Here is a 72,089-nt window from a genome sequence, read left to right as displayed (position 1 = left end):
GCAAACGAAACTGTAGGTGCATATGAGGCCAAATATACGTAATTAACCGGCACCGCCTGCGTTGATTTACATAGGAAAAGTCATTGGGTTTGTTTTTGCGAGAGTAACCGGAACAAAAGCCGCAGTGCAAAGCCGGCACGTGCAGGAGGATAAGCAAGCGCAAAAAGAGCACAACTCTAGCTGGCGCCGTTCTAAGCAGGGGGGCGCGAGCACTGCAAAGGCGGGAAATATGAACTACATTGGGTGGCAGCAGTTACCGATAGCGGAGCTACAACCCATTATGGCGAATCACTGCTCTTACAGCTTTCACATTGAGTGGAACGGCTTTAATTTTTATTTTTAGTCCCTCTCTCAGCACGTCATAACTGCTGCGGGTGAGGGAACAGATAATTAACAGTAAAAAAAGAGGCCGAAGACGCGATCGCTCGCTCTTTTGTTTTTTTGTGTGGGGAAATAGCAGAGCATAACGAACTCTGCCACGTATATAGCCCAAACCTTCTTTACGTGAATAAACACGAAGTGAAAAGACGTTTATTCAGTTTTGTGTCCCTTGAGCGCTATTTTAAAGGGGTTTAGGGTTGGTTTGGAGGTTTCTAGGCAAGATGAAAGTGAAAAGAGATACATGTGCCTCCATTGACAGGGTCAGGAGCCTGGAGGCAATATTTTGGTAGTTAGAATCCCTAGGGGTCCGCGTCTCTTTCGCTTTGCCCCAGGTACGGTCACCTGCCGCGTGTGCCGCGAGACTACAGGATAAGAGCAGGAGCGTACGCCGCAAAGTAATAGCGCAACCAGGAGTGGTTTCAGAGGCACGTTGCATCACAAACGGGGAAACGTCTGCTACACTTCCAAACGCACATAGGTGAGGGCACAGTACTTGGTCACGCTGTTGAGGGGCCGTACTATTGTAGACGTTGTGTGTAAAATGACAAGCGTTGCTGGTACTATGCCAACTGTTGGCGCGGCCCAGGAGTGACAAAAACGTTGTAGAAAGATGGCGTAAACAACGAACTTATCTCAGTTCGTCGGCTGATTGAAGGCTCTCCCTCATCGCCACGACTAGCCTTAACACGGCAACACATGACCGGGCAGGGTTTTTATCTTTTCAGTGACCACTGATAGCATTGGATTGTAAGGAATACCACGGGTCAGCAACATAAGTAAGGGCGATGCCTGCCTGTAGCATACCTGCCTGTAGCATAGTAGTACCTTTTGAAAGACATGGTGCAATTTATGTAAAAATGATGCTGTGATTTCAATCATCTTCAGAGGTCCCCACAGTGTTCGCCGCAAATTTTGTTTAGGGATTTGTTGGGGCACCAGCAACTAGCCACCACTAATTGGGGGCCTAATAGTAGTAGGCAGATTGGACTTCCAACAACTGTTCCATTCCGTACGTTTCCTAGTGTGTTGTGCAGATGCAGGGTAGCATTATAGAAGTCAACCTCTTTGGTTTCTTGCAAGACGAGTTTGTTCCGTCGGAAGTGGCCCGATTACTGACTGTGTAGGCGACGTCTCCTTGTTTTTTTAAAGTGGAAGTTCAGGCTGGTAACCTGGCAGTAAGACTGTCGCATTTTGTTCATTTTTAGGCCTTTTGAGCTTCGTAAGTAAGATGCCATAATAACTGCAAATGGTGCAGTTTTTTACCTAAAAGAGCTAATCATACCTAACATGAACATGAAAGAATAGAAAGGTTCAGATTAGTCATAGCTTACCGTTATCACTGAAGTGGTAATCTGAGATCTCTTAGGGTCCCTTTGGGAAGCGTTAACCCCGACGTAGGAATGGCCTCGAGTCCAGACTCCAAGCTTGCAAAGGGTTTCGAAATTCCGGCCGAATACCACAACGTCGTCGAGGTATAAGAGGCAGGTGGGCCAGTTCAGGCCAGCTAGCACAGTGTTCATGACTCTTTGCAACGTTGCTGGCGCCGTACACAGCCCAAACATCATCACCATGAACTCGTATAGGCCTTCCGGGGTTATATTTCGGTCACTGTCGTCCACTTCAATTTGCCAGTAGCCGGTCTTGACATCCATCTATGAGAAGTACTTCGCATGGAAGAGGAGGTCGAGGGCGTCGTAAATTCGTGGCAGGGGTACACTTTCTTTTTTTTTTATTTTCTTCATTCACCGGCAGTCAACGCAAAACCTTAACGTGCCGTATTTCTTCTTCACCTTTAGAACTGGCGCATCCCAGGGGCTTTTCGATGGCTGTATGATGTCGTCACTGAGAATGTCGACGACTTCAGTCAGGATGGCTTACCGCTCGTGTTAGAGACGCGGTACGGTGACTGTCTGGTAGGTCGGGCTCCATCTTCAATTAGTCTTCGGTGCTTCGCCAGAGGTGTCTGACGAAGTTTTGAGTTATACGAAAAACGCTCCCTGTAGCGACACAGGAAAGCCAATATTTGTTCCGTTCTCCTTTCGGTAACGCCGGATTTACGTCGAAGAGATATGGAAGCTTGTAGAAGGTATCTTCGGGTGCACGTAAAAATTCAGCGACAGCAATGGTGTCCCTTGCTTCTTGCGTTTCTTCGAGGAACGCAACTGCAGTGCCCTTGTTTAAATGGTGATCTCGTCGGTCAAATTAGTGACCAAAACTTGGGATTGGCTTTGCTTAAATAGCGCAATGTCTCCCTTGACAGAGACGGAGACACCGATTCTTCACAGTAGACGCCGATCATAAATCTTCCGCGCGGTGGCAGGGTGACATGATCGTCGGCGATCCTTACAGCAGCACATTGCTCTTGGTTTTCCGGCGTCATGCAAAGATCAGTAGAAAATGTTTTGAACTTGGCGTGTAGATTACTTATTGCACCATTGTCCGCCAAAAAGTCCGTTCCGAGAATGACGTCGCGGGAGCAGTTAGGCAAAATGACGAACGCCGCTGGGTACGTTGTGCCGTCTATAGGGACGCGCGATGTGCACGTTTCACTTGGCGTCACGAGGTGGCCACCTGCTGTGCGTATTTCAGGACCGTCCCATCAGGTCATAACGTTCTTCAGCTTAGACGCGAATGATCTGCCCATTACTGAGTAGTCGGAACCCGTGTCTATGAGGGCGACTACATCAAAGCCGCCGATGGACAGGTGAACTTCGGATGACCGCCTTCCCCAAATTCCGGGATCGTCGTGGCATCGAATCTCAGCTTGTACGTGTTGACGGTCGGCCACTATGCGTCGTCGTCTTCGTCGTATTTGCAGCAGCAGGTGCGGTCACGTCGGGTGCGCGTCGCTCCGTGTTGCTCTCGTCGTGTTCAGGGGTCTCGTCAGGGTTCGGTATGGTCGTCGAGCTGAGGGCATGTCGTGAATCATGGTCTTGAGGGAGTCGCAGCGTCATTCGAGGGTTTTTATTTTTTCCACGGTCATGCAACTTTACCTCCAGAAGTTGTTGCGTTTAGTTTCCAATGTGTGGGTTTGGGGACCTTCCACTTGAGAAGTAAACAGTTCTACGGCGGTTCGACGAATGGTACGGGTAGGGCGACGGTGAACGGTTGCAGCGGGCTGGTCCTCGGTTGGTGTTGGAGAGGTGTTCTTCGATCTCTGAAAGGCGCTGGCCGGGTCGGGGGCGTCGGGCGTCATTGGAGAACCCTGGCAAACCGATCCTCTTGTAGGGACAGTCACGGTAGATGTGGTCGGCCTCTCCGCAACGGTAGAACCGCGGATGATTATCGGGGGTTCGCCATCCGTGCGTCTTTCTCACCGTCTGGCTTTCTGATGCAGGTGGTCGGGCGGGTGACAGTGGGTCGCGGTACGGCGGGGATGCTAGACTACGGGTTGGAGCAGGGCGGGGTCGACGAACAGCCGTGGAGTAGGTCATGGCTTGTGGTTCGCGGGGTGCTTCTGACGGCTGTAGAAGTTCCCAGTACATTTTGGGCTCCTCCTCTGATTACGTCGGTGACGGAGGCGAAATGGGGTTGCTGCGTGGTTGGGAAACGTTCTGTGAGTTCTTCGCGAGCGATGGCGCGGATTGTTTCCCGTAAGTCTTCCGACGCGAATCTCGGGTCGTTGACAGGGTCCGCTGAAAAGGCGTAGAGTGGTCGATTGTACTGCCTCGAACGCATTTCCAGGGTTCTCTCGATCATCGAAGCCTTGGTCACGAACTCAGCGACGGTTTGTTTTTTCGGGGGGGAGGGGAGAGGAGGAGGCGGGAGGGTTTGAATGATTCCAGCGAAGAGCTCTTGTTTAACTCCCCGCATCAGAAAGCGCACCTTCTTCTCTTCTGCCATTTCGGGGTCAGCTTGTCGGAACAACATCTTCATCTCCTCAACAAAAACCACAACACCTTCGTTAGGGTGTTGGATTCACGTATGCAACAACCGCTCGGCTCGTTCTTTCCATACGACAGTTGTGAATGTTTTCCGATATTCCGCTTCGATCATGCTCCATGATGCTAGCGAGCTCTTGTGATTTTCAAAGAAGACTTGAACCGAGTCTGCGAGGTAGAAAAACACTTGCCTCAGTGTATCTTCATCATCACGTTTGACACGCTCCAGCTTTTCCAGCCACTCTTCGTGGTCTTCACCAGAAGATCCTCGGAATGAGGGGGGCTCCCGAGGTTGCTGCAGAATGATGGGAGGATTGGCTTGGTTGACCATGGTGCTGGTTGCGGCATCTTCCTTCTTGTCTTTCTCCGGCAGCACACCAAGCTTGGGTTGTAAACCTTGCGGCTGCGCCTGGCTCTTGTTGGACTGGATTGGAGGCTTCCAGAGGTTGTAAGGAGCATAAAAGACGCGTACACAGCACCTCCACTAGATGTCACTAAGTCAAAGACGAGGAAGTTATCTTGAAGGGAAAGAAGCTTATTGGAGCGAAATTGTGCTTCCCTAACAAATCAAAGAATACAGAGGTGGCGAAGCACCAGTCTACAAAGTGATGTGCTCAAGCGAGCGTCGGCAATTCCAATGCCATGGCGTCTGCTCTGCAGGCTTTTGTCTTCCGGCTCGAGTGTTTCTGGAACCTTTGATTTACATCCAGAACATTGTAGATCAAAGAAGATTATTCTGGGCTAGCGACGGTATGGTGAAACAGTCAGCTTATCTGAATGAGACAGCCAGTGCGGCATAAAAATAAAGAATGGAAGGTGCGCTTCGCTTGGGACATAGATAACAGATCCGGGTGGGGCCGTAAAGTAAAAACAAACCATAAATAAACAAACCCTTACATGGTTCGCGGCAATATTGTAGACATTTATTCATCCGTTCTTACAATAGCAGAAATTTTTTCGGTTTATAGATTACCGCTGAAACTGTACAGCGCTATGGGCCACCATTTAACCGCGTTGAAGTTAAAGAAGTTGCACATGGGCTCGGCATTACCCACGTATCGTCAAGCCCATACCATCGAAGCTCAAATAAGACAACGGAGAGGACCTCGCAAACAACCATAGGAATTGTTCTCTTAGTATGTCTGACCTCCCCAATAGTCTTCTGGAATGGCATGATACACCTCGAGACGCTGGTTTGAAGTCCCTGTGGAGATACGCACGGGAAGGCGGGCGAGAACCTTGCTCCCCACACCCTCAAGCCATCTTTGCACAGGAAATTGGGCTCAATCGGGCCATCCATATCCGCCTTTCATAGATTGGCCAACGCCAGAGGATCTACTAAAATTCAGGCTCCCAGAACCTACCACAAGTGACAGCTGGCCTGAGCGTGACGGCGTAGAGTATCAGCCAAAAAGCCTGGACACCTGTTTTTTTGGGGGGGGACCAGCTAGGACGCCGCGTTTCTTGATGGTGAACACAGTAGAGGGCCATGAAAAAAAACGCATTCACGAGGTGTTGTGAGACGCACCTCGACATACTTTAGAGAGTCTACCTGCGATTCCGAGGGACAGGACACTTGCTATTTTGTTCAAGGGATGCCAGCGGCAAAAGGTTAGGCTGGGAGCCTTTCCAGTACCCGAAACTAAAAAGACAATAATAAATATTTGCTTGTTTATAAAAGCGAGGGACAGCGCGGCTGAAGCACATTGACCTCACCAGCGATTGCGTTAAAATCACGTGGCCAGCAACCTGAATATTTGTTTGTCTATCTACTTCGTTTCAACGGCAATAAACGTTGCTCATCACCCAACTGCTGGCCCGCTTACGTAACTATTGCGCAGAAAGTGCAGGCCGCTGCCGCTGTCTTGTGCTACTCTGTTCAAGGAGAAGTTCTCCACTTTTGTATATTTTTTTCATTCGCTTATACTACTGCCTGCCACTCCGCCGCTAACCATGGAAATATCACTAGTGAATCTGACTCATTGGATCCACTTGAGCATTTCGTACCCAAATCAAGCACTGCTATTGTTTTTCTGAAATTTTGGCGTCACGTTCCTTGAAATGCACAAAAAGACGATTATGCAAGACAGTGGAATGAGTGAAGAAAAGAACAATGGCAGCGCTCAGCAGCTAAAAATTGCAGAAGACCACGCCTGCTTTGCTTTCAATAACTCTCAATGAGATCGCCATGTCAGCTAGTCACACGGCCATATTCAACCGAACACTTCATGCTCCCATTATACTGATAAACATTAGGCTCCACCCACAAAGCTGCTCTTGAAACAACAAATTAGGGGAATTAATGTTTTCGTTACCACCGTTATTTGAATGGTGTAATGTAAGGGGGTTTAACGGTCACTGAAAACTTTCATAACCACCCTGTTCTTTATATGCCATACATACGAGTCGACTTCTGCGTAGCATCCATCACATGCGGTGTTTTCGTCGGTATCATGACCTGCAACAGTACTTCGCCTTGCATGCCGTCCCACACATTGCTACTTTCTAAGCTCGCCCACAGTCCCGTGGCCATGATAGAACTTGCGATGTACGGATGCCATCGCCACATGTTGCTGCGGCAAAAGGGCGTCCAGAAATCTTCGGAACTAACGCACCCACCCATCCAGACGTCTGCTTGGATTTGTGCCCTTCTTTGCAGATTTTAATAAAGGTCTTGCGCCTACGCTAACTGTCATTGGCCTCAACAACGGCGTAGTGACGGGAGGTAGAAGTACCTCGCTAATTTTGGGTGCAACTGTCAACCTCAGCCGGGTAAAAAAAAATGCATCACAAATGTTTGCTTTGGCAAAGTCGCGTACAGAAAATTACAGCAAAAAGCACCTTCGGTGCGCACACCAACGATAGCAGCCGCTTCGCCAGTGGCTACTGTCCCCGCAGGCTCAGAGGAATTGCTGACAAGCCGGCGCGGCAGCCGCCTTGTGACTGCATTCAGAAGGGGCTGTGCGATTCTGGTATGTATGGCTCCAACAGAACCTTAGAGGAACACTGGAGGAACGAAACTTTGCCTAACTTGAGGAGGCGCCAAATTAGTGACTGAGCACTTTACTCTGTGGAATGTGGTCCCTCACACTGTAAGTACTGCCGGACTTTCTTTCTTTCCCAAAATAATGCTGCCCATTCTAAAATGAAGTATTCTACATAAAAACACAAGTACGACTCTGTGAGGCACATGCTGTTAGGTTTGCTATAAAACCATCGTAAGTAGAGCTTGAAACGGGGCACAGAAGAGAAGACACACCCGACGGTGCTAACTCGCAACTGACTGTATTAGGCGTAAACACAAATATATTAGGCGTATATATAGTAGACACAAAAAATACAAAAATAATACAGAAAGAATACACAAATAAGACACAAATAAGACGCAAAAATTACACAAATATACTAGACTTTATTAGGCGTAAACAGCAATAAAGAAGGTTGTTTTGTCATCGTTCCAGACAAAATGTTTTCCATGAAAACTTTAGACGCCGTTCGTAAGAATGTTCGGCCCGTAGATGTAAAAGCCTCAAATGTAAAGGAACGGGCAATTTCCCTACTAAATACGCACAACCTTGAGTGTCTTGCCGGCAACGTAAAGCAGGAAAAAGGTCAGACTCTAGATTTGTTCTTTTCCGCTAAAACGCATAAGCCCAATGTGCCTTTTCGAGCCATTGTTTCCGAGCGGAGCTCCTGGCAGAGGTTAGTGTCGGGGTATTTGTAAAGGCACCTAGACTGCTTACGGTTTGATGATCCGTTTATGATCCCGAATTCAGACAGCCTTGTAGACTTTTTGAGTACGAACAACCCCGGCGCGTGCCAAATGTTCAGCATAGATGTGGAATATCTGTGTTACTCTATTCCTCATGATGAATTGATGAACAGTGTGAAGAGGTGCATTACCGAGGAAAATGATAAAATCATGTTTGCAATTAATTGCGGTGTTCCTATAATTGGTTTTCTCCAAATCCTGTCCTTTACTTACAGTCCACCTTTGTAGAGTTGCAGAAAACTAGGGTATGTATTGGTTCTCGGATGGCTTCCGTACTTAGCAATATTTTCCTCGGTGCAAGTGACAGACAGCGAAACCCGTGCGGATTGGCTTTCAAAGTAGTGAGATACGTGGATGACTTTCTTGTGTTTGTGGAGAACTGCAATGTTTCGCACCAAGCCTTTGATGCGATTAATTTGTTTAAAGAGTACAGCCTTGGACTCACTTTCACGTGTGAGCTTCCGACTAAGGGATGCCTAAAATGTATTTATTTGCGCTTATATGTGAAACCAGGGCATGTCGGCTGCGAGTAGTGCCCTAGATCTGCGAAACCACTTCTAAATTTTAGTTCGGGGCACTTCAAATTGGTGAAAAGTGGTATAGCCTTTTCTGTGTTAAGGTCTGCGGTGTTTAAGTCCGGTTTGCATAAAACTGGAAATAGTTTCCAGGCGCACATTACCACGCTTGACGCCTCCGGTTTTCCGGAGCACATAATGCACAGGATTGCCCAAAAGTTAATTAAAGTAGTGGGTGCGGCAGCACAATCTAGGAAAGATAGGCTTGTGGCAGAAACAATGAAAACCGGCGTGATTCCGTTTATTCACCGTTTATCACGTGGTTTGAAGAATGTTGCCGGGTGTTACTGGGTTAGAGTCCTTTTTTCTGCTCTGAATAAACTTGGTAAGTTGTGTAAAATGATGGAAAGAAGGTTGTCCGGCCAGCATTGTGACAGGTATTGCAACGTTAAGCATGCTTCGCTATTCGTCCCGTGCAAGACATGAATTGTGTACTCATGGCCATTATCATGTGACAACCTATATATCGGGCAGTCAGGCAGGTGTATCAATGTTCGACTGATGGAATACCGGTGGTCGCTCAAGAACAACCCTCATGCTCGTATCACTCGACATTGCGCGACCCACAAAGATAAGGGCCAAGCGCAATGCTGTCCACTTTTTGAAAATACCAGCGTGTTGTGGCGACACAATCACCAATTGACACGTGAGATTATTGAACATTTTTATACACGAAAGCACAATGATAAGTGTGTCAGCCAAGCGTCGGTGGCAGTACATGAAAAAGAATTTCAGTTCTTGTCAAATGCATTAACTTAGGTGTTTTGCGGATGGGTTGTTGAATATGCACAATTTAATCTTGTGTTTTTTTATTCTTAATCCTGTGACCGCTGTGTTTATCAAGCGTCACTTTCGGGGTTGACCTGGGCACGGGTTTTTTTCTGAGTATATAGTTGTGTTTACGCCTAATAGACTCAGTTGCGAGTTAGCGCCGTCGTGTGTGTCTTCACTTCCTTGTCCCGCTTCAAGCGCTACTTACGATGAATCAAACCCAACTAGCCCAACTGTCATGTTTATTTCTATAAAACCATTCAAATATTCGGAAGACGTGAGAGAATTGAAAATGTGTTTGCCCTCGGATTGTCCTGCATGTCACGCTAGAACTCGCCGCGGTGACTCAGTGGCTAAGGCGTTGCGCTGCTAAGCACGAGGTCGCAGGTTCGATTCCCGGCTGCGGCGGCCGCTTTTCTTATTGAGGCGGAAAGCAAAAACGCCCGTGTGCACAAGATTTCGGCGCACGATAAAGATCCCCAGGTGGTCAAAATTATTCCGCAGCCCTCCACTACGGCGCGCCTCATCGCCTGCGTTGCGTCGGCGCGTCAAACCCTACAATGAATGAATGAATGAATGAATGAATGAATGAATGAATGATCAATCAATCAATCAATCGATCGATCGATCAATCGATCGATCAATCAATCAATCAATCAATCAATCAATCAATCAATCAATCAATCAATCAATCAATCAATCAATCAATCAATCAACCAATTGACCACGGCGGCGGTCAGACCTGTGACGCAGCAGATGGTGCTAAGAATCCCTGGATCCGGACAGGCCGCCAATGGAATCTGAACATGGCAACGTTTAACGCGCGAACCTTATCTAGCGAAGGAAGTCTCGAGGTGTTGTTCGAGGAATTAGAGGGCATTAAATGGGATGTAATAGGGCTTAGCGAGGTTAGGAGGGCAGGCGAAGCCTTTACGGTGCTGAAAAATGAAAACGTCCTATGTTACCGTGGTCTAGAGGACAGAAGAGAACTGGGAGTGGGATTTCTAGTCAATAAAAGCATAGCTGGCAACATAGACGAATAGTATAGCATTAACGAAAGGGCAGCAGGTCTTGTAATCAGGCTCAATAAGAGGTACAAGATCAAGCTGGTGCAGGGCTACGCGCCCACATCCAGCCACGACGACCAAGTAGTGGAACGCCTCTATGGAGACGTGGAATCGGCAATGGCTAAAGTAAAAACACAGTATACCGTAGTTATGGGGGACTTCAATTCTAAAATAGGCAAGAATCAGGCTGGAGACAAGGCAGTTGGGAACTATGGTCTGGGCTGTAGAAATAGCAGGGGGGACCTACTAGTTGAGTTTGCGGAACGGAATAACCTACCCATAATGAATACCTTCTTCTGTAAACGGGAAAGTAGGAAATGGACCTGGAGGAGCCCGAATGGGGAGCACAAAAATGAAATAGACTTCATATTGTGCGACAACCCTGGCGTCGTGCAGGGCGTGGAAGTGCTCGGAAGAGTAAGGTGTAGTGACCACCGTATGAAAAGATCTCGAATTAGGCTAGATCTGAGGAGGGACCGCAACAAGCTAGTACGAAATAGGCCGATAAATGAACTAACAGTAAGACGTAAAGTAGAAGAGCTCAGGATCGCGCTGCAGAACCAATATTCTGCCCCCAACGAGGAAACCGAGCTTACGACAGAGGAGCCAGCGACAACCTTACACCCATTATCACGGAGTGTGCAGTAGAAGTCCGGGGCACTATGGCTAGACAGGATACAGGTAAACTCTCACAGGAGACGAAAGATCTAATCAGGAAACGGCAAACCATGAGAATCTCTGCCGCAGCTGACAGAATAGAACTAGCGGAGCTTTCGAAGTTAATCAATAAGCGTAAGACAGCTGACATACGGAAGTATAATATGGAGAGGATCGAATACGCTGTAGAGAATGGAGGGAGCCTGAAAGCAGTGAAGAGACGTCTTGGCGTGGGGAAAAATCAGATGTATTATGCACTTAAGGATAAGCAAGGCAATGTCATCACAAATAGGGATAAAATAGTCACAGTGGCCGAGGAGTTCTATAGGGATCTGTACAGTAGCCGGGACATACAGGATAATGCCGAACGAGACAGTAGTTCAGAGCAGATAGACATCCCACCAGTAACGACCGAAGTAGTAAGGAAGGCTTTGAAAGAAATGAAAGGGGGCAAAGCACCTGGTGAGGAACAGATAACAGCAGACCCCTTGAAGGATGGCGGCGAAATTCTACTTGAAAGACTGGCAAACCTGTATACGCAATGACTAAGGACCGCAATGGTACGGGAATCTTGGAAGAATGCGAACATCATCCTAATCCATAAGAAAGGCGACATGAAGGACTTGAAAAATTACAGGCCGATAAGCTTACTGTCCGTCGTCTACAAGGTATTTACCAAGGTAATCGCTAACCGAATCTCTGCAACCTTAGATTTCAGTCAACCTAAAGAACAAGCAGGGTTCCGTAAAGGTTATTCAACAATGGACCATATTCACACGATCGATCAGGTCATAAAGAAGTGCGCTAAGTATACTGAACCCCTATATACAGTCGAACACGGATATATCGAACACGGGCATATCGAAGTATTGTCTATATCGAACTAATAAATTATCCTCTTGAAAATTCTGTGTAGAAGTATAGGAATTCGTACGTTTATATCGAACCGTATTTTTCCCGACATGGGGTATATCGAACGCCGCGCGAACTGGAAGGTGCTCTTCGGCGGTCGCTGCACCCCGATTGAGGTTGAGGAGGATGAGGAATGCGCGGGTAAGGTGCCGCGGGCATGGCGAAGACTGGCTCGCGGAACTAATCCCCCCTACCGGAAAGAATTTGCGCTAAATCTCTCTAGGCACACAAGCCCGAACGCTCGGAAAATGTGACAGTGCGAGGTAGGGATGCCCCGACTGCGCACGTCCTTTTTTTTTCGGCTGTTTACGTTCACCGGCTTGCCGAAAAAGAGTTTTTTTCTCTCTCTCTCTCTCTGGGTCTCCCCCGATGTCGTCTCGGGAAAGGGAAGAGGGAACGAAGGCGCTGGCGGCCTCCTCCTTCTTTTACATTTTGCTGCTGTTGCTGCTGTTTGGCGAGTTGTCCCGCACCTTTCGGAGATCACTGTTTCTCTCGGAGATGACCATCGCGAGCGCTTTGTTGGAGTCGTTTCAGAGAGCCTTGGAATTGTTACCTTCAAAGTCCTTGTGGTACGTGCGCGATGTTCTTCTTTTGCGTGCGTGTTGTGCGTGGTGTGCGAAGGCGCAGCGTACTGCTGCAATTTTCTAGTTGTGCAGCCTCGAAAAGATCGAGAGCAGCGTATTTAACTTCATTTCCAGGACAAAGAAGCAGGCCAAGATCAGCGATTTTTTTTTCCGGAAATAAAGCGCCCTGTTGCGTCGTGAGTGCGGAATTAGTTGTCATTCTTGAATGCGACGATCGGTAAGTAATCGTCCGCCATAGGTGAGGTCTCAGAGCCCATATTTTTTATATCGAATTTTTCATATATCGAACTATTTCGCGATCCCCTTGGAGTTCGATATATCCGTGTTCGACTGTATAGCCTTCATAGATTATGAGAAAGCATTTGACTCAGTCGAAACCCTAGCAGTCATTCAGGCATTACGGAACCAGGGGGTAGATGAGCATTATGTAAGAATACTAGAGGATATCTACAATGGGTCTACAGCTACCATCATCCTCCATAGGGAGAGCAGTAAAATACCTATAAAGAAGGGTGTCAGACAAGGAGACAAAATCTCTGCAATGTTATTCACAGCATGCTTACAAGAAGTATTCAGAACGTTGGATTGGGAACAGGTGGGAGTAAGGGTTAATGGAGAATACCTCAGTAACCTCAGATTTGCTGATGACGTTGCCTTGCTAAGTAACTCGGGGGACGAATTGCAAAGCATGCTTTCCGCACTGGGCCAACAGAGTAGAACCATGGGCCTGAAAATTAATATGCAGAAAACTAAAGTAATGATCAAACACCTCGGGACAGCACAGCAGTTTGAGATAGGTGGCGAGGCAGTGGAAGTGGTAAGCGAATATGTCTACTTAGGCCAAGTTGTTACCCCAGATCCCAACCATGAGGCAGAGATAATTAGAAGGATAAGAATGGGGTGGGGTGCATATGGCAGACATTCTCAGATAATGAATAGCAGCCTACCATTGTCCCTAAAGAAGAAAGTGTACGACAGCTGCATCTTACCGGTACTCACCTACGGGGCAGAAACTTGGAGGCTCACTAAGAGGGTTCAACTTAAATTGAGAACAACTCAGGGGGCAATGGGTCGGAAAATGATAGGTGTAATATTAAGGGAAAAGAAGAGAGCGGAGTTTGTCAGGGAGCAAACTGGTGTTAAAGACATATTAGTAGAAATTAAGAAGAAGAAATGGACGTGGGCAGGGCATGTAATGTGAAGGCAAGATAACCGCTGGTCATTAAGGGTAACAGAGTGGATCCCCAGAGAGTGCAAGCGTTGCAGGGGGCGGCAGAAAGTTAGATGGGCAGATGAGATCAAGAAGTTTGCGGGGATAAATTGGTCACAGTTGGCTCATAATCGAGGTAATTGTAGAATAATGGGAGAGGCCTTTGCCCTGCAGTGGGCGTAGATAGGCTGGTGGTGATGATGATGATGATGATGAAGATCACAAAACACGTATTCTGTTTGGTTTGTATTTGTGTTCTGTAGCAAGCACTTGTCGCTCGAAGCCGTATTCTCTGCTGCTCATCCTACCCTCTGTCAATCTGAAGAACGCTTCTGGTGTTTCATTCCAACGGACACTTTGACCTGTGACATCCAACTGCACCTAATTCCCCCCACTCTATACCATTGCGAAAAATGTCGCGCATGGCATTTGAACAACACCATCATTGAAATTATGTGATTGTAAGAATGATCCCTTGCCCATAGTTCGTACATTTCGTACGACCGAGCAATGGACGTCGAAACTGGGTAACTCACTTCAGCACACACCGAAAGATTGAACGAAACGGGCTGCCTTGGTCACCGGCAGCTCCAACTACCAGTCACCAGACCTCCTAAATAAAATTTTCAAGAATGTCCATTTCTTTGTTTATATGTAAGCAACGCCCGTGTTCACTGCTGTTTCGTTTGTATGCCACACAGGCTATCTCTCTTGGCAGGGAGAGTGCTTTGCCATCGTCTTGCTTGACTAGAATAATCGCAAATGCTCTTGATCTAGTTCGGCTCTTCAAGAAATGATTACTACGAAGCATAAGCGCTCGCCAGCCAAACACCGCTAAATACATTCATGACAACCGCCTGCGAACGTCACTTTGCTGACTATTCCTTTGCCGCATGTGTATTTTTGGAGTTCTCATAGGAGTAGAAGTTCACTAAAATGAGCTTTTGTTACTTGAAGGAACATGCGGAATATTTTCTACGTACTATTATCATAAAATTCGGGAGCACACAGAATCCCAACACTTGCCCCAAGCCGTAAGTCCACAAACGAGCCGCTTGTGACTTCGGTGGCCTGCTCCTACATCTCCGAATTGTGGTACCCGTTACAAAGAACAATATCTTCCATGGGGGATCAGGGTTTTGAATACCAACTGGACCCCCACTTCAATGGAGGCACGTCTAAAGTCAGCAACTAATGTTCGTCTGCAAGGAAAGTGATTTTATCGAAAAATAACACCCACGCACGTCATATTTGCGCCCTTATCCTAGCCCAGTATTGTTTTTTGCTTTTTCAAACCCGAACAAAGGAAATTAGAGCACTTGAACGAAATGCAATGAGCACATAATTTCCGGACGCTAGGGTGCGGTTTTTTTGCTCAGAGCCCGCAGTATTTGAAGACCAAAACAAAAGAAATGACCGTCAGAATAGCGTTGCATGTCCGTTGCTGTTGTCATCAAATGAACAATAGCGCCGTTTCAATGTTTCCCAAAGCCTGCATCAGCCTACACGAGCCTTCCTTGAATCTTGGCAGCTAGTAGATCTGTATATCTATAAACAAAAATAAAATAAACGCAGAAGAATAGTATTCTAAAACATGAACCTACTAGTGGCGTTTATCAGCAGTCTGCTGTTCCTGTATTCTGATCAAGGTAAGAACCTAAATACTTTCAACTATTTCTTCATTCACTAATATTTAACGTTGATTGGTGCCCCAACAGTGCGAGAGTACTAGGCTGATGTCAACAGTTTGTTTCTTATGTTTTCTTTACATAAATTGCTGCCTTTCAAGGATGCGTTCAGTGGTCGCGTTATCTGAAGTGAGGCGTTGGGAAATCACCATACCATATTTTGTGAGAAGTACCTGTTCAGTTTATTCTACCGGACAATTACCCAGAGTAACTAACGTTAGGAAGTTAAGAATGGAGTACTCGTAGTTTACCCGCAACGGATGTCGGCGATGGGTAGCTTTTTGCGCCAATTAAAGGTGACACACTTAAAATTTGTCGGTTTATTACCGCGATTTTCTTTGTTTTGCGGAATGCGAAAGTTTGTCTAGGGGCCGAATTCTCTAAAAAACGGGCGTCGCTTTGAAGTGACGGGTCAGCGCCATTGAAATGCATGTGTTGTGGGGTTGGGGCCGTCGCTTTGTGGTGCACCTCGTGAGGAGTGACGCTGAGAAAAGCAGGGTGGCAAGGGCGCGAAGCGACAAGCGAAATGACGGGGGGCAGTTGGTGTCGCTTCGCGCCCTTGCCACACTGCTTTTCTCAGCGTCACTCCTCACGAGGTGCACCACAAAGCGACGGCCCCAACCCCACAACACATGCATTTCAATGGCGCTGACCCGTCACTTCAAAGCGACGCGCCGCCGTTTTAGAGAATTCGGCCCTAGGTCAACATACCACCAAAAAACGCGATAAGTAGCCACAACAATTTTGAACCACGACGATATTAAATGTGCCCTTACATTTTATAATATTTAGGAACTTATTGTGCATTCCTTCTTGTTCTTTACTTGCACTCTAGAGGCATGCACTCAGAATAATTCCTAGGGAGTACCATCATCAACTATACCAGCGTAAATATGTAGTGTTATTGTTGACAGCAATCCTTGCTTGGAAGCGCCAAATGGTACTGTATGATGTCAAATGTCCAACTGAAAGCAAAGCCTCCGCCTATATTTTCTACATCAGTGCCTCGTACGTTAACATCGTTTGACCACGATAGTATTACACACTCGTGAAGCCCCTAAGTTAGCGTACGTAGTCCACAGTAAATATATATCTCAAAGTTACCTTCTACAGATCAGTGGACCTATTATAAACACGAAATCACAAACACTGTTACTTTCAGTTTAGAGAGAGACACCTTAAGCCATTATCATTTTTTACTGTTTTTCCAGAGTTGTTTAAACTGGTCTTTCATAGGTGGCATTCGGGTTAAATAATTCAGTCTCTACCCTCAATGTCGTCGGCTCTGTTGTGTTGCAGAGTTCAGTGGCCGTGTGTGGTTTCAAGACCATCGGATAGATAGAGTTGACTTCTTTTTACACGAATGATTAGGTTCAAGTGGAACTAGGACGAATGCAGTTGATGGCAGTGCTAGTGCTTCGATTGGTTGTCCATTCCCTCGGTCCAAATATGTGCTGGCTCTAAGAAACGAACGGCCAAAGAAAATAACCGAAGTCAAAAATACACCTTTCAATGCAAGAATATTTGGATGAACCTAAACTTTACCTCCGCTAAGAAAACATTTATTAGAAGTCAAAAAGTTATGCAGCATGTAAAGCCACGATTTAACTTACCTCTTTGGCTTTTGCTGAACTCAGAAGGGCATATATAGGTAACCCTTCTGTATCCCGAAAAACGGTAAGTCTTTCTGCAAGTACAGTTGCTCTTTACTATTAGCCCATTGAACGCTTAAATGCGAAAGCCCTTTGTAGGCTGCCCAGACGTCGAAGTTTGATTTATGTCTTGCTGTCTGCTTTCTGTCAATTCAGACACTGTGCAGAAATAAAAGGATACTTTCGCAGGACCTGGTAAAATAGTACGTCTGGCGGTAATATTACTGCTGCCATGAGTGCTAGAAATAAACGTTATTTAGCTCAAGGGATTACTCAAGCACACTTGATCCAAAATAAAATTTTAAAAAACAGTCATTGCCCGCGTTTCCTAAATTAGGAATGCACATTTGGTTAGTTGTTAGCAAATGAAAAGAAAAATGTATGTCTGGAAATGTATGCCTTAAGCTCGTACACAAGGGGGTTTTCGCTTGTCGCCTCCATCAGTTAAGCAGCCGCTGTGGACGGGATTAGAACCCGCGACCTCGAGCGCAGCAGTGCAACGCGGCGGGTAAATGCCCAGTGTGGTTTACCCACGATCATGGTAGGGGCCGCGCTAGACTCGACAGCCTCTATATTTCAAGCGACCTAGTGCCTCTGTATGCCAATTACAAGGTCGAGAATTTGTCTTACAGCAACCATTGCTTAGTGGCCTGCAGCTTTGGAATGAAGCAAAACGCACCGACATGGAACTTGACGTTGTGAAAATTGAGCAGTCTCTTTTTCACAGATGAAGTTTTCACAACCAAAGTCAACGAACGTTTTACAGATATGCATACTGATATAAAAATGAGCTGGTGGCCAGATAGAAACTTTTTAAAGAACAAGTCAAGATTAGCGCAATGGAAAGGAGCAGGATTCTAGATAAACAAAGAAGAAAGATTGAAAAAGCCTTACGCCAACAGTAAACACCCTTCCGCTAGAAGAAATCATAAATCCAGGGGAGTTGAAACAAGAGATAAGAGACATTAAAAACAGGCTAAAAGCAATCGATACTGAATGGTACAGGTAAGACATCGTCAGAGCACTGGGCAGAGAAAATGGGGATGAGGGAAATTCCCACAATGCGTGCACTAACTGACGAAAAACGCTATGCGCTGATGAACAGAATAAATGAAATAACGTACTGTAATGCCATTACAGCCGAGGACATGATTGAGCGCGCAATCGTAGTGTACTTCGCAGAACTGCTGTGACGTATGTCATGACGTATGTCAAATAATCGAAGCACCTATTAGAGAATGGAATTCAGAAGGTGTAATATTGAACTGAGCGTTGTCAAGTAACCTTCTCCTGATGGCTTAAGCGGAGAATTTTACAAGGTATTTAAAACGTAGGCGGCAGTGTCTTTTATTGGTGTGCTTGTGGAGGCGTACACAATACGTGTGCTTCCGCAAACGTTCAGAGACTTACATAGTTTTATACGAAAGTGGGAGGAAAGGATAACGGTACTGTTCGTAAAGCCTTACAGGACCGTTAGCCTCCCTAACGCAGGCTATAAAATTTACATGAAGGTTATAGCACGAAGGTTACAAACCGTAATTCAACGTATGGTAGGCACACATCAAACTTGTGGTATTAGGCACCGCAAAATAAGCACAAACGTGCATGTAGCCAGAAGTGTTTTGGAGTGCTTTAATGCCTTCTCCTGACGTGTGGCAAAGGTGAAACGCGGTCTGTGGAAACCTTTTAACAGGGTATCGGGCGACGTACTGTTTAGCACCTTAAAATGCGTGAATGTCAGATAAGTTATTTTACAGGGCACAAAAATGCTCTTTGGAGGATGTAAAGCGAGCATTATTGTTGACAAAAACGTAACTGAAGGAATAAACATAGGATGTCCCGTCAGGCAAGGCTGCCCATTATCCCCAGTACTATTTGCTATATATCTTTAGCCTTTGTGCTTAAAGATAATGAAGGAGGAGGGGATGCGAGGATTCGAACTGCAGAGTGCTGAAGTAAAACTTCTCGCTTCCGTAGATGATATACCTGTTTGTTTAGGGATGGGGAAACCGTATGTGCAGCAGTTAAGGTTTCTAAGTCCTTTCATTAAAAATCCGGCGCGGTAATTTTTGGGATTAATATCCGGGATTTCACCACAGAAACAGGAACTCAACGAATATACAGCGGACATCTTTGCCGATAAAACAGCTCGGAGTGCCGCTGGAACATTACCCTGATACTGGCCAGCACTAGAATGACGAGACAGAGAAGCTGAGGGAAAAGACAAGAAACTGGAAATGGCGAACTTTTCGATGTTTACCCGTGCCACGATCTGCTACCGTTCAGATGCAACGCATATCATGCTCACCCCTTTGTTCTTCCTGCGTCTTTTCGGCGTTTTCCGCACAGCTGCGCCTCTCCTCCTCTCCTCTCTCCGATAGAGAACACTCTCTCCCAAACAGCTGCGGGTTGGCGCAGTGCGCTCTCACTCCATTGCTAGGCGCCGCTGGGCGGCGCTGCGTGCGCTGCGCATGTGCAGTACTCTCTCTCTCGCGCTCTCCTCTCCTTCGGCCGCTGTGAATATAAAGTGGCATGCCGAGCTCCGACGGTCTCAGGAGACGGTCGTCCGCATTACGCTTGCACTCTCTCGTAGTACTCGACGATTGCTTGATGCAAACGTCGATCCCCTAACTGTGCATTTTACGGACCACAAGGCACTCATTTTTGTCTGCAATAAAACCGTACCTGAGCATACGTGTACTGCATGTGCATTGCATGGTGAAAATAGAAAATTACGCCCACCTCCCCTTCGTGTGAGAATCCCTGCTATAAGCGTAATCAATACAATGGAAGACAAGAATGGAACCCCCCCCCCCATGAGATTCGTTGCATCACACCAAGGTTTCCACTAGGGGAGGTGGGCTTAATTTTTGTGTGAACCAAAGTATGCTACATGCTACAAGTATTATGCATGTGTCGGGTAAATGTTCAAATAATACACACGGATTTTGCTGTTTTTCTCAGGTCTTCCAGCTGGGAACAAACCAGTCGTACTAACCTTTTCAGAGCAATAGAGAAAATGGGATCATGTCGCTGCCATTTATTGTTAGTAAGATTTGTCGCAAGGTTTTGTTTTAGCGAGACCAAAAAATTAATTCCTCTGCACGGCTATTCACGTCCGGTTGAAGTATTCTAGCTCGGTTTGTTGTGTCCTGAAGCAATCATATAGGTAATGGGGTAACGAGATATCTAGGAGAACTAGCACTGTCTTTTGAATTTCTGAAAAGGCGGTTGTCACTTACATACCTGTGTAGCCTTTCAAGAAAGCGCCTGTTCAAGGAACTGGTAGAGGTTTGTTTGCCAGTACCTCTGTACAGGTCATTGTACGGAAACGGCACCGTATTTGACGTTCTCAGGAGGGTTCGAAGAATAGCCCTAAATATAACTATCAAGTCATTTTTTATTAAAATACACCGCGAGACGCTACCTGTAAATGTGTGATTAGAAGCAAACGTTTTTTCGCCCCATGGACAACAGACTGTAATCTGTGTAAAAAGCCGGAAACAATTATTGATGCGTTTATTGAATGCTGGAACCCGGTGTTTCACAGGGACATCCTTCAGCCCACGTTAAAGGGGTTATCTAACCCCACACTGTATTCGGTTGCTCCTTCTGGAGACTGAGAGTAGTGTACCGTAAGACGTAATGAAGGTGCTTAGCTTTTACCGCTTATGGAGGACGAGAATGGTCGTGCGAAATATGAAAGACAAATATGAAATATGAAATATAAAAAAAAAGTAAAGACTTCATCGGAAGTGTGCAGTACATACCAGATATGCTCCGTGTAAAGGCTGAGCCTCCACAGTAGTTGCCTCCCGAATGATCTAGAGTGCCTTGGAACATTTTAAAACCTCGCTGTGAGCCAAGGCGGGCTGATAGGGTTTAGTTTTTTACTTTTCTCTTGTGGTTATGTACAAACGTCTAAGCACGCAATAAAAAAGAAGCCGCTAACGTAAGTATCATCGAACCAGACGCATTTTCTGGAGGTTTTGGGTTTGGATTCCACGCGGCGACCCTTCTTTCTCCGCTTTTTTTTTTCTTTCCAAATTCTTGATTTCTTTCAATGAATTACCGCCACTCTTGCCTTTGATTTCCCGGGCATCATTGACTTCCAGCCCTCATTTCCGACTTGATTCAACAAGGCCCTCATTTACCATTTTGATTTGCTAAATGCCAAGCGAAAGCCTCTGTTCTGGTTGTCTTGGTGGCATAGGTAGCTTAAGAGTGTTCAACGCTGGCCGATGATATCGCATGTCGTAGACACTCGAGTCACGTCACGGTGTTTAACAAGAAGGTCCCATTAAGCCCGCGTAGAGCGAGTGGCGCTGGCTACCACCACGACGTGCACAAAATAAAATATTTTAACATAAACACCCGAGAACGTTGATAGGGAAGCAACCCCGCCGGTTCTATAGTGTTCATCGCAATAGAGTTGTATTGTTGGGATGGTGGTTTGGGATCCCACAGGGCGGGAATTTTTTGTCCACTTTGTTTCTGTGTTTAAAACTCGGCTTGTGTTTCAATGACGTGCCATATCCTCCCCTCCCCTTCCCCGATTCATTTTTGATTGCGAACCCTTACCTCTGCCTTATTTCAACGAGCGCCTCATTTCCAATTCTGATTCTCCGTCTCTCTCATATATATATAAATATATATAATATATATATTGTAAGAGGAAAGCAGGCTGGAACAAGGGAACGGTAATTCCAAGGCACGTCTCTTTACTCAGTCCGCAGGGAACTCAGTGACTCGGCAGAACAAGCCCAGACGATGATGATAATCCACAAATGATGATGATAATGGGTATGTACAGGTGAGAGATTGGTCCCACTAGCGAATGGCAATTAATTCATTCCATGAGTCTTCTTCATGAGTCAAGGCACCAATAAACGCTCACACTATATATATATATATATATATATATATATATATATATATATATTTATATATATATATATATATATATATATATATATATATATATATATATATATATATATATATATATATATATATATATATATATATATATCGGAAAGCAAAGGGGAGGCTGTGGTGGGTCATAGAAAGAGATGAAGAATTTTTTTAGTCGAAAAGAAAGTGGTGAAAAAATGCCCGCCGGGTGGGATCCGAACCCATGACCTCCACAATACTGGTCTGGTGCGATACCCACTACGATACCGGGGGGGATGTTTCCCCACCAATTTCTTCCGTATTTGTGTTAAGATATTTTTTGTTTCCTGCACTTGCGGGTGCTAGCCAGAGCCACACGGACTACTCAGGGTAAAAGGGTCTTTTTAACACCCGGGCCGTGACTCGAGTGTCTACGACATGTCGAGAGTGGTCGACCAGCGTTGAGCCCTCTTAAGCTACCTTTGGCACCAAGACTGCCAGAACAGAGGCCCTCGCTCAGCATGTAGCGAACGAGAAATTGGAAAATGAGGCGCTCGGCTAAATAAGAGAGCAACTAGAGGTTGGCAGTAAAGAAAACCTCGGAAAGCAAAGAAGAGGTTGTGGTGGGTCATAGTAACAGATGAAAAAGTTTTTGAGTCAGAAAGAAAGAGGTGAAAGAAAGCCCGCCGGGTGGGATCCGAACCCGCGTCCTCCAGAATACCGGTCTGGTGCGATAACCAGTACGCTACTGGTGGGGCCGTTTCCCCACCACTTTCTAGGCTATTTGTGTTAAGGTATTTTTTGTTTCCTGCACTCGAGGGTGGTACTCAAACACGCTTTGAAACGCTGAATTGGGGCAATTTCTAATAAACTCCCGGCGCACACACCAAACCAAGCTATCAACAAAAGTCATAGTTGATGCTAGGTGCAGAGCGCTTTACGTTAGTAAAGTGAACCCCTTTGCTTTCTTGGTTTGTGGTGACCCAGAGCTACATTGGGCCTACCCTAAAGCGACGTACAAACATAAAACAATGGAAGAACAGAACGCAAAAAAAGTGGATCCAATCTACACTGCGAAGGTGGTTGGGTACCAAAGCTATGAACGACCCCCACAAAAATCGCACATGCGACGTCCCTCGAATTCACACACGCGGCTCTAGAAAGGCTGAAACAAGAGATTCTGCAAGCCGTTACCTGGTATTCGCGGGGCGCCATCCCGAACGAGGCAGCGAAGGTCACTGCAGGGCTCGAGTGCCGCACGCCGCTGCTGTATCGCGGCTGTGCGTCGGTTAAAGAAAATAGAGAGAAGGGTCGTTCGAACGGTGAGACAGCGGAACCTAGCCACCCTGATGTGCTACCTTGGAGCTACACCACCGCGCGACACAAGCGCAGACACCGAAAGAATACGGCATGTAAGCTTAGTGATTCCCATTTGTGCAGATTTAAACTAAAAAGTTTTGAAAACCGGAGAATTACGAGAAATCTGACTGAATAATATAATCGAGATTTATTGTAACATGTTGCTTCATTCGGCTTTTTAGTACGTGTTCAAGCCCAACCGAACTAGAATTCAGCAATTGAGAAAACCCAGTCCGGCTTGTGACCAGCAGAGCTAAATGGTGGCGTTTCTCTAGCTTCCAGATGTCTATAAGTGGTCTCCACATTTTGTTTTCCCGCCCTCAAAAGCAATTCTTAATGTATTTTTACCATACGACCACTTAATGCCGTCTGATCGAGGTTGCCCACTGCTGCTGTGGAACAAGTTAATCTAGCAGTGCGAAGTAGGCGCGCCATGGGCGCGAAGCTGCGCCAAAACAGGCCCTTTACCGTCGCTAAAGCAAACTACAAAGCCGACGGAAGGGTCGCACCGACGCACCAGCCGGGTGAGCTATTAAAACGCTCGGAAATAGCGTCCTATGGTAGTGCCATCTACACTGCGCTCCGTGAATAAAAAGCGCCCTCCTCCTCCTTATCCGCGTTGGGAGTTTCTAGTCCCGCACACCCCGAAAGAGTGGTTGGCTGGTATAAAAACAGGCCGCCCAGTATCGGGCCTGGACAACAGCCCGGTCGGTATATTTGAAAGTAGTAGTGTGGTCATCTAGTTCCTGCTAGGGGGGTTGCTGGGGGAGTATTGCAGCTAGAATTCAGATGGCGCTGCTCATGGATGATATGAGCAAGGGAAAGCTACAAAGAGCAAGGGAAAGCTACTACAAGCCACCAGACCAAGGATAGAAGAAAAGGCAATACCGGCCGCGTGGCAAATGACCAGGATGAACTTAGTGTGCAAGGGCAAAGGAGTCAAGGCAAACCCAAGTTCGTGTGGGCCAGTAATCGTCACGCCAGTGCTCTACTGGTTAGCAATGCAGGCAGTGAAGTTCGAAAAAGAGCAATGGGTGGAAGAAAATAGGATATTAGGGGAACTTCAAAATGGGTTTCTAAAGTACAGAAGACTCGATGACAACTTATTTGTAGTAAGCCAATGCATAGAGGTGGCGTAAATGCAAAACAGACCTTTGTGGTTAGCCTTTCTGCACAATAAAGCGGCTTATGATAATGTAGACAGGGAGAGGCTATGGAGTGTCCTGGAGAACGAAGGAAATGGGGCAGAATACATTAGCTTACTCAGGGAGCTATACCGGGAGAACCAAAAGCAAATATTGTGGGATGGGATAACATACAATAGGCCTGTATGCACCTTCAAGGGTTTGAAACAACGATGTCCTCTCTCTCCCCTGCTGTTCGTGATCTACATGGCGGGTTTAGAAAGGAAGCTAGAAGTCAGTACGCTGGGGTTCGACTTATCATACATGAAAAACGGGCAGGTGGTGGAACAACGGGTTCCGGAACTGATGTATGCAGGGCTTGAAGGATATATGCGGTGAAGAAGCGACGCACCTAGGGCTATCCTTTAGCAGAGAAAAATGGGGAATCATGGTCTTTAACGACGGCGCGGAGCACAAAACAGTATCAGTGCAGCAAGTAGAAATACCATTGGTGAAAGAGTATAAATATTTAGGAGTATGCCTGAACGACAGTGAAGATTACACGCAGGCGCATGAGGCGCACCTTCAGACGAAAGTAAGACGGATCGCGGCCAGAATGAAGCATAGAGACCTACGAATACGGACGGGAAAATACTGATGGACGGGAAATACTCGGACGGGAAAAAACTGATGAGGAAAGCTGAAAAATCAAAAGTAGTTCAAGTTACCTGTGAAGCAGATCTACAAAAAATTACTTGCACTTCTAGCATTCACCCACAAAACAAAGCAAGCTACACTAACTCTGGCCCATGATTGCTCCCAGAAAAAACATATCCGTTCTTCACAGTAACGTCCGAAGCATAAATAAAAACCTGAATATCCTTTGTTTCTTTTATCGGTACACAAGACGAGTCGTTCGAAATCATAGCGACAACTAAAACATGGCTAAGAAAACGCGAAAATATAACAATTCCTGGCTACATGACAATATCGCAGCCACGGGACTCTCAGTTTCGTGCTGGCGGTGTGGCATTATCCGTCAAAGATAGGTTACAATACACTATCTTATCATCAGTTTCTTGTTGTTCGCCGGCACTTGAAGCGTTATTTTTGAAACTTGAATGTGGGCTCGTAGTGGGCGTTGTCTACCGACCTCCGCATTCAAGCCTTGCCGGGTTTATTGATAAAATGGAAATAATCATGTCTTCCTTAACCAAGAAAAGCAAAACTCGTGTCATAATTGTCGGAGATATGAACATTCATGCAGCTTCCAAGAATTTCATGGATTACACACTCGTTCTTCAATCGTACAACTTTCGCAACCTGATCACCGCCCCGACGCGTATAGCAACGTCTTCGGCAACATCAGTCGACCATGCGCTGACAAACATTGATACAGGTATAAACGGAGGGGTCTACCAAACACCAATTTCGGACCACTTGCCAATCTTCGTACAGGTTAACACACTTCCTATGGTAAAAACGCTCATGCCGACACGCAGAACCAATGTAAATTATGAATTATTCCGCAACAAGCTGTTGTTAATCAGACCGGATGATATCTATCATGAAGACGCAAATAGAGTTCTCGAACATGATTACTACCCTAAATAAGCTTATAGACTGCAGTAGCCGAAATGTAGCATCGTCGCAACGCTATACACCAATTCGTCCGTGGATGACCGAAGAAATTCTACGCATATTAAGGAAAAAAGACTATTGGTATCATAAGTGGCTACATCATAAGGGAAACGAATATTGCCTGTACCAGTTCAAATGCGCGCGTAACAAATTAACGTCTTTAATGAGAGCTAGAAAAAAAGAATATTTTACTCGCCGCATTGAAGATGCCTCAGGGAATCCGAAAAAAATGTGGGAAGTAGTCAACGAGGTAAGGAGAAATTCAAAAAAATGCTCCACCCTTCCGCCTATCGTTACCAAAGACACCGTTAACGAATTCAATACTTTTTTTACCAATGTTGGTCCTGAACTAGCTTCGAAGCTTCCAGTCGCAAGTTTGGACAGTGTTCCTCTACCGCCAGTTGTTAACTCTTTCGCCCTTCACGAAATTGAAGCCAAAGAAGTATTGTCGGTTATTGCGCAGTTGTCAACAAAGAAAGCAGTAGGCTTGGACAGCATTTCTGCAAAACTAATTGAGGAAAACAGTGATATCATAGGACCAATTTTGTGCCGTTTGTACAACCATTCCTTGCTTGAATACACATACCCGTCTTCATTAAGGATAGCCAGAGTTACACCGGTATTTAAGGATGGTGATACTTCTGACCCTTCCAGCTACAGACCTATTTCTGTTCTAAGCGTTATAATTAACATATTTGAAAAAATTCTCTCTAAACGTATTCACACTTTCCTAAATAAATATAATATTATTTGCCCGCAGCAACATGGTATTCGTCCGAAGCATTCCACTAGCTCAGCCGTCATTACACTCACCCAGTCTATCAATAGTGCCCTAGACACCAACAAACTAGCTGCTGTTATTTTTCTAGATATAAAGAAGGCGTTCGACATGGTGAACCACGACATCTTGCTAAACAAATTAAAAATATACGGATTTCGTGATAGGGTGCTTGAAGTTTTTGCTAGCTATCTTACAAACCGTCAACAAGTTGTCTCAATGAAAAATGTGACGTCATCTATGCAGTACCTGCGAACAGGAGTACCGCAGGGCTCTACTCTTGGTCCGCTATTTTTTTCCCTTTACGTGAATGACTTGCCTCAGATATTAACCTCAGCCAACTCTATCATGTACGCTGATGACACTGCCATTATAATTACTGCCAAACATACTACCGAACTCGAAAGCATCGCAAACGCTGAACTGAAAGCAATCTCAGACTGGTATCTGAGGAACAAATTGACAGTCAACACAAAGAAAACTAAGTATGTACTTTTCCAGTCGCGAAACCGATCTCTCGGTTTGGCTGATATCAGATTAGCTATTTGCCAAGCAAAGCTTGAATTAACCAACTGTTTTACGTACCTCGGTGTCACCTTAGATAAACATATACACTGGGAACATCACGTCGACGTGGTTTGCGCGAAGATTGCGTCTGGCTGCTCTGCTCTGATCCAGTTGCGTGAATACTTCGACACCAATGTTCTGCGACTCCTATACTTCACGTTAGTGCACACTCATCTTACGTATTGCATCGAGTCGTGGGGCTGGACATACAATACTTACCTAGAGCGCCTGAGGCGAGCGCAAAAACGAGCTCTTAGAATAATTACGCGTTCTGGCTACTCTCGACCCAGCAAGTCGCTGTTTACTGAACTACGCGTCTTACCATTTGATCTACTTCACGAGAAAAAAACTGCTGAATGTATCCACAACATAATAAAAAACAACCTTCCGTTTGACGTGTCTACACTTAATACTCCTACACGCGCAACACGGGGCCATACCTTTGGAAACTTTAACTTAGCCATAAAAAGAAATGTGTACGGTGCGCGTATGTTAGAATTTACCCGTGTAAAGATCTGGAACAGCCTGCCGCATGACGTAAAAGTTGCTAACATTTTTTCTGTTGCAATAAAAACGCACTACCATAAAATGAATGACGCACTTTGAGTTCATGCTTGCAGCTATTATTTGTACGTTTTCTCACACTTATACCCCATTATCGAATGACGTGATTATTCTTATACAATGTGATGACATCCTGAATTTTAAGTGATTCTGGTGCTTTATTATGATGTATTCATTGTAACCTGCGTGACAAATGCAATTGCCGTTGTTACTGCTGAAAAAATTCAACGTGTTTTTGCTTATTTCACTGGCTTTTAGAATTGTATTCATTCAAGAAATATGTGCTTTAACAAGTGTTTAGAGTGTCTTTACCGTTTTTTTTAATTTACTATTGACGATTTGTACTGACATGCGTGTCTGCAATTCTTGCATTTTTTTATTGGACCCTTACTAGCCGCTGGCTATAAGTCCAAACGATTTTTGGGTATGTTTTGTAGCGCCACATAGAACAATAAATCGAATTGAATTGAATTGAATTGAATGAAGCATAGAGCACTTCAGCAAATACGAGGTGGTAAGGGGGGTCTGGAAAGGAGTCATGGTACCAGGATTAACTTTCGCAAATTCGGTTCTGTGCATGAAGCCAGAGACCCAAGCCGGCCTGGAGGTAAATCAGAGGGCGGTAGGCAAATTGGCCCTCGGGGCCCACAGCAAAGCTACAAATGAAGCGGTACAAGGAGATATGGGCTGGTCGTCTTTCGAGGTGAGGGAGGCGTAGAGCAAGATAAAGTTTAAAGAGCGACTTCGTGACATAGAGGACGAAAAATGGGCTGGGAGGGTGTTTAAGTACCTGTATATGAGGAGCGTCGACACGCGGAGGAGACGGAGGACCACACAGCTGACCAAGCGGTACGGTAATTCGGTAGGGGAACGTGGTGTTTACACAACAGTTAAAAAGCAGGTAAAGGCAGCAGAGACGACGAAGTGGGCACAGAGCATGGAAGCGAAAAAAACCCTGGAGACTTATAGGGCAGAGAAACGGGAAATTAAGAAGGAGGGATTCTATGACAATACGAGAGGCCGTACTTTGCTCTTCGAGGCACGGGCAGGGTGTCTGAGAACCCGCACATACACGGGTAGCTACAGGCAGCAGGATGAAACATATGCATGATGCGGCAGGGATCGGGAAACTATAGACCATATTGTCAGGAACTGCACAGAGACACGACCACCGCGGGGTGACGGGGAAACGACGCTGGTGGAGGCTTTGGGATTTGGGGCGAGGGTGAACCTCAACATCAAGGCCATAAATGTGACGAAGAGGCGACTGGAGTGGTGTTGGAGGAAAAGTAGGGAAGGGATGAGTACGCAGGTGGAGTAATCATACGTACAAAAATTAAGAACAGCGAGGGGAGAAAAAAGAGGGGGTGGGGGCAAGGAGTTTTAAAACAGGGAAGAGAGGGAGATGAGAAAGAGGATGCAAATATATTAGGTTAGCTGGGAGTAGGGCGAGTAAGCTTAATAAAACTGGCAAGTCGGTTGCTGACAACCGACGCCCCGATTCAAAGGGAAAGCCACTAGTCATCATCATCATGATCAGGACATGCCGGACCTAACAACTTAAGCGACCACTTACGACGCGCTTAATATGCCAGGCACGCTGCGGGCGTTCACTCCGGTTTCGCTCGAGGTGTATCAGATGCTCCACTATCGTTACTTTCGTTAGACAAGCAGTTGTAAACTCGTCATTAGGCTGCACTCTCGACTTCTGGAGTAACTCCCCTGCTCACCACGTGGACCCTATATCACGTCCATGCCATTTTTACGCGTGCATTAAGGAAGGGGAGCAGCGTGTAGGCACAGGCAGGCTTCATACTGTCACCGTTGATATACACGTTCTGCTGCGCAGATATTTTAACATGCGTGCCTCGTTATCCTATGCGACCTCACTGTTGTCAACAGCCGAGTTGTTTCAGTTGCTGTGTTACGCAGATAGTAAGATGCCTATGACACGTGATTAAAACGAAGGCTTCATTTTTGACCGCAGAACTAAAGTTGCAAATATTTCAAGTTCGATTTAGCTAATCAGCTAGAAAGTATGGTCGATCACGAACAACAAACAAAAATGTTTTATTTTATGAACTGCTTGCACGGCGCCCAATTCCACTCGTTATCTAATTTCGGACATTGAAAGGCCATTCATTTTCTGTTTCGTTGATGTCTAGTCTTCGTAAAAAAATAATAATTTTGACTGCCAAAATAGCACCGCTTAAAAATGCTACCTCTTCCAGGCTTTCCCTCGGTACCAAATGGTGAATGCATGCACCCGGTGTACCGTGATGGAACCTGCGGATCTGCCGTAAGGAACTGGTACTATTCACCGGAAGTCGCGCTCTGTCTACCGTACTTATATAGGAACTGCCGGAAAAGCAGAAACAACTTTCGTTCTTGTTATGATTGTATGTTAGCTTGTCGCGGTGAGTATGAATCTTGTGGCTGCATGTGTGGTTTAAGGTAAAACAGCATTTTTTGGTCTAAACTAGGTAGTTTTCTTCTTAAATCCCTTCGCTTGCGGGTTAATTTTATTACCAACGTACAGGATGTCAGCTTCGATACTTTAAAATATTTGCATCACCAAGACTTTTTAGTACTGGCGAATGTTTGATTAAAATATAGCTTTCGAACGTATTTTTGGAAGCATGCCTAATCATTCGAAACTAAGGAACGGTTGTTTAAACGTGTACCTAATGAGTCACCGTCTACTTATGAGTGCTGCTCAGCGCTCAGTTATTTTCGAAAAAGGAGTTCCAGGCTGTCGGCGTTGCACTCAGCCGTGGTAGTAAATCGTTTTTCTGATTCGTTATGTGTTTAGAAATTCGGGAAGGTTTTAATGAAGAAACAATGGACCATTGTCTTAGGCAGGAATAATAGTCAGGGCTGAAGGGAAGACGTTTTCTTTTTCATAATTTCAACAATCTTTACTCTCTGTTTTTTGAAACAAAAGAAGTGTGTCCTTCCCCCGAAATTGTGACACCCTAATCAGGAAACATGAATTTGTAGCATGGTTCGCCAATTTATAGCCTCTATATTTTAAACCTTCTGGTAAGCAAAGCCACTTTTGAATTACACAATTGAAGCCGCGCCGAATTGTAATACGCAAGATTGTTCACGGCAACTCCCTGTTCCGTCGGATGTGGCTCTCTATGAGCGAATGGTTTGTGGCTCCAGACAGGCCACAACCCCAAAGATTTTCATATTGTGTACGGCTATGCGAAGCTGCTATGATAACCGCCTAATCAGTTGGTTATAATGTGCACTAAAAAAGGCACATAAAAGACGACGGGTCAATTGTTATAATTCTTTGTCGGCCACAGCTACTTCCTCCAACGATGCTAGTCGCACAAGAAATCAATTGTTAAGAACTTTCAACCGTGAAAAGAAATGAAGATAATTTAAAAAAAAATATTTGTACGTCCCAAAAATTATTGCGAGCTACCAGTACAAATTGTGTTCTAATCGAAAAAAAATTCCCCGCGTTTCCCCGAGGGGAAGAATGTGAAAGTGCGAATGCACCAGTTGAATTTGCGCGGTTCGGTAATGTTCGCGAAAGAGAGATCACACACACACACAACTACAAAGAAAGAAAAATGCATTTATTCACAGACACCTATTTGTGTTGTCGTTGTACTTGATTGCTAGAGCGGATCTTAGCTTTGAAATTTCGTGTCAGTACTCCTTTAAACGGGTGCATTAGCCCTTCTCACGCCCGATTCCTGGCCAATCCCCCACGTGGGTATGCTATGCGGACATCGCCGGTGGACGCAGGTTGAGGTTCGCTTAAGAAGTGCATTCGCACTTAACTGGCCAATCCCCCACGTGGGTATGTTATGCGGACATCGCCGGTGGACGCAGGTTCAGGGTCGCTTAAGAAGTGCATTGCACTTAAAATTGTTCGCAACAACTAACACACTAAGTAGAACAGTACGCAATAAACATTCAGTGTAACAGCATGAAAACACAAAACACCCTAGAGAAGCAATATCACTAGTGGATATTACACAGAATCAAATTCCTGGCGCCGCGCAAAAAGCAATAAAAATACCTGTGGAAAACACCACAACACATTATAATACTTTTACAACAAGCAGCCCTCTTTAACCGTGTATAAGGAGACAAAGTGGGCACTACAGCAATGCGAACCATCTCAGAGATGCTGACAGGCTTTCGTCCAAGCGCAGGTGCAAGTGCTTTCGGGAAGCCTGTGTTCATATGAAGCGCGTTGCTTGATTTTAAGGGTTAGAATTTTTTTTGCCAGTAAAAAAGGCGCCTACCAGAACGTAAAGCAGATGGTTGCGTAATTTTGGGGGTATAGTAGCTTCACACGTTCTGCATAGCTATCAGAAATTTGAATTTTCTTTCCGAGCGCCTTCATTAAAGACGTATGAAGAGCACCCCGTATGCCAAACTGAAAGCTGATTGCTATCTCTTCATTGCGAAGACATTTAGTTTTTACAAGGTAACAGGCATATAAAGCTACTTGAAAAAAAAAAAAAAACATTTCGGAAGTCTAAAGTTTAAACCATCGCATTGCAGCAGTAGTAAACACCTGTACATGTCGGGAGGGTACTGTGGAGAAGGCAAAGCTGATCGTAAACTTGACATGAAGCAGTCTTTTCGGAAATCAACCGCAACCTCGGTGAAGCACAAGACGGTAGAACGGAAGACGAACAAATAAATCAGCTGTTGAGTAAGTAAACTACTAGTACGTATAAAAAATATTTTTTTTTCCTAATCCCTTCGTGCAATACTACGCCAAAGAAAACAAAGTAGAGACATCATATATTAACTGGGCGCCGACCTAACTGCCCTCAGGTGGCAGGGGCATCACATTTTATTTACCTGGATCAAGTGCTCCGTAGTTGACACCATGATCTTCAGGCAGAGGGATTAACCACATTGTTCTACGCGATGAGATATAAAATTAAGTTAAGGTGGAAGCCTTCGCATGCCTACTCTGGGAAAAAACTTTCGCTGTCGCTGGTGTTGTTTCGGCACGAAACGTACAGACGCCGCAATAAACAAATAACTAAGATGTTTTGGGATCCCAAGTTCTTTGCATTGAATTTTCTACATTGGCAGCCAGATGCACCACCAGTGCACCATTTCCGAGTTTTTATAATTAGTTGGGGTTGAGACACCCTTCGCTTTCGAAATCACCGGGGTAAATCACAGAAGGAACAGTTCAGGAAGCCCAACCAATTGCAGCGTTTTCATTAAAAATGGCCTCAATGTCATCAGCGTCGCTTTTTCTGGCAACCACATGATCAAACCTAATTCATTTCATTTCACAAATCAACACACTTTTCCGCTAACATGCTGTTTTGCAGACCTATGATCACCATCACTGTACTATTTTGATGTGGCGGTGTTTCATAAAATAAGGAGACCTAGTACACTAAATTATTTTTAATTATAAGCCGGATTTTAAGGAATTGAAAAAAGCGCGTTTTAGGCGCAAGAAACACACAACGAAAACAACGTTTTGCGCCTCAATCGGCTCAAACACAGGCAGTGTATATTCTCTCATAAAAATAAATAGTAATGCATTTGCATTTTGCCATCATGAACAATAACGAACTGTAGTTGTTTATGATGGCGCGGAGGCGCCAATGATTTAACATACTGCTTCAACTGTCTCACACAATTGCGCGCCTAATGGTGATGAATTGGCATAATTCAACAAGCTCACTGCTGGCTTTCACGTCTAAAGGCCACTTTAGCTATCTCGACGGTCGCATATAGTGCAGGGTCGGTCTTTCTGATGTCCTTTGTCGCTACTCCTTGTCCAGCGGTTTAGTACTTCGCTCGGAAACAGAAAAGGTGAGAGCCGGGAGCAACGATATAACACAGCGATATTTTAGGTCTGCCTGACGTAATTTACTCACAACACACAAACTCCTACCCAATTTATAAATGAACACCCGCGACGATTTTTAGAAAAATTAACCTGCTCTTACAACAGAACTGGTAGATGCAATCCTAGTAATATTATCGATAACAAACATATCATTTCTCAGGAAAGCCGTCCAATTACTGCTAAATACAATTCGAACCTTTTGAAGAGCTTTCGTAAAATGCTGTTATGCATGTGAACGCCTTTTTGAATTCAAAGCTTACTTAAGAGGCCGTTGACAGAGGGAACCTCAAGGTAGGAGCAAGTGCATCTTCGCAGATATGTTTCGCCGTCAGCTCTTCAATATTGGAATCATCGGCTAACACATGCGCCCTATATGCCCAACCGCTACGTTTATAATAAAGTTGAATTTAAGTAGGCTCTTAAAAACGAGGATGGAGCTTAAGGTATTTGAAGAAATCTGGTTGTAGTCACGTGCAATGTAGTCGAATAATCCGTGTGGAAATTTGGGAAACAATAGGAAACTACGAATATATCCACATCTTCTAATTTACAATTGTGCCTTTCGTCAATGGGAATTCGGGTAGGATATTGTAATGCCCCTAGCGGTTATTTTCAGTAAGTTGGCTTACCCAGGGGAGCACGATGAACCCCATCGATTTCCGAACAGTTCGAGGTGACATAAATAAGGCTACTAACGTGAACCCGAAAGCGAAACTTGGGGGTAAATATTGTTCATATAGGCTCCGATATTGAAAAACAGTCCTTTCGGAACAAACACCAAAATACCCATTCAGAGTTATGAATAAAAAACTTCTACGTGTTAAATTTGTAGGTTTTAGTCTTTGAATGCTATCATTATTTCTGTAGGAAAAATAAAAGGCCATTTTGAAAACAAAGTTGGTAAAACGCGAAGCTTTCTTCACCGCATTGTGATTCAAAGTCTAAAGTGCAACCTACTTGGAGTGTGTTCGAATGGCGCCCCTTATTGATGTCGGCTGCTTACCTAGAGTAATAGAGTTCATTTCAACAAACGAAAGGTTTTTTAATGTTCAGGTGCTTGGCGTTTCTTTGGTTATCATGTGGGAAGGCGTTGTGGAAATGTGTGTGTTGCGTCTGGATAACCTAATAGGCAACGCCTGATCTGGTCAAACTACTGAATCAGCTTTTCCGACGATGATGAATAAGAAGTGGAACGAGGCGGTGTGCCGAGAACGAGCGACGGCGGTCGTAAAGAAGCTTGATTGTTACGGTAGCTCATGCCGCGTTCTGGCACCTTTGAGCCCATGAGTAGTTTTGGCTTGCCTCGGGTCCCGTGCCTTTCACATGGGACGCGGAAGCTAAGAGTGCGCTGTGCGGACACGGTCTATCGTCGGTGCCACTTGGCCCACTGAGACGGTGCCTTCATTAACGGAGAGATGAACCGTCGCTTCAACAGACAGCGCGTGTGGTTCGAGGCAGAGGACCCATGAGCAGTACCTAACCAACAGGTCGTCTTGCATTGCTTCCACCAATCACTGGCACCGGTGACATCCCGAATGGACTAACATGTTCGGCTAGACACCGACGAGACGCTTTCACAGCAAACCTGTTTGGAAATTCGTTATTTTTGCGGTCCCCAGTTAAAAATGCAAAAAAAATGCTTAGCTTAACCACTTCGGGAGATTGGCCAAGAATACCGTGCATACACGATAAGAAAGATTGATCAAGATTAGCCAAAACGATCATATCCACTTAGAGAGATTGGCCAACATGGACAAACAAAACAAATCCATTGTTCATCATAACTATGGAAACACTTTATGGGAATTGTAAACACTATAGCTTTTCTCATAGCTTTGGCAACACTTGCTCGGAACGAGAAAAACACGTCATAGCGTACGCCCCTCCAAGGTGATGTCAAATGAGTATCACTTCCAGAAAAATGAAGAAAGCTAACACTTATAACAACAATGACAACAAAGGTCGTTGTGGCAGCGAAGAAGAAGCAAATCGGCTACAATCGTGGCTATAAACCGTAGTGATGGTCGGGAAGTTTGCGTACATTTTCGCGACCTTGAAGTCGTACGCGTTAGAGTGAGATTTCTTCTTTTTTTACTTACACCTTTGCTTTCACAACTCTCCGCGTGTTTGTTTTAGGATCCTCTTTTTTATTCGCTAGCCTTTCCCCGCGAGTATCTATTGTATTGAAATACATGTGCTGTTTGTGTACGATGAGGCCAGTCGTCAGGTCTACTGCGAGGTGTTAGTTGCACATCTGTTCATTACAATCATAACCGTCATTTTGAGACACTTAACGTATAAAGTTTGTTATCTTGCGGTGCGTTTTACTCGTAGGTAGGACCTACCAAGCCTCGCTTTAATAAATGAGCGGAAGACAAAGGACAAAATATGATTGATTTTTCTATTTACGTCGCTTTTTGTCGGGCAATATTAACATCAACTAGGAAACGAAAGTTAAGGTTCACATGAGTTTTATCAAACCATTTTTAACAGCAAAGCTGCTGTAGGTGGCCGTATAGTGTGGCTGGCCGTGACGCGTTAAAAATACAAAAAAATGCTGCGTCCTCATCAGCGGATGCTACGCAGCGGCCAAAACGTGTCTCCCGCACGCACAGTGGATTTAGCACCAAAATGCACATGAAAACCCTGAGGAGCAAGAAAATTCAAAGACCTTGTGAGCGCAGGGCTCGCGGAAGCAGCCGTGCGTCACTAACTTTTGCAGTGGCTGTAGCAACAAAAAGACACCGGCGAAAACCATGAGCACCTCACGTTGCCTAGCAACCCAACAACACCACAGCTCGTGTTACACCTGGCCCAAGGAACCTCGAAGCGACTGCCAGGACTCCAAGCGTGTCTCATGCATGTAAAGAGATGACGGGACAAATGAATAAACCGTATCATAGTTGTACAAACGCGTGGGGATGTGCACATCAGTGTTGACGAGAAAGAAATACTGCAGCTTCGCTATGGTTGAAGCCTAGCGTGACTGAGCGCAAGCTTGGACTATTTGTTTTATAACTTACGCAGTCATCTGTGTGCAGCTGTATTTGTGCGGTGAGGTTGCCAAATGTGACATTACCTAATAGCAAGAAATAGAGCGGTGCAACTATTGGGGGCTACACCAGAAGGCCAGAGATTGAGCGAAACTCGGAAAGCACGACCTCCAACGACGCCCACATAACGAAATGATGATATTTTTAGGCGGGGTTCAAACGCTTGAAAAATGTAATTCATGCTATTTGCGGATTATTGGGGTGACGTAACCATATCACGGCAGCACGCTTCAAGGTGGAGCGATTAGGGCGAGGCGCAGTTTCACTGCGTTCTCTCGCCCCACTGTTCCACTGGTGCTACTGGGGGCAAGCAAACCAAAACTTCGTTACTTTATCGCGCTTTTATTTTAATAATTTCTATTTCACTACACGGTTGATTTCTTTTTTATTTTAGGCGTTCTTACGAGCTTTTTGTTTGAAATTTGCAGTTATAAGCAGATGTTTCTGCCCATTTCGGACGTCGGTGGCAGACAATGCAGACGTGACTTAGGCAGACGTGACTTAGACAATGCAGACGTGACAGACGTGACTTAGGCCGATTGAAAAAAAAAAAACAGAAATCGGATGATGGAAACGCGGCACATTCTGCTGCATGGTGTAATCTAAACCCTCCGTGCGCTTTCAGAAACGAAATTCCGTATCGGCACGTCAGTCTGCTGACGAGATTTAAAGGGGAAAGATTGGCGATACTGAATGGCAACTGGAGCATTGCATTTGCGGTAATGTTTATCGGATGTATGGCACGTGCGATTTTCTTTTCCATTATTTCATTGTTTTTTGGCATTCTTTCGGGATCGCTTCCACCAGCTTCTTTTCTGATATACCATGTTTGCGTCAGTTTCGTATCTTTCATTTCGGGGGAACTCGGCAGAGAGAAGTCGCAGCCATCCTAACCTCCTTACGATCGGGGTTCTGCGCGGCTGGCGTCCACCCGTCCTTCCCATGCGCCATCGGTTTCATGTGTCACATGGCACACATTATTCTGTACCTTTTAATTTCAAGTTCACAGTTTTGTGGATTTTAAAAAACCCAGCCCATTCGGTCCTCAAAACCAGCCATTGCGGGCAAGTCAAGAAATTGGGAATGGGGTGCAAAGAAAGGAATAGCAACAATTACAGGTTTTCATATTTCTGTCCTTAATTTCACTTTGCTTTTCACAGCTCTTGTTCGACGAAGCTCTCTACAGTCGGTTTTTTATGGACTCTAACTATATCTCTACCACCCTAATGGGGTAACGCTGTTTCGGTCTCAGCTCTTGCCTTCACAAGCTTTGTATACTCCACTTTCTGCCAGAAAACGAAGAATCTGGACAACACCCCTTGAAATGCGCAAACACCACCTCAGGTAATAGACACCGTTGATTAGATACTATTCTGCGAGAGGAGTTTTCGCATGAGTGGTGTGACACGCAACGCCTCAAGAGAAACCATCTGCCGCGCTGACTATAAATAAAGCGCACGGTCAAAGAATGCCAAATTGGAGAGTTTTCCTAGCAGACAACGGAAGCACGGTCACTCGTTGGAGATCTCCTTTTCATCCAGCGGTCGCGAATGAAGCAAACGCTCCGGGTGCAGACTGATAAACACATCATAGAAATTGCGGAAGTAATGTCCTACGAACCACCTATAAAAAGGCGAAAACATGTCTGCAGTAAACCAATTACGCACTCACCGGCCGACTGTCGGCGGGGGCCGTCGGTTTGCGGTCGCTACCACCGCTTCCGTGGAAGGTGTTCGTCGCATACAACCTTTGCGCACCCTACACTTGCTCTTTGGAAGTCATGGAGGGAAAGCTCCCTCAATATCGTCGCAAAGGGGGTCGGGAGCCAAATGACTGCACAACCAATGCATAGTAGTTTCGAGAGCCGAAAAAAAGCTTGAAATCTTCCTCCGCTAAAGAAACAAACTCTGTCGGGATAGATTAATGCCTGCTACGGCGACCGTGAACAATAAACCACGCCGCCCCAGCCGCCAACAGGAGCGTCACGACTTTAACTCGGCCAAGTTTCCTCCGAGTTCTCGTGTCAATCGAACACACGCAGCCCATTCGGGGGCGCGCCGTAGAGACCAATGCCCCATCCAGCTGTGGGGTTGCGTAACAGCTACGAAGTCACCAGCATTTGAGGCTCGGGTAACAAAGCTTAACAGGAAACCATAAACGAACGAAGTCCCGAAGCCACTGTCAGTCAAATGCTGCTATAGTCGCGGAGGTGGTTGGGGGAAGCCAGAATTGATCCGAACGAAGAGCTCGCTTTAGTCCGAATGATAGGAGCGGTCGAGACGAAAAGATTTTCCCATGGTAGCAGTATTCATACATATCAAAAACACAATCGACTACAGATGACACACCTGCAAAACCTAAAACGCACTGGTGAAATGTTGAAATACGCTCATGACACGCTAAATTGGGTGATGTTGGATATTATGCCCGCCGTAGTCACGTAGACAAAGCCGGTCACGTTTGACAGTCGGGAGATGGGCGCGTTCCTTTCGCTACCGAGAAATGCTTTGCTTAGATGTTTTGCGCTTCCGCTGAGCTGCATTGTAGCCACCCTTGAAAGAACGTAGGTAACACATTTCTTTGAAGAACAGAACACATAGAATATCTTACCCGCCCTGCACCGCTTCCAGATGGCGGAGCTTTAAAAGAAGTCTAGGGCCAGGCCAGTGTTTTAAAAGGAATACCTATGTTATCTACTCTACGGAACAAAGTGCATAATACAACTCGATTCTAGATGGCGCGGCACACAGACGCTCCCACATGCTATTCTTTTAAATGCGGAGCTTTTCTTAGGCTCGCCTGGTCCTGCGTCGTTGATGGCGGCGCCGTCCACACGCTCACTGCGCATGCGCAACTCTCCTCCTTACACGCACAGCTCCGTGATACTACACTATATAAAAAAAGAAATAGTTAGCGGCGCCCAGTTTTGATCCCACGACTATCTGGCCGCAACGGGAATTACGCGGTGCTCTTCCCACTACGCTACAAATCCGGGACAGGAGCAAGTGCTACGAACGCGCCTTATGTCCTTGCCTCATTCAAACTACGTCAAGAAGCTTCTGATACAACGAAGGCACGCGAAGCTGAACGTCAACGGAAACGACGAACTGAAAACTTTAGAGAGGGATGCTGAATTTCCCGTGGGAAAGCTGTGGCGGGAAGCGCCACGCGCCTTGCAGCTCAACCAGCCCCGTCCGCAGCGCCTCTGATGCTGATTGTGGCAGGATGCCCCTAGGGATTGACCAACCAAAGAATCCATCACGAGATAGGTTCGTGTTCAACCACCGTCGTCATCTTCCCGTAGGGGAACCGCCGAAGAAGAAGAACGTGAAGACGAAGATGCGAAGAGGAGGGCGCGTACATTGCTCTCAGCTGGTGCACCAATGTCAACAACCTTTACGTCACCAAAGCTGACGGAGACTACTGATTCTACCACAGAGACAACATCGACAAGAACATGATGGACGAGTTTTGGCGCCTCGAGAACCACCGCCTGCTCACCGTAACACAACAGCACTTGCGTTCCTTTGCCACCGGTGTGGACCCGGACGCGGAAACGCGAAAAACCAGATCACCAAACATAACGGCAACACAATATAACCACACGGAACCGCCATGATGCTTCGCATCCTCATCAGGGTTCCACCCGGGAAGATGGTGTAATTTTTTTTTTCGAAGTGAGCCGCCTGAACTGGCGCGCTGATAATGCCAATCATGCTACGCGCGATTTCGGCGCTGTTGCTGCAGGCATAGAGTTACTTAGTAAGTATACTAGAGAGGAAACTGCGCCTCGTAAGCCATGTCATCATGGGGACTCATGGGAAGACCTTCTTTTTGGCTTGGGCTTGGCATGACAATTGGATTGATAAGCGGTTTTTTGGGATTTGCTTTCTTCACTATGCATAACACATTTACGAGCTACAAGGAAGCCGAAATCCTTCCGTTTTTGAGGTAGCCGTTTTCAGTGAAAGAGCAGGCAATGCGGGATCGCACCTGACGTTGCTCATGCCACAGTTGAAGGACGTAAGACTGAGCGGGTAATAAGGCGCCACGAAATTTGTAGTCTACGAAAAGAAGGAACAAAACGTACTTCGACTAAGACAAGATACGGCAGATACGGGCGCTTGTATGCGTCATATCTTGTCATCGTCCAGGACTTTTTATCGCCACGTTTTCTTTTTTCTTGTTAAACTAGGTGGCGGTCGCGGTGCAGCGGCTCACCACGAACGCAACGTTTTCATAGGCACGCTCAAAAAACTTTCTAAACTCTTCAAACAAGTTATTATTTGAGATAGTGTTAAAATAATAAAATCACAGCCTCTAATGAGTTTCCTCCCAAAATATTAACATTGTTCGTAACAACAACTTTCGCCTGCGGAATAGCAGGCACAACTGTTCCGGCAAAAATAGGCTTTCCTTCTTTTTTCCTTAGTTTTCAAACCGCCTGATTTTATTTTCTACTTACATAATTGCACACTATTCTTCGCGCTTTTTTGGAACTTTGTTTACATTTGCGGTCAATAAAACGTTTCAATCTAAGAAAATGCTGAAACTAACGCAATCGTGATGTATAATGGCGGCCCATGACGATAAAGACGACCTTGATGTGAGCCGCATAGACGCTAGCGCTAGATTCCTCTCTACTGTATAGTGTGAGAAACTCTTTGGCTGGTGGTTTATCGGATGCTGCACTATCACTACTTTGTTCACTCTACCAGGTAGAAACTCGGGAGCGAGCTATCTCGGGCCTTCTAGAATATCACCCCTTGGCATTGAGCCACAACTGAAACGACGCCAGATGTGTCGGAAACCGTGGAAATGAATAATGCATACTGCGAGAGATTCGAAAGAAAAGTGAATACTCAATGTACTTGAACGCATTTTTTATTGTATTGTAACTTCAAGTTTCTTACAAAGAACTGCGTGAAGACGGTTTGACGGTTCAATAACAATTGCGAATACTTGAAAACCTGCACAATTGCATTCTATAATATGGGAAAACGCTTTGTAATTGAGTAATTGTAACGAATCTGCTTTAACATTCGCGTTGAGACGCGTGTACAATACTAATGCGTGAAGATGTATGACATGGCGTGCTCTAAAAGTTTGCATCAGTAAGGTGTCAAGGAATTTACATGTGCATAGACGGTGAATTTCTAAACCAGAGTAAAAAGGTGCCATTTTAGCAAGCTTCTATGATTAAGAGACTGTAGCTATCGCTAGATGTATTTCAAATATTGCCTTATAGTAGTGGATCGTTCACAAAGCAGGTCCCTTGATAAACGTGCCGCGAAAACTATCTGGGCCAGAACAATTTGGGTCTTAGGCGAGATGAACAAGGTAATATTTGTTTTTGTGGTGTGTTGTATAATTTCATTGTACAGAGAGCACCTAAAACAACTTGCGGAGTGTTGTAGTAAAGTATAGCTGGTAACTGCGCTGGGGTCGTTCATTTCAGTACAAGAAAATCTGTATATGAGCAGTTTCCACAAATCTTGTACCAAAATACTGAGGATTTGGTACAGCCCTAACTTCCCTATCCATATTTTTCTATTATTACGCGGGCTGTTGGCAAGTGCTAATTAAAAATATGGATAATCGCAATCAGAGATATCCAAGCAAACTCTAAATTTTACAACTAGTGATGCATGCTTTCGAGAATCTCTCAACGAGCGGGCTGAGGGAAAACGGACCTCAAAGCTGAAAAAACCAGGATGTACATTGCCAAACAACCCCTTCGTAGCAAACCAGCAAACTGGGGAATGTGTCACATAGTTATGGAGGGCTCAACATACGACCAACATGTAATAGCCTCTACTTTCGCCCAGGAACCACTGTGGTCATTTATTATGATTTTTCAGAAACGAGAATACAATCGCTAGCTGCTGCTTCTATTTACGATTGTGTACGTAAGTAAAAAAAACGACACACAGTGAATGCTTGAGGGCAACAAATACAAGCAGTAATGTCGCGTCAGACACGACTTTACGCACTGTTTTCCGCTGCACTGGAGAATTAAAGATGAATTACCAGTACGTCCGCTTGTATAATTCACTTTTGCCCAGTGGCTATTTGCGAACCACTGAAAATATGCAACTTAACATTGCGTCAAATATAGATTATCCGCCTTAAATAAAGGCAATTATAGCCAGAAGCTGCGTAGAAAAAAGAAACAAATGTTATTGTAAATGATTCCCGGTTAGCTTTTGTGAAAAATACACGTTTAATACGTACAAACTTCTAAATTGCGAAGAGGAAAGTCATGCTCGGCATTCTCACCACGTATGTTAAGTTCACGTTTGCAGGTGCACTTAGGACGAAAACTCAAAAACCATTCCGCTCACTCATCCCCGGCACCACTTGGCTCTTTTACCCCAATGGTAGAAGGTTTTTCAATAGAAACAGCACGGTTTTTATTTGGCCTCTCTATCCCATGCGTAAAACGCTTGCCCTACTTTTGCACTGCTCTTCTGTTTTCTAGGCACTCCGTTATAGTGAACTAGAATCCCAAGTATTCTAGTCGGACAAATGTGCAAGGTCTGCTTCGACGCTTCTCCCGCGTGCAGTTTCTGAGCGCCGCTCTTTCCTTGCACTGGAAGTCTACGCACCTCACAGCGATTTTTTGTGGACAACGCACAACTATGAAACATAGAGGTTCATAAATTCGGCAAAAAAATGTACTCGTTGCACGTAGACGTAAGGGCGAATTTCTATGGAAGCCACTGACACTTATTTATGAAAGGTGTGAAAGGTGTGACCTATTACTGCTTTGTGGAATAAAAAAATGACACCTACAACTCTTTCTATTTCATTTTTATATGTCTCCAGCACGAGCACTCCTCTTCCCACACATTGTTACACTGACGGGTACACAGTATTCTGACGCCTTGCCATTTGGGGACCTTTCAGCGTGTAGTCCACTTACATTCACTTTTACTCTCAATCTTCAATCGCGTATTGCGCTTATATTGTTCAATTTGACAGGTGCGATAATTGTTCGATTCCACGGTCAGTAAATTAAGAGCAGTTGCGCTAACCTAGCACACTGCGTACTCGTACTTACGCACTCACCACTCTCATATAATGCCTTCACTTCTTCAAAATCCAGACTAGAATACCCCATTAAGCTGATTTAAAAAAAACGCACTCGAAATATCCGCTAGCCGCGAGTAAGCTGTAATGAGCACAGTGACCAATATAGGCGGATGCATCCTACCTGAGCACTGAGATAACACTTGCTTGGAATTTATTCTAGGCTTCTTATGGCGATCTCGTGTCACTGTTGGAAAAAAACCCTCCTTCCCAAGAGAGAAGGCGATCAATAAAGCCATTCGGGCACCGTGCTCTCCCGAAAGCAGGACAGACATTTATAGTTTGATGTAAAAAGGTTGCGACGGGTAAGAGAAAAGAGAGTGAGAACCTCTCGCACTAAACAAAGGAGAACAAGACTAAAGTTTAAGACTAAAGAACAAGACTACAGACTACAGTTCTCAATTAGGAGAACTGTAATCGAACATGGACTCGCTTGTTAAAAGTAACGCCAGCTGGTAGTGGGCTCTTCGTGCTCTTCGTTATATGCAGCCATGGTTGGCGGGTTGGCAGTTCACCGAAGGCGATGTCGTTGACCCTAGCGGAGGGTTTTGCGCGGCAAGAGCGCATTAGCGGCTGCATGTTGTAGCAGCAGCGGCGAGCGGGTGCTGCTGCAGCTGCGTTGCACGGGTGCTTCGAAAACTAGTGTCAGTCACTGTAGCATCAGGTGTAGACAGAATTAGGCCCCGGCCGCCAACGCGGGGCCGCTTGGACGTGCTGCAGGTGGCCAGGGAAAATTCCCGAAGGTGGGGCAGCAACAGGTGCCCGTCGCTATGGGGAGAGCCCCGGAGTGCTGGGATTAGCCGTAGGCGTCATGTTAAAGCAGCTCCGGAGTGGGGTACGGTTCGTCCTTGGAGCAGTCGTCAATGAACCCCAAACTGCAGCCGGACAAGCGAATAGTGCTAGTAGGAGCTGTTCACTTTTTTCCGGAAAGGTTCGGGCCGCTACACTTGGGTAAGTTGCCCGCATGCAAGTTGGGCACGTGCAGTGAACAGACCCTTTGTTTCTAACTGATCTCGCAAATCTTGCTTCATCTCTTCTATTCTGTTTGTGCATAGACTGAGCTTCCTTTCTTTTTTGCGGCAACCGTGATAACGTCTATAATCATCGTGTATTGAGCGCTTAAGAGACCCTTCATACTGTTCAGCGAGTTGATTTGGTTAAACTGATGTAGCGGCTCTCCTAGACATGGCCTTCCTTTGCTTTGCTGGGTGATGGCGGAGTTTGGTGAGGGTTCTTGACTTCTGCATGTTTGTCTTTGTCAGCCTGGATAACTGTCACTGAAACGTGCTTGTCCGAGGCAGGTTCATAGTTGCGTAGTTCACGGATTTTACGACCTGCGCTTACGCTTGGAGCTCCGTGATTGTTAATGTTCGACGGCAGGTCCTCGCGTTCTATCTCATTGAGGACGTTGCTTCCTTCGTCTGCGACATTTCGCGGCATTTTTAGGTTTCAACTTCTGGGACACCGTTTTCTTTGAGCGGTGATGGACTATGGACCCCCGGAGGAACCATGCCACGTCGATCCACCGGTTGGCGCGGCCTCCAGGAAGATTGCCAGCCTCCCAACCGACGCGGAAACCCAGGACTCCCAGCTTTACTCAGCGCCCATTTACGGTGATTCTGACGGTGGCTTCCAACTCTACGTGGAAAAAATGGGTAAAAGGAGGCTCCTAATGGCATCTTCGCGGTCGAGCACCTCGACGGTGAGGCCCGTGTCTAGACGTATTGTACACACGATAGTGTTCGTGCCGGAAGTCAAGACGAAAACCACGAGGATGCTCAACAAGAAAGTGGTCTCCGCGTTCCTCGAGGTCACTTTGCCTACAGAAATCAAAGACGTAACCACCAATTTCCGAATAAACGTCTTGGCTTTCGACATGGAGCATCGAATTGCACTGTAGGTGTTAAGGAAGATCCCGTCATTACAGAACATAAAAGGGTGAGCCTTTGGGACACCGTACGGAGACATGACCGTAGACGTCGTTTACGACGTCGATGCATCCATCCCTGAGAAAGACTTGCCTATACCTAAACAAACCTGCCGATGAATACTATTGTCATCCGACAAGTGAGCCTCATTGGCACGTCCAGATGCGTGAAGGCCATTTTCAGGGCGACAGCCTTCCCGCAAATGTTAGGGTGGGTCATTTCTGTAATCCTGTGCTACCTAAAGTGCCCAAACCCTTTCAGTACCACAAGTGCTTAAAGATTGGCTACGTAGCTGTAGTCTGCGGGAACGCCCCTGTATGTCCCAAATGTGCTGGGCCGCATAAGGCTGGCGACTGCTGTGAAGGTAGCCTCAAGTGCGCCAATTGTGAGGGCGCTCACGATATCTCATTGAAGAAGTTCCCACGTATGAAGCGGGAGGTCGCTGTGTTGAAGCAGATGGTGCGGGACCTCTGCACGCATAAGGCGGCCGCTGCGACGGTGCGACGGCGGCACTGCCGCCGGTCTCGACGCCGGAGGTCTTCATGAAATGCTGGTCATTCTCCAACCAACGCTTTACGTAACCGGCTCCTCCACCAGTGCAACTATTACCACCACCGCTAAGCCTGCGGTCGCCACCCCCACCGCCACCTCCACCGCCCAATGCCCAGCAGTATTCGCCGAGCAGGCGTCACAGCCAGGTACAACAGTCTCTGTCGGCTGACGCGTGGCCCCCACAAGCACCGATTGTACCGTTACCTGAGCCCCAACGGTCAGCGCTGTGTAAAGTCATGCGATCTCTCGCTCCAATTTCAGGCCCCCATTGCCAGTTCGTAAAGGTCCCGAGGTCCCTTAATAATGTCAACCGCACTTTTCTTACTAGCATAAACATCCCATCTGCGCCAAGTGCACTGCACGTGCTGGCGGCCCTCGATCCAGTACTGGCAAGCCTCGAGTGAGCAAATACCATTCCCGAAGTGCGCCCTTCGCAGAGTGCAGACGTCAAGGACGCTTCCATTTTTGGGTGGAACGCCAGAGGACTGCTATCACGCATCGCTGGTCTTCGCCGATCTGTGTTCATGGAGTCGATTCCCATCCTCATCATTTGTGAGCCGAACCTGCGTAAACCTATTAAACTATCTGGCTATGAACTTTTTAAATCAACCACAGACGGAGCGGCAAGCAAGCTCGTCGATTTCATCAGACGTGAGCTCCCATGTAGACCACCACGTGAAAGCTCGGAATTGCAATGAGGACGTCTGCCTGACCATCAGGAAAAGCGAGCTAACATTCAAACTTGTGGGTGCGTATGCACACCCGGCATTTCGCTTTAATTGCCAGAGGCTGCAGGACATCTTCAGTGCAACGACTGCTCGGTCGGGTATTACGGGTGATTTGAATGCACACCAGTTGCTGTGGGAAAGCTCATGCACTAACACCAAAGGCTGGAACCTGGTGTCCTTTGCGTCAGAACATGGCCTATGCGCACTGAACGATGGAAGTCCGACTTGTGTTTGTGGTACAGACAAAGGCAGTTGCTTGACCTAACGTTTGTGTCGCGATGCTCGTCCGGACAAACACAATGCTTGGACCTAACATTTGTGTCGCGATGTTGTCCAGGCATACGCAATGGTTTGCAGACATTGAAACTCATGGAAGTGACCACCTTTCGACCTATCTAAAGAATATTAGATTGCGAAGTCGCATCGACGCTAACGTCATTCGGGTGACCGATTGGCCACTTTTATATCCTAAATGGAAGATATCTGTTAGAGTAATGACTCTGGAGATGTGGAGGCTGCTATTGGACGCACACTGGTTGCTTCCGAACGTTCCGTCCGCTCTACCCAAAAATCGCAGGTTTTGGCATTGAGCCGGAACACCTCAGAGCTGTCCGTTGGTGCCTGAACAAAGGTGCAGATGTCCGAAGTCCCTTCGAGACTTGAGGGATGCCAAAAGGACCCAAAAGATTTAATGCCGAACTATCAAAGCGCAAACACAACGTTGGAAGACCTTTTGTAAATTGCTCGACTCTCGAAAACACGGGCCTGGAATATGGAGGACAGCGCGAGTGATAATGCCCCCCCGTGAAACAGCAAACAGCATTCCCCATTCACGGCTTCTTTGGCTGTTCATCAGAAGCGTGGAAAGCTCGAAGTATATTACTTTTGTGTTCGGATCACCAGTGGAACAGGCCCTTCCGCCTGATCATTTCTCACTGACATTCCCCCATCGCGGGATCGTCGGATGGACGTCCCGTTTTTGATGGAAGAACTGGAGGTGGTGTTTGCTCTGTTCAAGCGGTCGTCAACACCTTGGCCCAATGAAATGACCTAGAGCGCTCTGTGTCGTCATGTTTACAGTGCCCGCATGCCCTTTTGAAATATAGCAGTGAAGTATGGCGCGACAGCATAATTCCTGAAAAATGGAGGTCTAGCTGCCTTGTTCCTCTCCTGAAACGTGGAAAATCTCGGCTGGACCCTGCGGCTTACGACCCATAGCACTTGCCTGCCGCGTTGGAACGCTAATGGAACGAGTTATCCTGTCACATCAGGAGTGGTTCCTCCAGCACTACAACGTCTACCCTGCAGTCATGGCTGGTTTCGGTCGTAGCCGTTCGTGCATCGATTGCATCATCGAGGTGGTCGTAACTTCTGTGCAGCAGCAGAGACACGCCAAGCGCATACGTGCTGCGACGTTGCTCGACGTTAAAGGAGCATATGATAATGTAAACCATGATGCCATTCTTAGGGCACTACAAGCACTTGGGCTTGGGAACCGTGTCTACCAGTCGCTGGGAAGTTGCTTTCCGGGAGATCATTCTTTTTAATGACTCAAGATGGCCCTACGTCTGTACGCTATACCCACTGAGATGTCCCCAAAGGTAGCGTCTTGATCCCCACGTTGTTTAAAATAATGTTCTACGGCCTTGAAACTTTGCTTCTAAGAACGGTTTATTTGTTGATTTAGGCGGATGACATTAGCATATGGGCAGATAGAGTGCCACGACGGTACGTGCGCGCGCGCTTGTAAATGACCACTTCATATTTGCACACAAATAGGCTGGAAGTGTCTACCAGCAAATGCGCAGGGCTGCGTTTTTACTGAAGCGCATGTATGCATACCCTTTTGTGAATTGGTGGTGAAAAGGTCTCTTAAGTAAAATGTCAGAAGTTCATTGGCGTGATTGTCGATAGAGATCTTTCTCGGAGCCCCCGCATGAGTTGTATGAAGATGCGGCTGTCTGCAGTAACAAATATTCTTCAGTTCATTGGCGGCAAGAAGAAGGTAACGCCAATGACATCATTGTTGCAGCTATATAACGCACTATAATTGGGCTCCCTTCAGTACAGCCTGCATGCACTTTCAGGTATCTAACGCAGAAATATTCAGGAACTGCAAGGAATATAACCACAGGCTCTCCGAACTTGCCTTGGCCTACCACAGTGCTCGTCAACAGTTCCAACCATTGCACTCGCCCGTGATAACCCTTTTCCACCAACCTGACAATTGATACCCTCAGAGCGCATTTCAGACAATTACCCAGACTGCCTGATCACCACCTTGCGAATATGCAATCAGAAAACCCTCATGCATCCTTCGCAAAGTTTGTAGCCGCCCACATCACTAGCATGCCTTTAAACCATATGCCTGCAACGAGGCCGCTGCTCCCATTTTGGTGTACGCTGCAGCCCCGACAATGCCTTACTGTTCCATGGTTAACGAAAAAGCAAGATTTTCCGACGCTAGCACTAACTCCCATCTGTCTATACAAGCGATATAGTGACCGCAGCCATATATACACCAATGGCTCGGTAAAAATCTCTTGCTCTGCCATTGCTGTGATTGTACCATGGTTGTCGATAACCAAGGAATTCAAGATAGCCCAACTCACAACTTCCGCGGCCACAGAACGTACCGCCATCCGTTGCGCCCTTCACAACATTGAGCAAGCGATTGATATGGGCGATCTTCTGTGATTACGGGCCTGAGCAATAATCGCTAAAGTCAGCCCTGTGCCGTAAACCTCATGGCGAGCTGCTGGCCGAGATAACGCTACCGTAAGATCATGCTCCTCAAGTTGGTGATGACATTGCCTCCCAATGGCTTCGCAGTAACTGCGGCATCTTGGCAATGAAAGGGCGTACGCTGAGCCCACTTGGCACAGCAAAAGTGAGGGGCCATGTATATTTCATTATCCAGGACGGAGTTCGTTAGGACTATCCGTAAACTTGCCAGGGAGACCACGATAGCCAAATGGACTACCCAAGAGCTCACGAGCACTCGCAGTCATGCCCTGGATCCGCATTTTCAGCGTCCTCTTCAATAATACTTCCTATGGCCTGATGCAACTCTTCTTTGCCATCTCTAGCTTGGAGCCGCCTTCACAAATGCTTACTCCCATTTGATTAGAAGAGCAGACACTGAGGCGTGTGAAGTCTGCGACACACCGGAGGCAATACGACGTCTTACGTCTTCCATGAGGATTTACGCGTTTTTTTGTCGGCAAGAAGGCAACTCTCCTCAACTTTACGGAAGCTCGATTCTTGGCGGCTGTTCCTTGAGGAGAAAATCTTGGGCCACTGGCCTTCACCGTCATCTACGCACAAGGCCACAAAAGCGCCCCTGTGCTCTCCCTTTACCTTCCCCTTTTTTGCTATTCTCTTCTGTTTTACCCTTGTTCTTCCCCACGTGTAGGATAGCAAACTAGGCCATAGCCTGGGTGACGTTCCTGCCTTTTTTACCTTTATTCCTTCCTCTCTTCATTCTTTCTGCAAGGCTTACTTTCAACCGGAAGATTTTGAAATCGAAGAGAACGCCCGGAGGGCTTGCCAAGTTGAATTTTTTCAGTCCTGTGAGTTTGAGCTTCCCAGGAATGAACTGCATCACCAACATCATGTTCCCCGGACATCATGGGCAGTTACCGCGTAGAGAATAATTTGCTCCTCAACGCAGATGTTTGATGAGCACGTAAGTGGGAGGTAGACGTTGGTAATGATGTCAAGAAGAGGAAGGACTTTCCATAGCCGATAGTATTCTTTAACTGCGAGGCACACACACACACAAGCACACACACACAACACTCGCACAAACACAACACAGCACACAGCCAACACACGCATGAACAACACACATGCACACCTAACCCACACCACACACAACTTAGCACACACACATGCACGCACACAAAAAACACCAAACAGAACAGAAGCCACACACCAACACAACTCAAATACAGCGTCTGAGACATCATGTTTCATGCTTTTTTTGAAAACTCATTCCCAGAGTGCAATATATTGAATATTTGACAAATTTCCCACAAAACGTCATACAATATAAACAGTAACATCACAACTATTTTTTAGTCTGGTAAGTTCAAGTATTTCAAAAATAACTGGTTTTTACTAAGTCGTCTTTGCGGTCTCAGGAGGGTATTACACGCTGGGGACGTTTTAAGGCTTCTAGGAGAAAGAAAGGTTCAGGTTGCAGAGCTTCTTATCTTATTCAGGTCACCATTATTAACGAACATCTGCTCCCTTGCAGCTACTACAGTTATGTCTTGACAAAAATATGAGCCTGTGTTCGTGCCTCCTCCGAAAGTTCCCGCCCTTAGTAATGTAGGGGGTATCACACAAAAAACACACCTCACCATAACACGCTTTCGCTTCTTTTGACAGATCAGGCTGCCTCCAAAAGTACAGCTAAAAAATCTTACGATATAGCGCCAATGACCATATGAAAGAATGCAATTCCACATATTGGTTTGCGTGGTCGCTATCCAAATGATAACGTCCCTGTCATTGCCGCACCAAATAAATGGAGGTTTCAAATCTCCTCAGATAAGTTGAGGCATGATAGGATAACTTCACGAACGTTTCCCTAATTGTTTCACTTTCGCATTCGATGTAGCATGGCCTTATTCGGATATTCAAACGTTGCGGGAGAAATGTCATGTTTATCACCTTTTTGTCCACAAGGGTGTATTGCATAATTCATAATATATAATCATTGTTTTTATTCGAGCCACATGTTCGCGATTTTCTATGATGGAAATTGCGATTTTCTATGAATTTTGGAGTGCTGGTGGTACCCCGAGAATCACAAGTTTTGCATCATGTTATGAAAGTCGCTCTTGAAATCTTACAAACCAAACAACATTAAATGGAGGCACATGTATTGTGTTCGCATATCAATGAAGTTGTAAGAAATATTATGCCTTTATTGTTCAGAAACTAAATTCATTGCGCTAAACGTCTTCCTTTGGCGATTTTTTATCTCGTGAACGTAGTTGTTCATGGCGAATCTTTGCGATTAATATATTTTCGGAGTGTTTGGTGGAAACGTTTCATTTTTACGTTTTTATTTTCAGATAAATGGACAGCTCGCAGGTACTGCGGTTGTCTAAAAGGTCATGTTTCGCAGTCTGGTTGGAAAGCCTAATTGAAGCCATCATACTTTACAACCAGACCTTTATGGGAGTTACCCTGCCTAAATACACTTTCGCCCAGCCCACTCGATAATATATACTTTGCATTTGCAGAAGCCCTGTAAAGCTGCGAACTAAAGAATAGAAAGCTGACATAAATACCTTGTGTCATTGAGTATTGTGATAAATGAAAACAATAAGAGCTATGCTGTGCATATTGTACGAAGTTAAAATACAGCAGGAAAAGCTTTACTAAACCCATGATCTCCAAGCATACAAATCCGAGCTTTCTCCTCTTACCCTACAGTGTCATGGCTAACCAAGATTTGTTCGATCTGGGAGTTCACAACACGCTCAAAGAGACGCAACAAACCATTACTCAGCTAAACTTTGGTGCCTGCTATTGCCTTACACAAGTAGAGAGGACCGTGCACCCTTAAGACCTAGTACTTTCCCTTCAAAAAAACTAAAATGCCGTCTTTGGGAGAATGCGTTCTTGTTTCACGTTGCAATTCGCAGCCCAACTACAACATTGGCCACCACGTTGCTTGATCTCGAAGCGTAAGAGCTGATACCGAGACGACAACACCGCCCTATGAACACATGCTAGCCCTGCACTTGGCACGTGTGCCACGTAGCCTGCGTAGGTACGCGCATTCCCAATGCAACAATGCCGCCAGAACTACCACAAAGTCAATTGATGTCACCAAGGGGACTGCTACTACCTTGACCACTGCTTCACACAGGAAAGAAACCACTTTTTTTAGCGGGAAGCACACAAGCATTTTGAATGTACGACAGTGGCCCCAAATCTTTATCGGCCCCACGCCTGCTAAAAACCACTTTTGATTTCCCAGACATCTATTTCACGTGGCCAACTGGCTTTTTGGCCATCCACGGCAATGAAGCGGCTCCCCTTGCGTATAGCTATATGCTACAACAAGCCCTTGACAATGAAAGCCTATTTGAACCATTCAAGAATATTCCACTCACTAAAGAGATAGGCAAGTCGTCTGCTTCATTGCAGGCAAACGTTATTGTGCCTACCAACAGCACACCGTCACCTCTCCCCAGATGAAGCCAAGGCGTTGAAGTAACACGAGACCAATGCCTATCGCCCTTTCTCCTGCTTCCGACGCATCTTCTAAAACTAACTACTTTCCCACTGGGCCTATAAATCCGAGCCTTACATCGAATACAATATATTAAAGGTACCAAAAAACCCCATCTTTTCCCCCCCTTTCCAAGCTATTCTGTGATGCTTGGACTGCTTTCCTCGACTTCCCAGGTTTGGATTCCGAGCTAAACATGCTTACCGAATTGGGGAGACGTAGTCGTGGTGAAGTTATCCTGCACTGTGGCTTTCTGAATTTTTTCCCATAATAAAGGAACCTATCGCAATGAGCCACCAACTACCGAGTCATACTGTTTGAAAACAAGTAATTGTGAAGTTATCCACTCTCTCAATAAAAATAAGCTGCTGTGCGTTCGCGTACACACCTTACCTGCGCACACTTCCGCGTAAAAGCTTCCGAGCCAATAGCGAACTAAATGAATGTACGCACATTATTGCGTGGATGGTTCGGCTCATTGTTTCTGAATAGGATTTTTTTACATAGTAAAATGGCATGTATATTGTTATGGTAAGATATGTTTGCTTACTAAAGTGCGCCATTTCATCATTCCCGAGAGCCCAACTTAAGTGCTGTCTCTGTAGGCGGCGCGAAACGAAACTGTTAATGTATATGTGTGCATATCACGTGGGGAACAGCCGTCAGGATAGCGTGGGCATTGAGCGAGATATTGAAGCAATAAAGGTACCCAATTAGTTGAGTGGATAGTGTTTCTCATCCCACTTGGGCTCCGTTAAGGAAGTCGCATTGAGCAATGACGAGTGGAGCATGAACCCTTGAGTGGCTACTCACAAATCAGACGTCGAGCTTTATGCAGACTTGAAATACCTACATCAAAGTAATGATGATGGTTGGAGTTTTTTGGCGCAAGGCCAGCTGGGGCAAAGAGCGCCAAACAAAAGTATCTTAAAATAAATTAGTGGCTACTAAAGCCAGAACAACAATAAAATCAATTAACGGCAATGGTGATGGCTGGTGTATAGGGCCAGATTTGATTATGCGTGATAGGAAATGAGGTTTAAACACTTTACGTCTGACAAATACTCAAACACACGTTTCACGGAAACTATGGCATCGTCACCTATAAACAGCGATGGATGTAGTTGGATATGTTGTCTGTAGAGTTCTCTGAAGTGTTTGTGTCGTGTTGTGTTAAGTGCCTTGCATGTGATTAGTATGTGCACCACGGATAGGGCCTCTCCGCACCTGCTGCACTGGGGTCTAGAAGATCCGGTCAGCAGATACGAGTGCGTAGCATGGGTGTGCCCTATCCGCAGCCTACCCAAGGCGACTTCCATGTGTCTGTTGTGTGAGTCAGCTGTGTACCGTCCCAAGTGTGGTTTTATTACATGTACATTCTGAGCGAGCAGCGACAACTAGACAGGACAAAGGGTAGGACACAACACGAGCGCTTACTAACATTACCAAAACAGCGCGAAGCACGGGACAAAGGGAAGATGAAGACAAAACAAGCGCAGACTATCAACTGTTTATTTGAAAGCAAAGAACGAAATATATAGGCGAAATGTTATCAAAGAGAGCCGCGCGCATGATCAGTGAATGAATTAGGCTATTTGCTAACAGAGGGAAAGTCACATTCAATGGAAGACGCTATCTTGACAAGTATGATTTTTCTTTTTCCAGGAGAGCTACTGAAGGGGTGCTCACACACGAGGTTCCTCTTTTGTGTATCGCAAACGCTTCACAAATTTCGCGCGTGCGCTGACCCTTGTATCTTCGTAAGATACTACATTTGTCGAAGTGTGGTGTACATTGGCAGGCCTTGACGTGTAGGGCAAGCATGCTGCCCGTGCCGGTCTTCAGTGTGTTGGCATGCTCCCTTAACCTGTCGTTGATCAACGACAGACAAAAAATGAGAGGCCGGCTGCGAAATGGCGTTTAGCAGAACGCTCTAGCCACGACAGTGCCCAATACACGGGGGTGATAATTATCCACTTGGATGATCACGAAACACCGCTGAATGACCTAGGGCTAATGACTATATACAGATGACGGCGAAGTACGAAAAATGTTTTCCGTAGATCTCCAACACAGGCATTTTTGTAACCATCGCTGGCAAGGAGGTATTAAACGCTCACAATAGTACGTCTTGAGGCTTATAGCACTTGTAGTCAGACCTTAGTAACAAACTGGAAATTTGTGTTTTCCCAACTCTGAATCTACTTATGTTTATTAAAATCCTATATATGGTACTTGGCGAAAATAGCACGTGAGCAAAGTGCAGCCACTTTGACAAACGACTGAAAGAAATACACACCAGAAGGGCTGACTGTTAACTGGTTCTTTTATTGAAGGTTTTGAATATTAGATGGCACACATATATAAAAATACTAAACTAGCGCGTGCAGAAGGTTGCAGAGAAGGTTTTGCAAGTGGCCGAACCTGCCAGATGTCAATGAAGTTGTCGCCACATACGGTGTTCTATGGCCTCAAAATTGCAATATTTTCTGCGTGATCGTTAGTGAAGGCACGGTAACACAGCTATCACGAGATTTTTCTGTCCTTGCCGCTTCAAAAAGCTGCGTCCTGATTTGGTTTCTGCTTCTCAAGATTTCTGCTGTTTTATCACACTTGGAAGCCACAGAAAAGCAGTTGAGGCGATACATTAGGTGACGTCGTAATAGTTTGGTACTTTAAGCAATCTTCTCCTCTCTCTTCTGTAGGCACTGGATGTGGCTTTCGATATAAGTGTGCTATTTATTCCTCGCAACTTACAATAAAGCGATCAGTTGACAGTCAGCCCTACCGGTGTGCGTTTGGGTATGTCCTTTTGCAAAACGCACTCTGCTCCTGCATGTGCATGTCGCCACCGACTAGCTCAACAACGTATCCTTTTGGACGAACATTGATTATTCAGCCAAGGGCAAGTGGGTTTTTGGTTGGCTTATACAAATTCCCTGAAAAAAAATGACAACGTACTCGCACAAATTGATATTGCATCGCGAGCGTATGATCCGTGGACACTAGACGTGTTTGGAATAAAGTTTATAGCATATGAAATGTGCATATTGTGACCACAAAAATATAGCGAAGCTAAAAAAGCTGTTCCAATAGCAAGTGTATTGGGGATGTGCTCTCATGACACATAAAATTTGATTTTTTTCACTTGATATTCAACCGCGCTTTGTGTTGTTTTCCCTGACAGTGCCTAGAATGGTTAAAGGTAGTCTCTCGAACACATTCATCCCAGAGGGGCCGCCCTACCTTATTTTAGCTTCTTAAATGTTGATATGGGGTATAACATCTTGTACGCGTGTAGAAATATTTCAGGTATACATATCTGCAAGTTGATTAAGCAAAGGTATCGAATTCAAAAGTGCATTAACTGTGGAGGGAAAATTGTGGGAGCTGTCGAATGAATGAGAAACAGGGTAGAAGTGCTGCTATGAGAAAAAGGCAAAAAAGAGAATATTAGTTTTTTTCTCAGTTTAAGAAGCACCGCGCTTCCCTACCACAGATGGCATTATTGATCAAGTGCCGCTGGTCGAAAGGGTTTGAGCTGCTCATAGCGGATTATGACCTTTGAGGGGATGGTTAGGGCTAAGTGTTCGAGATGTTGTGAGTAGCAGCAAAAAAAATTGTCTGCCTTGCCAGGGAGGTTGCAGTAGTGGCAGACTGACCACCATGTGGCAGGGGATATTTCCGAGATTTTGATGGGGGTGAAAAAAGTGCCGATCTGGGATCTGCGGCACCTAACGTCCTCGGCAGTTGTGAGCAAGTTTAGGCCGAATGGTAGTGAAAGCCACTGTACTAGTACTTTAAAATGATGTCGATATTTCGCAGCGGCAGAAGCTAGAAACACTTTACGGCGCTCACCGACTTCTATCTTCTGGCTACACTTGGCAAAAATAAGGGACATTTTCAAGCTAATAAATCGGGTGGATGCTCAGGTTCTTCAGTTAACAATGTTCTTTTCGACAGTTTCGTGAGCTAGTTTAGAGGGCTAGCAAGGCTTAAGTGGGCCATTGACTCTGTGTTAGCAGGGCAAGTAGAACGCTCCCCGCATATCCATCGCCGAGAGAGGCGCAGTCAGCGGGTGTTCGACGAGCGAGAACCTTGCAAAATGAGATTTAGTACTCGAAGGTGGACGGGTGTCGGGGTTTACGCATATGCCTGAACTGTACCGTGGTGCGTACAAGGGGAAAAGTAAAACAAAGGGAAAAACCTACTGCCTACAATACAAGACCCAGTATTCGAATTACATTGGCGAAAACAACTGGTCCAGTAGGTATACATTTTTGAATATTAAATGAGGAGGAGAGCACAGCAACGAAACAGATATAACGCGAGCATTTACAGGTGCAGATGTACACTTGAGTTTAAAAACAAACCCGCCTGCGAGCTAGACTCGCCACGAGATTGCCGAGCAGATCAGTCGCCCCCCGCTTCGATCCGGCTTTTGGTAGCCTGATGATGTTTCCGCGTCTCTGCAGCCGTCCAGAATTACCACCTTCGATTCAGCTCTCCACCCGCTTCCTTCCGATACCGCCTAAGGTGTGCTAGAATCAAGATTTCCCTGAGCGATAACCCATTTCTCAAAAACCATGCTACCGCTCCACGGTAGCCCTAACGCCGGCACCACATCGTTAGCTGCACCGCGTTCCTCTCGAGTTATTCAGCGTCCCCCTCGCTCGGCCACGCTACCCTACGGCGGTGGCTGGCTACGCACCTGAACGTAACGTGCGGCTACGCTCCCTTCGCCAACATGGAGTGTGGCGTAGAACAACGCGCTTTCACTCCTGAAGAACTCGACGAATCCGGCTGAATCTGCATATGTCACAAGCATCACCAGCAGTCCGGCAACTCACCAACCACGTCGCCCCCTCCGGTAAACATCCCGCGCTGACAACTGAGAACCAAACGCAATAGGCCCAAGTGTCCAAACCTCAAAGTGTGCCCGAATGGCGACCCCTTCCCGACGATGACATCAAGGTCCTTCTCTGTCCCAGGGTGGCGTAGCACTCCAAAGCGTGTCCACTGCGCAGCTGGCTGGCGCGATTCAATCTCAGGCCAACACTCCAACCACCCTAGAGTGATCACATTTGTAGAGACCGGCGCTCCGACTTCGTTATCGTAAACATTCCCCCAGAACACCGGACCCAAACTGCCTCTCAATTGCGTCTGTTACGTTCCAATGGCAGTGTATTCCCGCTGGCCAGCGACATTCCCCCTCCATCGAACCACACCACTGGGGCGATTATCGACATCCCTCTCGCGGACTCCGCAGCCAAGATCCTCCGAAGCCTCATCGAGTACACACCAGCCCTCCAAATCCTCGATGCTAAGCGTCGCCACAACTCCACCTTAGTACAACTCGTCTTCGACAGCACCGGAGTCTTAGTTTGGGTTTCATACCTAGCCGCTGTTCTTCGCTGCTACCAGTTCATGCGGAAGATAGAAGACAGCTTCAACTGCTGGGCAAACGGCCATCGCAAGGGTGTATGTCTGAATCTTCCGCAAAACCCGGTCCACCACATGCGGCACCGTGTCCCTTAAGGACCAACACACGTGCACTCCGACGTGCTTCTTATGCGGCGCGAATCACCTCACCGGAGATACTGGTTGCCAAAAGATTTCAACCATGCCAACAGCAGAAGTCACCCTCCCTTCGACGCGAAGCGCAACTTCAGCTATCAACTACTTCTGCGTGCTCTAGCGACATCAAGCCACTTTCCTCCGATGTTTCATCTACTGGCGGAAAGGATCATAGCCAGGCCCTCTGACAACCTCGAGACACTAAATTATCGACATCTAATGTACAGGTGGGCTTCGAGAGCCGGCTCCCACAGGCACCCTCGGACCACGTTACCACATCCTTTCCCACCGACGTCACCCTTACATACGCACCCCTTTTCGCTAAAATACGTTATCTTCGATCGGAAGTTATCAGGCTTCGGCAAGAAAAGGAGACCCTCCGGGGATAAAATCAAGACATAACCCTCGAAAGGCCTTCCTTCACAGACACACACAACACACCTATGTAGAGCAACACGCACCTACCGACGCCGACCAAGCGCAGGGCCCGCCCACACCAATCTCCCACAACCCGCCACGCCTACAACCTGTCCTGGCGCAAGCCCTACAGGTGCAGAGGCAAGAATACCTACACCTTCACAATTCCCTCTTCGCCTAACAAACAGCCATGTTAGACACCATTACAAGCCTACACAAAGGGTCCTCTCCTCTATGAAATAACGGGTCTAATCCAACTCCCGTTTCTCGCGTCTACTGCGTCCTCCAGTGTACCTGTACCCGTGTAACTCGAACCTGAGGCCGGTCTCTAAATCTTTCTACAATAGAACTGCACGGATTTCCAAGACAAACGCCATACCCTTAGGGCATAGATCACTACTATTGCTACACCCAAAGGTACCATCGCAATGCAGAAACTCGCTCCGCCAAAAAAACTTTCCGGGTATCAATCCCTCCAAGACCACCCTTTCCCACAACAGCTACCCTTGTACAACACATTTCGCGGGCTGGTGCAACATCACATCCCGTCACCACCATACCGCACCTCTCAGTAACCATCTTCTCCTGCAAACCCTCACAACTTTTAATAAACATCCTAAATATTTACAGTACACCCACGCAACATAACTTTCACACCATCCTTACGCACGCTGTTCACACTGCCGGTCGCCACTCCTTAATTATTGTTGGCAACTTTCACGCTCCACACTTAGCCAGGGTTACGCTCGAGCCACGCGCAATTGCTGTCTACTTTGGTAAATTTTACACACCCTCCACCTCCCCTTAGATACACACCCCAAAACACCCACCTATACACGTAACAGTGTGCGATGGACATGCCCCCCGACTTAACCTTCTCGAATCGAGCGCCAATAGTGCCCTAGCAAAACCGTCCTGAAACCGTGCGTAGCGATCATTACATCATTCAGACCACAGTTCCCGTCAAAGATCAGTTTGCATACACGCAATGACTTCCACACACCACTGATTGGGACGCCTTCCGTACTACATGTGGTACCCTACCTGCCCTCACAAACTTCAATGAGGGCCCTCTCGAGGAATGTCTTCATGACATCATGGACATAAAACACAGTCACGACAAACCCGTTGACCCAGAGCTTCGCAGGCCATATGAGTGTTCCCACCTCCTGCATCTGTGGGAAGCCTACCACAGTACCGAAAAGCACTGGCACCCCTGCAAACTCCCCAGGGTGCTCAAAGGCAAACTTTCTCGCCTACAAGTTGTCATGCATGCTCATGTCACCACACTTGCTAGGATTCGCTGATGGGAAAATCTTCGACAACCTGCGCGGAGCCCTTTGCATGAAAAAAAAATGGACCCTCACTCCGCCATCTCATCGTCCCTACTTCGTACAAAACCACCACAAGCTCGAGTTCACTCGCTCATACACAATTACCCATAAACATCCGCTGAACATCTTGACAAGCTTAGATCCATTTACATTTCTATTTCCTCATCGCGCCACTCTTCCGTTCCTTATTATTCCAGATCCTGAAATGTTCTTTCGACCAGGACATCATTGTCAGTCACGTAAGATGCCCTTGCTCCCACCTACGTCGACAAGCCTCTCAAGGCAGCGACAAGATCCCCAGTAAGATATTGCGAACATTTATCGACCATACAATAGATTTCCTCACCGCCCTCTTCAATCAGCACTGGTTTCGATGCAGGCTCCCCTTTACGTGGCGGCATTCTGACATCTCATTATCCCCAAACCACACAAAACTATTACATTCGAACACCTCCACCCGATATCACCTCTTGCCTTGTAATACTGCTCTAGAATATCATTAACACGCGGATCACCATCTGGCTCCAAACCCACCACTTGCTCCTAAACACTCTCACTGGATTTCGCCAAGGGCTGTCCGTACAGGACACGCACCTCCGTTTCTATCATGAGATTACAGCAAATCCTTCCAAGAGGGACACCTCGGCCATTCTGGCACTTTATCTGTATGAAGCATGTCGCAACGTTTCACACGTAGCCATTCCTAACTTGTCAACTATTTGGGACTCGAGTTGCGCACCTACTTCTACATCTCCTCCTGTCTTAGGGACCGCACGGCCACTCTATGATTAGGACCACACCGAACCTCCAACTGTCCCCTCCCCGCAAGACCCACCCCACAGGGTTTGGTAATATATCCGCTTCTTTTCCATCTGGCTATAATACCCATGGCCGCAGCCTTGTCCTCCATCACAAATCTCCACTACGCTGCCTACGCAGATGATGTTACGTTATGTGTCAAATTCGGTTTAAAGGCTCTAATCGCACACTCAAGCAAGGCGCAGACACTGTCCAAACAACTCCTTCACAGTTAAGCCTTTAGTCCTCATCACACAAATCCTAGTAGCTTCTCTTGCATCCCCTCGCAAGCAACCCCTTCGAACCCCCAATACAGTTTCCGCCGATAACCACATCGTCCCTCATTTCTCCTCTCTCCGCTTGCTGGGTCTCACCGTTCAGGCACACCTGGGCAAGGCGATCACCTTAACTAAACTCCGGCCGCACGTACTTCAAACTCTCAACCTCCTGAGGATTACCACATGGGGTCATGGCATTTCCGAACCTGAACGCTTGCAACTTCAGCATACCTTCGTACTCTCTCGCGTTACTTTTACCTCCCGTACTGCAAACTCAGCGCATCAGACAAAACAAAACTCGACTACCTACTACGACGGATCTATCGCGTTGCGCTACTAACACCTCCGAACGCCCCACCAGCCGCCTATTAGCCCAGGGAATATAAACACCTCCGATGAAATCATGGAAGTCCACCGCAAAGCCCACATAGCCAGCCCAGGAGATCGTCCTATAGGTGGCGCCGCTGAAGTTATGGGCGCCACCATCAAATTTCAATAGAGGGAAAACAATCGACAAAAATACAAGGGTTTCTATAGGGCACTAGTCGGTCAAACAAGATTCCTTTTTGTAAGGGGAACTTATGCGCAATGGGGCAGCGGAAATCTACAAAATAGGCACCATAGAAGCCTTCATTGCTTTCCGCAGCCGGAAACCCAACGCAAGCTCTAGGTATCAAAGCTGCAATTTGGAAGCAACTTTGAACTCGGCCAGCAGTGCACCTGAGCGCAGCGTGTTTCAGGCACATCTATGACAGAAATGATAATAACAGAGAGGAAGTCACCTCAGACACAAAAAGCCAACCCAAAAGGCTTTACAATCATTCGCCGCTGTGAAAATACGGTGACTTTTATATACGAACAGCTGTTCCGTCAGGCAAGTTACCCGTGGTGAACGCGAGAAGCCTCCGAAAGTTGCAAATTTTTCGAGAATTCTTATAGAACGTTCCGCCTTACCGGGCACAAAAACAGTGTGGCTACAGGGCAAATTTGATGAACTCTGTGTGTACGTAGTAAGTACCATACCTAGGAATTAATTCGAGAGTCCCTGCGGCCATTTATAGGGCCCCGTTTGCGAAGACCATTGATATCCCGCAGTCCACGCTACGCCGAAATAAAACTTGAACATGCTAACAGCTGCTCTGAAATATTTTTTTCCTAGCAATGTTCACTTCAAAACAACGCTCGCGAGAGTGGTCTAAGAACGTGTTCATTTTATTAAAAACGCGTGCAAGTGACATCAGCGCCGGTCACTTGCAATGCTCACGCCACAAGCCACCGTTAAAACAAGCTGATGTTTCCACGATGAAAGCGCTGGTGAAATTCATTTTGGTGGAATACAGAAGCGCTCCAAAAACAAGGACGAAGGAAGAAGTAGACAGCACGGCGCTTACTCGCAACTACTCGTTTATTGAAAAACATACAAATATATACCATCCAGAGTACACGTGGTCGGATTCCCTCCCCATTATACACACCATTACAAGACTTAACAGCGGTCGAGGCACATGCGGCCGAAAAAAAATATAAGATACAACACACGCCAACTTATTCCGCTGATGAAATGTCAGGATACTGCTCGCCAGCATGCAAAAAACGAGCATAGCACAATAACACAGAACGATTTATTTTTCATTTTTCAGCTGCTGCGCAATAGTCAGGATCGAGGTACTTACAGGTAGCAACGCAAAACACTCTGCTAGCGCGGACGACCTGTAATCCTCACAAAATAGGCAGCGGTACACGTACCACGCACTCTGTTGTGAGAGTCGGTATCCAATGGTCATTAGACGTCGCCGCATGGAGAGCCGGCCGCGCATATAAGACGGATGAGCTGACACACAGACAGCGATGGACCAAGAACAGGTAATTGAAGGCAAACCACGAGATGTACACACCAAGAGTTTCATAACTGTGTAGGACACACTGCACCCGACACAGACGAGCTAACTCAACGAGCGATAAGGGCACATTTCCAGCGCAGCCTTTGCAAGTCGAACAAACCAGTACGTTTGAAACAGAAGCTGCCGCCGCGACACCAACACTTCTTGCTATAACCAATCACGCGACTTGTGGCTGTCTGCAAATAAATGCGTAGAAAAAGGCAAGTTGACGTTGAGGCAAAGAAAGTTACTGAGGGGGAATCTGGCCGCCGCCTCTACCAACCCAATGTATTCTTCCCCCAGCAGTGTGCGCTTATTGGGTGGTTCGAATCAATACAAACCCACCAAAATGCGGGAGGGAATTTTCTCAGCGAAGAAAGCGCGGGCAGGAGTTAGAGCAGTTCCGTGGCTTATGCATCCGCGCGCGATTAGCGAAATTAGCAGAGATTTTTATGCGTATATAACCAGGACAGGCTCGCTCGTATTAGCACGTGTATAGTGTGCGAAATCATGTGAAGGTTTCATAACTCTGCCGCCATTAGCCTCTACTGGGTGGGACTATGTTCAGTGGGGGAGACAAAATTTTGCATCTGCCAGGATGCCAGTACACCGACACGAATGCAGTTTCTTACCAAACTGGAATTTTATTCCAATGCCGAAATCTCAACAACGTTGGAGGCTTCGCTCATCTGCTTCTTCTTTGAGTAACTTTTCTCGTGCAACAGTTGTACGGATTCTCATAACCATCGCAAGAATAACTGACTGCGGCAGCACTTGTAGAGGGATGGCTGAATGTTAGGTAAGGGAAGTTTTATTTCTTACAAAACGCTGAACAGCGAGCAAAATATTCTCGGGAATTGTGTACAGTTCGAGTAATTCATTCAGATCAACATATACTCAATAGCGCTCCCTAGAATTGTATAAATGGCTAAATGTCGTTCTGCAGAAATGTAAGGTACGTCTTCGGCCATGTTAAAAACCCTGTGTAGTCTGCTTTGTTTACCCTCTTTTCAGTTTCTTGTTGCCGCCGCTAGGGGCGCCACTCTAAAATGTCCTCCCCAATAGCGCACGCATCCCGGCTGCAGCCTTCTCGAAGCGGCCCACCTGACCTGTCCTTTTCCTCACGTATAGCCTCCCTTATTCCCACCACGCTACGCCAGCTGTTTCATGTAGACCTACTGCCGCGCACTGTGCACCCCCGCCAACACGCCGTCCGCTCGCGATCTAGGGCAAGACGTCTGCAGCGCACTATCCATCCCTCCCGGCTTAATTTAAGGGCCGACGCACCTACCTTCCATGATAAGCCGGGTTTCCTCACAACCATCATGTCGTAACTCGACAGCACCCCACACTGGACGCGCTCACAATATCTACAGCATCAGCAACTCTACGAAGATGGCCACTATCACCTTCGCCCTAGTGCAGTCTCCCACAGCCAGAGTCGTCCTTTGAGACCCTCAATCGGGAATCCGTAGGTTGTCTCTTGGTCAGCTCTCCCAAATCGCCCTCAAAATGCTCTAGCGTAGAACACCATCCGAAGCTTTGGCTCTCATGAGGACGCTGGCACACACGGAGCGGAAGCCAACGAGAAGCCCGGCCCCTGGCCTCTTTGCACTCAATGTATCAAATAGGATACCAGCTACCATTCCCTGTGCGAGAGTCCTCAGGAATCATTTGCCTCCTTTCTTTCCCCCTTACACTGGGGGCCGGCCCTAGAGAGCTCCGATCCCGAAACACAGTGGGCACTACCCAACCCGGCGACCTAGTTCGTGGAGAAAACCGCATCCCCGCCACCCCTCTTTCCTATAGCCCAGTTAGCCGATAAAGTGTTGTCCACTCCGTGCTAAAATTAAGCTTGACTCAAATAATGCGCACAAATAAGAAAACATTACAAGGTTTCTCTAAATGGGGCACGCATCACTAACGAGGCAAAGATTGAACTACAGGAGGGCGGGGGTGAGGAACATGAGATTTCAACTCTAATTTTTGTTTGTGTGGTGCACGTTAACTGTGTCAACCTTCTATTTGGGGCAGAAGCTTTGTTTGTTGCGTTTTTTTTTTTCATTAAAAAACTTGCGTTATGTCTCTCGTGTCCTATTCTTTGTTTTTGTGCACCAGATACTCTGAGTAATATTTTTAATAAATTATCACAGCAAAAATATTCGCCAGCCGTGCTCGTATCACGGGCGCATATTTAACAATAGCCCCGAACCGCACTTTACCCCACACTCGACAATATTGGCGAGCCATGCTGCTTAAAGAGAGATGAAAAGAGCTCAGTTGCTGGCTGCCACAATTCTCGCACGTATTGCCAAATTGGCATAGAAATGACTAAGCCAAATGTACACAGAAGCTGTTCATTTGGTCTGGGCTTCGGTAGACGACCAATCATGAGGTCTGCAGTGGAAGAATAAGAACTTAGGAGAATTTTAGTATCTAACACGAGCAAGAATACTCTATTTTAAGTGCAAGTGTACCCTTTTTAACTGGCCTTTTGGTGACTTTTTCGGCAAGGCAGACGTATGACCGTTCAAGGTTGTAGTGTAATGCCATCCTCTACGTTGGCTTGCCGCTTTGATATACCGGCCTTGCCATCGCAACGCACGCCGCCGGTGCCTGCTGCTGTTCGATGCCACTATAGACTAAATATTCCACAGGAAACATTCGGGCACAACTGTCCATCGATTGCACCATTGTGCCCACGACCACCCACATTTAACGAAAAGAGACCGCATGAAAACTATTGAAAAAAGCGTGTAACGAAAAGAGCGACAAAAATATTGCCACACCGAGCTCCGGGTCTTCTTTTGCAACCTTATGAACCTTTAATACTCTAACAGTAACGATAAATTTACTTGCATTGTGCCCGACCGTATCTGTAGTTTTAAAAAAAAAGTTTTGCAACTGGAACTAGGTCAGACCTTGTAACCCACGCAGGCCTACGCGACAGAAGTTTGGAAGCGGGGCGTGGCAACACTTTTTTATGATACAAGGACTATGCAAGATAAAACTCTATGTGATGTAATATCGACCCCGAATCTTAAGTACTATGACACAATCTATGTCCAGATATGATCCCACACAAGAGTGAGAAATATGCAGACAGAGACACTGGCTGATTTTTGCAGCCCATTGCCTCCCCGCCGACGCTATGCCAGGATGTATGAAAGGACATGCTCGTTTTGTCTACTACAACAGTATAAAAAAGAAGTATATTGTTATAGCTCTAATTCAGAGGATGTGCAGCGGTGAAATCCCAAATATATTCTTTCGAGTACACAAGAACTCACCAATATGCTCAGTTATGTTGCGCGCTGCTATATAAAGCCCCTGAAGTTCTAAGCACGGATTGCGTAATGGCCCTCACTGCAGAGCCGTGGTTTTACGCTGTGGTAATACCTATCATTGAAAGACCGTTTTGCAGTACCTTCCAACAAACTGACTAATCGAGAGCCTGAAAAATACAAACCCGATTTAGAGGTCTTCATACCTAAATAACGACAGTAAGTGGCATTAATACTTTCTTATTTCTTCGCTAAATAAAATGCTACTATTTAGCAAGAAATGCAAAATGACCGATTTGTTCTTTTGACAATAAAACCCTGACTATGGCTCTCTACGCATTACGGCAGCCCTTACAAGATAACATCAAAGCCAAAGCCCTGACAGACAGGGTCGGATCCAGGGTGGCACCAAGGGGGGGGGGGGGCGGGGCCCTCACTACATTTGCATGGCTGGAAACAGGAAGGCATGGAGAGCGAGATGAAAGTTGTCCCCTGAAGAATTCCACGCAAATACTCAATCCTTTTTCGTTCTGGAACGTGTACTAAACCTGTGTACCCCAAGCAGGCTTATTTTAAAGGCGTAGAAGAACACATACCTTTCTGCGATACATAATGTTCTTAAAATGCGCTGAGCAATTTTTGTCCTCAAGAAACTAGGGAAAAGTACGCAGTGTGCACGTGCGACTGGTCAGTTAGTCGCAGTGGCCTAGGATGTTTGGAAGACAAATCCTAGCACGTCCGTCGTGATTTCTGGCGTTAAGTGCATGTCAGAGCTGGAAGTACAATTTTTTGGGCACATTGAATAAGGAAGGATTTACTCTATATATTCTATGTATCGGAGGGAAATGTCAAGCAAAAAGCAAAAAAGAGTCAGTGTAAATTGTTCCGATGATTTGTTTATGCAAAGGAGCTTCGTCGACTGAACCAAAACGCCGAAAAAGAACAAACAAAAATTCCAATAAGGCATATGACATACTTTCAGACACATGAAATCACTCAAGCACCAGACAGCATAAACTGAAAGTGCATACTGTGCCTAAATAAATATTTAAAATAAATTTCTCAGCTTCTAAACGCACAAATGATTGGTGTGAATGAAACAAAAAGAGGCATACACTAACGCACCCGACACAAGAAAATCAATCTACAGCCATTCGTTTTTCGCTTGTAGACGGATTACGACGATAACAGCAGTCAATCTACAGCCATTCGTTTTTCCAATATAGACGGATTACAGAGATAGCAGCAACCTGTGGTTCCCACCATGAGCACATCGCTCAATTACACTATTTACGTCGTCTAAAATGTCCCGGTGCGTAGACAGTAAAGCAAGTCCTAACAAAATATCTTCGCACATGGTGGACCGAATCCACGTCTTCAGTCTGCGAAGAGTTGACAAGCACCTTTCTGCTGTCGCAATGCTGACCGGCAGCGTCACCAGGACATGAAGGAGTGTGTGAATGGTTGGAAAAATGTCCTTATCGCAAGAGCCGAAGGCCTCAATGGCTGTCGACGGAATGCGCGCACCACATTCCTTTTCTCGGCACCACTTCGCAAACCACAAGTCGTACTCAACGCGGAACGCCTGTTCAGGATTAGCCGGTGGCATGCGAGTAATTGAGCCGTACTTCATTGCAAAGCTGCTGCAAATCAGGTTAGCTCCGGAAGTGCAACTAGCATGTACTAAATATAAAGGCAAAAAAGAAACGAGCTGGAATATATCCAGCGTCTCAGATGGAAATCTTTGGATGATGGCCATGATCACATTGTCCAACAGAGGCACGTAGACAGTTTGTCTTAAGTGAGTGGCAACGTCACTCGTGGATATATTTTGGGAGAAAGCCTGCCTTTTCGGTGTGCGCTTCAGGTGAAGATCTGTCTCAATCTCCTCAGCGAGTGCAGTGGCCTCGTCAAAAATGTTAGAAAATCCGCTTTCGCTCAAACGTCGTTTTTTTCCGCAGTACTGTCAGCCTGTCCTGTACAGCGTCTTCAGCCGTCTTAACGTCTATCGATGGCTTTTGAAACACCTTGTTGAGCGGATACGTGTGGGCCAAAAGGTGATTTAGGACCACCAATGAAAATGATGAAGTGGCTATCAGATACCGCAGCGAGACGTGTTGCAGCTCTGGATGCACTCTGGCGTTCCCTCCAGTGGGCAATGTTATCTTAACGTTTCGACGATCTTCGGGAGAGAGCTGCGCAACTGCTGAACACTTTCATGGCGTTCAACCCATCGCGTTTCGCAGAATCCCGAGAGTTTCCCTCCAAACATCTGTTTGAGAACTTCATTCCTTTTAGACGAAGCTGTGAAGAGTGCAATTACTTCTTTTATCACACCGACAGCGTTTCGGATATCTTGCACTTCAGTTGATACCGAAATTGATAAATTAAGAGCGTTATTGTAGCATCGGAATCTTAGAGCATGGGGCGCTCTTCTCTGAATCTCTGCTACCGGTCTCTTTCTTTCAGACACCATAGTGCTACAACCATCTGTCCCAACTCCGACACAGTTTTTTAAATTCAGTCCATGCCTTTGTAGGATGGCGAGAACAGTGCGCCCCAGATCTTTACCTGTAATTGTTGGCTCGTGGACACTTTGATTCATGGTTACAGAGTGTTCGGCAGATGGCCTTCTCATAGAGATAAATTCAAGGAAGTCCTCGCGAAGTACGCCGTTATGCACGTAGCGCAACACCAGCGCTAGTTGCGATTCATGGGCGATATCCGTAGTCTCATCAAACATGATGGTGTACAAAACCGCAGTTTTAGCTCTTTCTTTGATGATAGAGCTGATTTCAGTACCGCAACAGGATATAAGTTCGTTCTGGATGGTCTTGCTGATGTACGTCTCCCGGCGTGACGAACGAGTGAGGGGTTCAGCGAGTTCCCTGTCCCCACTTTCAGTCCGGAAACGTAAAAGTTCCCTGAAATTTCCTTCGTTCGCGAAAGAAGAAAAGTTTATTTCACCTTCTTTCAAGAGCGCCCCATCATCTCTGTGTCCCCGCAAAGAAATATATTTCCGACCAAGAAAAATTATAGTATTGATGATTGGCACTAGCTCTCGTCGATTTTCTTTAACCTGACACAATCGATGGGAATTGAGCTGGTTTTCTACGCTTCTCTCAAACGCGCTAATGCGCTGGAGAAACTCGTTCCCAGAACTCACAGCAGCTAAGTGGTAGCTTCTTTTTGCGTGAGTAGTCAGGCTACCGTCCTTCCCCAGCAAATTCTCGAACTGCGTTAGTGGCTTCAAAACCAGCTGCTGAAGGGGCACCGTTTTGTGCTTGCCGCCAACGTTTCCCGGCACAAAAAGGGCGCAGTACTTGCAGTAAAACCCTTTGTTAATATCCGAGAGGACGAACTGCTCAAACTTATCCAAATGATGCCGTGTGGCATGACGTCGGACATCTTTTCCATCTTTTTTATGAAAAGAAAAAGTAAATGTGTAGCCTTTTGCGGGTTTTCAGTGCTCCTGTAGCAACATTTTCTTCGAGAAATCATCAAGTGGCTTGCCGCTAAAACTGCCGTTACCGTTCAGAACTCCTTGTATATTCTTGCTGTCCGCTGCGGAAGACTCAATGTAACAAGGCGGGTCTACACTAACTACCTACTTGCGCAGCTGCTGCATGTGGAATACAGGAGGCAGGACTGTAGTCACCGTGATCTGTTGGTTCCCCACAAGAAAAAGCTGATTGAAAAAAGGGTTTGGAAGAGCTTGCAACGCAAGAAGTATGGACGTCTGGAACCGTCGATGACGTTGGACTAGTAGTGTCAGTGCTGCCGGCAGCAGTGGTAATGCTGCCTTCAAGAGAAGTTTCCCTTGCTAGCCGCTTGAAGAAGCTGTCCAGGGTACTCCGGGCTGGTATCTTCAGTTTTCGAATGGTTCTGTCCACCTCTAAAAAAAGAGTACCATGTAAAATTACGTGAATGACCTAGCATAAAAAATATCAACCAATATTCAATGTTTACCGTGTAATGACCAAGCATGGTTTTATATTCAAGAAAATTTCAAGAAGTTGTTCACATTTTCATTTGTTTTCAGCCTAATAGGGAGTTTAATTATAACAACAAGAATACAACGACTATACTATTTCACTTAACACTTTTTAAAATAGCAATTTATATTCACTGGTTTGGTGCGCTGCTCACAACAAATTTCACCACAGTATGTGGAAAAAGCAATTACGGACATTTTCTCAAAGGGACAATAAAAAACGAAAAATCTATTTCACTCGTAGTAGTAAATTGCCGTTGCACAATTCCAAAAACGCCACTCTTGCCGAGAGAAGGCTTATAATACACCATAAAATGCACAAGAAACAAAACGAAAAATAAAAACAAACTCCTCTATAGGGCTTATCGAGATGCGTAAACATTTCCTACTAAGCGCCTGCAACCAAGTGTTCCGTCTTACGTTACGTGTGGACAGACAGATTTACGCTTGGGGTAGGCATAGAAATACTTACGCATTAAAAACACATGGGAAGTCAAGACGCCTTGAAGTTCACGCACTACCCTGCTGTGACCTCACAGATTTTACCAGCGTTTGCTGTGGCCTACGTGATTTGTTATCGGTAAAAATGGATTACATTATTGCGTTTCGAGGGAGACAGGGACCTAACATGCGAAGTTTATGGAACTTTCATTGAGCCATCGTCACTAAAATACGAAAACAACTTTGGCATGGCACGAGATAAAGAAATTGGCCACGTATCTGCTTGCTTCTCTGCAAATGGCGTCGAAAGACGATAGTCTTCTGCAGCCACTGGCCCGCCATACATTCCCTCTCAACCCCCTCATCCTCGCGCTCTTCCCCGCCAATTCCCATGACAAACGCCGTACATTTTAGCTAAATTAAATTCAATTTTCCCGCCCGCAACGGTCCCGCACCCCCTGTCGGAACTTGTTACTCTTCGGATGGGTGTTGCGCTCGCGCTCGTGGCTCGCGCGCCAGCTTAATATTTTTGTATTTTTCGTCA

The 72,089-nt window shown here is 46.1% G+C and overlaps 1 long non-coding RNA gene across 1 annotated transcript; it reads left to right on the top strand.

The window, feature by feature from the left end:
* Positions 1-15,311: 15,311 nt before the first annotated feature.
* Positions 15,312-52,513, top strand: LOC144149308 (uncharacterized). The gene is made up of 3 exons (XR_013318257.1): positions 15,312-15,459; positions 30,308-30,493; positions 52,374-52,513. It is a non-coding gene; the product is annotated as an uncharacterized LOC144149308 (long non-coding RNA).
* The last annotated feature ends 19,576 nt before the right edge of the window (positions 52,514-72,089 follow it).

Source organism: Haemaphysalis longicornis, unplaced genomic scaffold (genome assembly GCF_048455015.1).
Source record: "Haemaphysalis longicornis isolate Haplotype H1 unplaced genomic scaffold, Haemaphysalis longicornis Haplotype H1 scaffold_8, whole genome shotgun sequence".
Taxonomy (NCBI): domain Eukaryota; kingdom Metazoa; phylum Arthropoda; class Arachnida; order Ixodida; family Ixodidae; genus Haemaphysalis; species Haemaphysalis longicornis.
Note: the sequence above shows the minus strand (reverse complement) of the source record. Positions and strands in the feature narration are given on the sequence as shown.